The sequence below is a fragment of the Elaeis guineensis genome, chromosome 3 (genome assembly GCF_000442705.2).
Source record: "Elaeis guineensis isolate ETL-2024a chromosome 3, EG11, whole genome shotgun sequence".
Taxonomy (NCBI): Eukaryota; Viridiplantae; Streptophyta; class Magnoliopsida; order Arecales; family Arecaceae; genus Elaeis; species Elaeis guineensis.
Window position 1 is genome coordinate 115,223,417 of NC_025995.2, and position 72,089 is coordinate 115,295,505.

The 72,089-nt window shown below is 37.0% G+C and overlaps 3 protein-coding genes across 8 annotated transcripts; 2 read left to right on the forward strand and 1 right to left on the reverse strand.

The window, feature by feature from the left end:
- Positions 1-9,792: 9,792 nt before the first annotated feature.
- LOC105040707 (uncharacterized) lies at positions 9,793-17,672 on the forward strand. 5 transcript variants are annotated; one of them, XM_019849563.3, is made up of 9 exons: positions 9,793-9,992; positions 12,500-12,639; positions 13,766-13,939; positions 14,080-14,185; positions 14,491-14,673; positions 15,423-15,588; positions 16,255-16,597; positions 17,049-17,138; positions 17,339-17,672. In XM_019849563.3, the coding sequence occupies exons 2-8, from the start codon at positions 12,625-12,627 to the stop codon at positions 17,136-17,138; spliced, it is 1,077 nt and encodes a 358-aa protein (XP_019705122.1). In that variant the 5' UTR covers positions 9,793-9,992; positions 12,500-12,624; the 3' UTR covers positions 17,339-17,672. The 5 variants fall into 5 exon arrangements, with proteins under 5 accessions (XP_019705122.1, XP_010915664.1, XP_010915665.1 ...); XM_010917362.4 differs by having other exon boundaries at positions 9,797-9,992; positions 16,255-16,577; XM_010917363.4 differs by having other exon boundaries at positions 9,797-9,992; positions 13,775-13,939; positions 16,255-16,577.
- A 5,396-nt stretch (positions 17,673-23,068) lies between these two features.
- Positions 23,069-59,844, forward strand: LOC105040706 (cyclic nucleotide-gated ion channel 1). Its single transcript, XM_010917361.4, has 8 exons — positions 23,069-23,259; positions 25,324-25,447; positions 30,025-30,556; positions 32,544-32,756; positions 39,788-40,065; positions 43,863-43,974; positions 44,625-44,861; positions 58,810-59,844. The coding sequence occupies exons 2-8, from the start codon at positions 25,419-25,421 to the stop codon at positions 59,506-59,508; spliced, it is 2,100 nt and encodes a 699-aa protein (XP_010915663.1). The 5' UTR covers positions 23,069-23,259; positions 25,324-25,418; the 3' UTR covers positions 59,509-59,844.
- Positions 59,845-62,085: 2,241 nt separating this feature from the next.
- Positions 62,086-66,923, reverse strand: LOC105040705 (plastidial pyruvate kinase 4, chloroplastic). Of its 2 annotated transcripts, XM_010917359.3 has the most exons (4): positions 66,375-66,510; positions 64,573-65,073; positions 62,810-64,459; positions 62,086-62,402 (listed from the first exon to the last, which is right to left on the reverse strand). In XM_010917359.3, the coding sequence occupies exons 2-4, from the start codon at positions 65,001-65,003 to the stop codon at positions 62,270-62,272; spliced, it is 2,214 nt and encodes a 737-aa protein (XP_010915661.1). In that variant the 5' UTR covers positions 65,004-65,073; positions 66,375-66,510; the 3' UTR covers positions 62,086-62,269. The 2 variants fall into 2 exon arrangements, with proteins under 2 accessions (XP_010915661.1, XP_010915662.1); XM_010917360.4 differs by lacking the exon at positions 64,573-65,073 and having other exon boundaries at positions 66,375-66,923.
- Positions 66,924-72,089: the final 5,166 nt, after the last annotated feature.

The window sequence follows — 72,089 nt, forward strand, 5'->3', positions numbered from 1 at the left end:
TCCATGTTGCACCCGATTTGATCTTTGAAGACCTTATTGACGAGACGTTGGTAGGTGGCTCCGGTATTCTTCAGACCGAAGGGCATCACCTTGTAGCAGTAAAGGCCCTTGGCGGTCACAAAGGCCATATGCTCTTCATCCTCGGGCACCATTCGGATTTGGTTATATCCGGCGAAGGCATCCATGAAGCTGAGCAGTCGATAACCGGACGTCGCATCCACCAGTTGGTCGATCTTCGGTAGCGGAAAGCTGTCCTTTGGGTAGGCCCGATTCAAGTCGATGTAGTCGATACAGATCCTTTACTTTCCATTGGCTTTCTTCACCATGATGACATTAGCGAGCCAGTCAGGATATGTGATTTCTTTGATGAAGCCCGCCTCGAGTAGCTTGTCCACTTCCTCGTCGATGGCCTTCTATCTTTCGAAGGTGAAAGCCCATTTCTTCTGTCTCACCGACTTCATGCTAGGGGCGATGTTGAGTCAGTGAGTCATCGTTTCCAGAGGTATACCAGACATGTCCGCTGCCGGCCAAGCGAATATGTCGGCATTAGCCTTCAGCAGCTCTATCAGCTGCCGTCGCTCCGGATCAGACAACTGCGATCCGACCTAGATGACCTGTTCAGGATTCTTGGTCATCGGGATGGAAATCAGCTGTTCAGCCGGTTCACCCCGCTCCTCCTCTTCCCGTTGGTCCAGCTTGTCGGTCGTCGGGGAGTCCCTCGATTCGTCGCATTGGGTAGAGATTTGGAAGCACCATCGAGCGAGTTGTTGATCCCCGTGCATTTCTCCGACCCTATTTTTAGTCGGGAACCGAACCAACAAGTGGTATGTCGAGACTATCGCCCTAAGGGTGTTTAGCTCGGGTCTTCCAAGTATGGTGTTGTAGGCCGAAGGTACTTGGATGACCGTGAATATCATGTGGACAGTGCTTTGTCTTGGTTCGGTCCCAGCTATCACGGGAAGAGTAATTTCTCCTTCCACCGCGATGGCTTCCCCGGCGAAACCCATTAGGGGCGTAGAGACTCTCCTGAGTCGGTTGGTCGACAGTCGCATTCAGAAAAAGGTCGAGTAAAACAAAACATTAGTTGAGCTTCCATTATCTACAAGAATCATTTTTACATCATAGTTCGCTATCATCGTCGAGACAACAACAGCGTCATCATGGGGAGTTTGGATTCTTCGAGCATCCTCATCTGTGAAGATGATTACATTATCCTGGTGCGGCCTCTTCGTCGACTCCTGTTCGGCAATCGTCCCCCGATCCAGTCGTCTGGAGATCATGTTGATGACCCCGATCATAGGCTGATTATTCGCTACCTCTTCAGTCGGTTGGGGTTGTCGGTCGGAGAGGGACCGAGCTGACGGATTCCTTTGGTACTTTTCGAGATACCCTCGTCGTATGAGGGCCTTTATTTCATTCTTGAGTTGGATGCATTGCTCGATGGTGTGATCGTGGCCCCGATGGAACTGACAGTATCTTCTCCGGTCGAGGCCCTTTGCCTTCAGAGGTGGAGGCCGTCGCAGGTATTCCGCTCCTTCGATCTCCATCAGGATCTGCGCACGAGGAGCAGAGAGAGGAGTGTAGGAGTCATACCTGTGATGCATCGGTCTCGGACTCCGTCGTTGGGGCGATCTCGGGCTCCGTCGTCAGGGCGAGATCCGTTTATCGGTCGGGGGCCTGTTGGGTTTAGCAGCAGCCCGATTTTTCTTTCGCTTCTCCTTTTGGCCCGTGCCTTCGGTCAGGCGCCGGTCGGAAGCTCCTTTATCCATGCACATATATTTTTATGCACTCTCCAGCAATTCAGCATACGTCCAGGGAAGGATCTTGTCTAAGGAATATGTGAATCGGGACCCCCTTAGCCCCCTCTTCATGGCTGAGATAGCCATGTCTTCGTTGAGATCCCGGACCTCAAGTGTGGCCGCATTGAATCGGGCCATAAAATATCGGAGTATCTCATTTTCTTCCTGTTTGAGGGAGAAAAGACTGTCCGAGGTTCGCGGCGGCTTCCGGCTGGTGCTGAAGTAGGCCACGAAAGAATGCTTGAGCTGCCCGAAAGAGTGGATACTCCCTGAGTGGAGGCCGGAATACCAGGCCCTGACAGCTTTACGAAGCGTGGCGGGGAAGCCGATGCAAAGGAGGACATCGGTTGCCCCCTGAATTGTCATGAGAGCCTTGTAGCTCTCCAGATGGTCAACTGGGTCGGTGGAGCCGTCGTAAGGCTCCACATGAGGCATCTTGAATCGACTAGGGATTAGTTCGTCGAGGATAAATCGGAAGAGAGGTTGGGTGGTCTAGAAGTCGACGTCGTTCGAAGACTTCTGACCATCCGCTTGGAGTTGGGTGAGCCGACGGTCGATTTTTTCAAACTTACGTTCGTAGTCGTCCAACCGTCGGTGTTGTGAAACCCCAGGGGTCGAACCTCCCGACGAGCTTGAGAGTGAGACAGACGGTGTCCGCGGCAGCTTCTCCTTCCTCGCCCGGTCCAGCTGGGAAGGAGAAGGATGCCGAGACCGGTGGGTGTCGCACCATGGCCACCTCGCCCCTTCTCGGTGGGAGTGCTGAGACGGCTGCTCTTGAGGAGGAGACGAAAGTTGACGCGGACGTCGGCGGCTGCTTCTGGACGGCATAGGGTGCACCGCTGGTTGTTCCGCCGGCGGTTGCAGCAACTGAGTCGGTTGCTGTTGGAGGTTTTTGACCGCGTCCGTCAGAACAGTCATTTGCCGTATGATTGCCGCGATTTGCGCCTCCGTAGTTACCACTGGATGCGGAGAGCTGGGCTCCGCCATGGAAAGTGAAGGAGGGGCCTCTTCCCGATGGAAAGAGCACCTTGTCGATCTGATAGCTCTCGATCGCTGAGTCCTGATTTTCGTCATTTCGAGAGGTTTTTCAAGCCCTGTGGAGCTCGCTGGCTTACCTCTGTCGAGTGCCCCTTCCTGGTGCGCCAAATTTGTTGCGGTCAATCCCCCTGTCGAGCTCAGCGGGAGAGTGGGAAAGAGAGCTCAAGAGCTTAGAGTACTTCTCAAAACTTAGAACTTAGGACTTACCAATACTGTAGCCTTACCCCGTTTTATAGTGAAATACGGTATGGTCCCCTCATTAATGGTGCAGACAACTGAGGAATTATCAAATCGTCGGGGGCTGTCAAATCACCGTAGGCTGTCAAATCACCGTGGGCTGTCAAGTCACTGGGATCAATCTGTGTCCTTGGCAGGACAATGCCCCAAGGTGGCCATGCCGCATGTCCTTGACAGGACAACTACCCATAGCGGTCGTACGGCATTTGGGTGGACTGGTCGACCATACGTCGGTATTTGGCTGTCGGGACGTCGAGTAATGATCCGGAGACACCGTCGGCTGGTCTGGTGCCTTGCGAAAATCAGACGTCGGCTGCCATCCCTGACAGTGAATCGGTGATTTGGGCTCGGCCGCTCGGCCGGTTGGGAATAGTATGGGTCTGTTCGGCCGACATACCTTCGGCTGTATATTGTCGGCAGTCCTTGTTGGCAGTCATTGTCGGAGTCGTCGGTCGGTAGAGTCGGACGTCGGTCGGACAGGTCGAGGATAAATCGGCGTATAGAAATCGATCGGTATATCCCAACAGAAAAAATAAGTTAAGACGTGATAGATTAATTTGTGCATTAATGTAGATGAGATTAATTGATAGCATTTGAATCAGATATTTCAGTACACACCAAAATGTTCTCCACACGCGACCTGTCCATATTGGTCCCCGTTCCCAAATGACGTTGGTGCGATGGGAAGGAATATGAGCCTCGTTATCTCATAACAGCATCACGCATATATGACAATGAGTCTACAAGTTTCCACTAGGTAGCGCGTAGCAGACACAATATGACTTGAAGCGTCAGAGAGGGGTGGTATCTTTTCCACATGAAAAAACCGATTCACCTTCCTTCGACCGTGTGGATCTTCCATTGGATCGCACAACGACTGCTTTCAAGATATATATAGGTGATGAATGAAAAAGTTCAGAATACTTTGAAAATTGCATAGGTAAGTTCCAACAGTACATCAATCATTCTTTCACACAAAAAGTGTCCCTAACCCAAGTGCCTAGAAGTGTCCTGTACCAAAGCAACCATTTGTTTTAGAGACGGATTATATCTTTCGCATACTTGCAGATCCACCATTGAATTGTGCAAGAGTCACTTCAAAATCTATGCAAAAAATTTTATAATGCCTTGATATATATCTATATATAATGCAATCCAATGATCGATCTTATAAAATAACATCAATCATTCTTTTGCATAAAGTTTCACACAACTTGAATCCAAAAAGTCTCATCATGTATCATTTGCCATATACATTGTTTAATCAGTATCAAAAGCCTCATGTTTAAGTCTATCAGTTTTGTGACTTCAAAAGAACAGAAGAAAGTCAAATGATACCAGTACACAATATATAACTAGATAATATACACCCAACAATACAATAATCTAGCATTCTAATATATATCCGTAGATAATTTGATACATAGTTTCAAAAATATGGTGTTCACTAGTACTACTCTGTGATCAGATGATGCACACCTAACAAAATAGTCTTCCAACATCCTAATACATACCTTTAGATATATATCGATACATAATTTGCAAAAAATATAATATTTACTAATATATACTATATGATCAAGTGATTACACACTGAGCAAAATAGCCAGTCAGCATCCCAAAATGCATCTCCAGATTAATCAATATATAATTTTTAGAACAATAATATTCACTAGTATACAGTACAAGATCAGAATTGACACATACTAGTTGGCTTCTCGAAATATATTATAAGTTCTTTCGTATACATTTAGTAGTGATTCAATACATATCTCTAATTAAATTAATATATAGTTTTCAGAACATGATGATCCCCAATATATAGTACATGGTCAGATGATACACACAACAAAATAGTTTTCCAACATTTCAATATATACATTCAGATAAATCAATATATAATTTTTAAAATATAATATTTATTAGTACATACTACGTAGTTAGGTGATCATACACACCAGCTAAGTAGTTATGCAGCATCTTAATATTACACATCTAGTCAAATTGATATATTATTTTCATAATATAGAGTTCATCAGTATATAATACATGATTAGAGGACATATATTCATCAGTTTTTTAATCTATACTATAAATTTTTTTAATCTTGATAAAAAAAAAAAAAGAGATCCGAAGGAGGAGAAAACAACGCAGAGAAAAGAAAATTTTTATGGAGGAGAGAGATGACTGAACGAGAAAGAGGATATGAAGAGAGGCATGATAAGAAAAAAAAAAAATACAGATGAATGGCCTCTCTTCGTGCGCATGATTAATTTCTTTCTCTTTTTGTTTATTTTATTAAAATCATTGATGGACTCCGTTAGTAGTAGCAGTAGTTCTGTTCCGGCTGGATTTAAGTTTTTCCTTGAGGTGTGTGCTACAGGAAAACATGGTAAAATTGGAAGCTCACCTTTATCTTCAATTATTCTCCGGTGTGCCCACAGGAGGATTTTTGTTCCTCCGCAAGGTATCCCTTCGGGTACCGAATGGTCTAACCACGCTCTCTCACGCACTACACTCGGCTGCATGGGCCCCCTCCCTCCAGCAGCTTTCCACCAGCACTAATATCTGCTCCATTTGACGAAGTAAAGGCACGTCGAGTCCTACACCTACCAGTCCAAAAACGTCCGCCTTAGAAAGCTACGTGGCGGTCCTCTGACCTTGGTCCGGCCCCTTGAGCCCTCGCAAGGGTCTCCAGCCACCTTTGGGGAGCTCTTTGGGACTCCTCCCTCCTCAAATCCGTGTGCTTCTCCAAAATAATCCTCCGTCTCTTTCTTTGTTTTCGCGCAATCTGTGGGTGGTCAACAGTAAGCTCACCTTTTTGGCCACAAGAACTTTGCGTGGAATCTGAAGCAGAAATGATCGATGATGGGCATCAACATCAGGCGAAGAGAGTGGCTGGCAAGCGGACATACCGTTTGGGTGGGGAGATGGTGGATCTTTTCTATTATTTCACCTCATAACGACGATGTATCCTTTTCGGGTCGACGATCGAATGGGTGTCGATCGAACACGGCGACGATTCCAGCGCAATGGGGCACAGAGAATTCGTGCAGACAGGGACCCGGACAGAAACTGGAAGCCAGACATCTAACATGCCAGGAGCTGAGAAAACTGAGATGAAAATGGAGCTGCTTCATTCATTCATTCATGTGAGCTTTCTAATAAGTGGTAACATGATCGTGCAAGATTGAGATGGAATGCGATGTGCGTCGTGTGAGGGCCATTCAAACTAGCAATGCTGCCAGAAGATTGATTGATTGATTGATTGGTTGGTTGATTGATTGGATATTTGGTGGTATTCCTTTTTACTCCCGAGGCTAGATAATTTTCAAAAAAAAAAAAAAAAAAAAGAGGAGTTTTGGATTCTTCTGAGCTTCCATTCCATCCACATCAACAGAGGATATGAAATTAAAAATAAAATAGAAAAAACTTTAAACAACAAGGAGACTCGCGTACACAAAGTGCAGAGGGAAGAAGAGTTGATTTGATACGATGAGCACCGGAAAAAAGCAATATGGGACCGACAGTCTCATGCCCCGTTGTCCTTCACATTATGATTTATGGGCAAGCTTTGCATGCAAAATATCAGAATAGGAAACCGTTTGGTTAGGATACGTCAGTAAACTGATAATTTTTAAAAATTATTTATTTTAAAAAATAATTATATAATTTTTTTTATTATATTTAATTGATAAAAAAATTATTTTAAAAAATAACACATAAAAGAAGTTACTATATTTGATAGGAAGTAAATCTATGCAAAAATATGATTAAATTTATAAATATATTTTTTAATATAAAATAATTTTTAATATTGAGATAGTATTGTTATCTTCAATTAGTTTTTATGTAATGACTATAATCACATAGCCCTTTACATAATACCATCTCCATCTTATTTTTTTATAAAAATTTTTTATTGAATGAATTTAAAGAGATATCTAAACAAATTCAAATAATTACATATGTAATTTTATTGAGAATATTTTTGTCAAATATGGATTACCGTCACTTAGAAATTTATCAAATATCAATCCTCTATAATATTTATTTTATCTTTTCTTTTCAAAAAATAAGCATAGGGTCCACTAATTTTTTTATTATCTTTTTTTTTTCTTTGTCATGTCAAACATGATTATTTGACATAAAAATTATTTTTTTATATCAGATTATCTCCAACCAAATAACCTCTTAAACAACAAAGAAATCCATATATATGAAGTGTAGAGGCAAAAAGAGTTGATTTGATATAACGAGCACTAGAAAAAAAAAAAATATACTTCAAGAAATAAGGGACAGACAGATCCGTGCCTCCTTATCCTTCACATTATGATTTATGGGCAAGCTTTGCATGCAAAATACCTGAATGAGATGATATCTGAGATATGCTTTGGTAATTGGAAAAAATTTTGTTATAAATAGACTGACTAATTTTATCATGGCTCAACGAAATAGCTGATTATTATTTTCAAGTCCGAAAAAAAATAGAAAATGAATGAAATGTTGGAATAGTAAAATTTTATTAAAAGCAGAATGTAAGGTAAATGTGGTGCCTCTCATCTCGCTCATATAAAGAGTTCCTTTTCAGGAACCCATTTTTGGTGTTTGCTCTTTGGCAAATGACTAAGAAACATAAAGTAGTGTATCTATTAAATCTACTTTAAAAAATCTTAATTGGTAGGAAAACAGCCATTTAGATGACTGTTTTTTTCAATAAATGGCGTTTTTTTCAATAAGAATAAACAATGTTCATTGCCTGTTTCCTCAGTATCAGATGATTACTAGTACGGGCATGAAATCACTTTCAAATGGTCGCAGCCAATCATGCACTAACGATGCTATGAGGCGCTTTTTTGAGTAAAATATAAGCTTACCTGCTATGTAGTTTGTACTAAAATTATGATAAAGGTAATAATACACAACATGGGTCCATAGACCGTAGATTAGTTTACAGCACCAGTCCAAGGTAGAAACAAAGACCGTAGCCTCGACTTTGTGGCCATGGCTCTTATCCAGGCCATGCTTTGGTGGTATTTAGTTTTTTTTTTTTTAAAAAAAATCCTGATTTTGTTTGTTTAGATTTGTTGTTCTTCCTGAACATCCGCCCTTCTAAATTTACTGGACTGAAATTTAAATTTGTAATGGTCTTTAGTCTATTTTGGCTGAACATTCTGTCGGTTGTGCTCTGATCATTCCTCGCCAAGGCCAATGCATTGGAGGTTGCAAAGTTCCTCGAGCATTTTCCTCCAGCTCTTGCTGCATATGTGACACAAGGCCTGACCCTGAGGCATGTTTGATTTGGGATTTAAACCATCTAGGATTTTTTTTTTTGAATAAAAAAAATAATTAATTTTCATTCAAACTGTTTGATTGAATGGAGTCTTATTTCTATTCTGACTTTAAAAGATAAAAATGTTACAATCTCCAAAATTTAATTTTTATTTTTCTTTAGAATTTAGACTCCATTTTGATTCTGCTTATGGACTAAACACATCAGGGATATAGTTATTTTAATTCCTATTCCAATCTATTTTAATTTTAATTTTAATTTTCGTTACGAACCAAACATGCCTCAAGATTTATTCCAACCTAAAACATATAGCTTTAATTAGGCATGCACATATTTTTAAATTTATTATTTTCTTGTTTTATTAGGTTAAATTGTTGTTTCTTAATATCATGTATTCTATATAGTATACCCTAAAATCTATCCATATGCTTTTTTTTTTTTTAATGGAGAAAAGGATGATAACCTACTATGCTATAAAAAAATCATGTCCATATTTTTTGGAACATGCTACCTAAGAATCCTACCATCACGGCGGACCCTATTTCACATGTAGCAATAGTGTTGGGAAGTCTTGGACCGATTAGACCTAAATGATATATTAGATTCATAAATTATTTTTTAGATTTCACAATGATTTATCATGACTATTAATAAGTCACCGAGTTGTAATTTTTAGATACATATTTTGGAGAGTTATTTGGAAACTTTGGAATTTCAAACAATCATGTTTCTATGTTTTAGATTCCTGGATAATATATCTTCTATAAATGGCTATTATATTATATATATATATATATATATATATATATATATATATATATATATATATATATGCATGTGTATCAATATAAAAAAAATTTACAGTCAATAAAATAGAAAAATTCTCAATGTGATCCAACAATTTTTTTTTATCTCCATAAGTCATAGTTAATCAACTAGAATATAATTGGCTTAATTTTTATGTGCCTTTAGTATAAATTGGAGCATTTTAGTGTCATCTCAACTAATTCAGATCTAAACAGAAATTTTTATCTATCAAAAAAAAAAAAATCAGGAATTGTCAATCAACATTTTTTTTGTTAAATTTTTGGACCACATGAATATGATCTCACGTGATGTCAGATTTGGACTATTCGGACTTCCATGGTCCGACCCGACCCAGCGTCTAGCCTTTCACGCCGAAACCGCGGTTACTATTAATGACGACCACCACTCTTCCAAAAATCTAGCCGACTTCTGCTGCTTCCGAGCCGCCGAGCCGATAAGCCACGAACCATATTATATTGCCTCATAGGCTCCACCAACTTCCGGTGTTCGCCAAAACCCAAGTATACCTCCTCTTTAGTTAAAAAAAAAAAAAGAAAGAAAAAAAAAAATCTTACTATAAGAAGATAAAATCGTCGCGTGTGTATAAATCCCAGCAGCCCAACCAAGATGGAAAGCCGTTTTTACTCTCCTCTTCCTCCTATTTCCTCTCCTCTCCCTTTTGTTGCTCGTCCGTCTCTTTCCGCTCTTTCTCCGCCGTTGGAGACGGAAAGAAAGAGAGGGCTCTGGGCGGAGTTTGGCCCAAAGAAAACCTAGAAAACTTGTCTCTTCTTATCTGCTCTCTTTCTATCGACTCCATGGTAAGCTTAGATTCGAGAAAATCTTTAGAAGGATCGGGAACGGGATTGTCCTTGACTTAGGATGGCTGATTGTTTTGCACCAACATTTTTGTCCTGTTTTTCCTTTTTTTTTTCGCTTCTTTTCGTTTGATTTCGTTTTTTTCCCCTCCAAAAGATGGGGAGACCCTGGATGATGGAGTTGAGATTAAACGATTGTTTTCGTTTTTCTACAAATAATTTCAAGTTCTTTTTTTTTTTTGTCTTGATTCAGAGAAGGTAAGAGAGTTGTGGTGGATTAGAATCTGATTATTTGGGTCTCACAAGATTGTCTTTATGTATGAGAGTGCATCTGAAGTTTATAAAGTTGGACACGCGTAGTTTGAACCATGGATGGCTTTTATTTTGATTTTTATAGGCTCCAGTTTGTCGATTTTTAATGGTCTTTTGTGGTTCTGAGATCTTTTGTCTACTATAAAAAAAAATTCCTCTCAGTATGGGAAGTAGGTAGCTTGTGATAGAGGTAGATGAGTAGCTTGCTGAAGTGCTTCAGTCAGTAACACTGTGAGCACCGTTATGAAGATTACTAATTGATTACCACAATTTCATCCCTTTGTATACAGTAGTAATCTTCTTCAAGGGAGTATGTTACTTTCTGTAGATCTTTAGATGTTTTTAGCCCCACGGTGTTTTCAACATACTTCATTTAATAGGTTGCCTTGTCCATCTAAGTGTCTACATCCATTAGCTTGGAGATCTCTAATTACTGAAGATGAAGATTTCTCCATCACAAACCTCAGTGGGACTCTCCTATATCACTGTCATATTCCTTGCAAAACGCAACTCTCGCAGGGTTTTTTTTTCAGAGAGACGCCTTGTCTATTCACGAGAAAAGAGAAAGAAGAAGAGCAAATTTGAGAATTTTATGTCAAATTAAAAATTACTCAATAATCTTACGAGGGTGAGGACAGGATGCATTTTTCTTAGATTAGGATGGTGAAGCATGGAGCTGAGAATAATCCTTTGACTTTACTTCTATGTCGCTTCATCAATATTCAAATGTGGATTGTTAGATTTTACTTTTCCAGCATCATGTTTTATGAACGAGAGGTTTTACGGTAGATGTTTCTGCTTTTTTCTTTTTTGTGTGTGTTTTTGTTCTCATTATCTCCTGTTCATAGAACTGCTCACTTGTTCTGGTCTCCTTGATTTTTTGTCATATTAATTATGCGGACAATTATGCTAGGGAATGAGATATGCGGAAATCAATCGAAATCTCGGTATTACAATTGTGCTAGTGAATGAGATATGTGGAAATCAATCAAAATTTCGGTATGAAGCATACTGTGATTACAGAGCATGTGAACCTTGGAAATAATGATTTGGGAAGCAGCCATAGGGAGGACTACGAAGGATTAACGAGTTTGTTGGTTACAACAGTAGTGTTAGGAAAGTTCCTAGCACCCTGAATATCTAGATGCAGACCCTTTCTGAATCTTGAACCATGATAGCTCCTGAATGTCTTTGTCCTTCTTTTCCATCTAGCATATTTTTGTTAATGCCATTTTCTATCATGAATCATGGCTTGATATAGACTGACTGAACCTGTATAATGCGTTGTTCATGTTTATTTCTAGAGCATTTGTTTCTCTCAAATCCATAAAATAGGATTATTCGCATGGCCATACATATAAGATTTATTATGCGTATATACATGCATATTTTAAGCTATATAAATAGTGATATTATGTTCAGTGGCAAAATGCTTCTGCAATACAAAATTTTCAAGAGACAAAACACATTATTTATTGGAACATCTATTATTAATTATACCAAAAGGTAGCAGTTTGCATATCTTGAGCTATATAACTAATTAAAATAAGTTGAGTGGAAACATGCTATTTGCAAAATAATAATATTCAAGAAATAAAACATACAAATTTATGGAACATCTGTAATTGGTTATTGAACATATTTCAACTGGAAAAGTGCAGCTCAACTGGAAACATTTCCACGGGTTCAGTAATTTAGACAGCCTTTTGATGTTCTGCATGATAAAGAAACATCTCACTGTTAAGTTATCAATTACATTTCCATTTTGGCTTCTCATTCAGATCTGTCAGTTTAGTTTTCTTTTCTATGCTACTTTTATTTGGTATGGATGTTCTTGATGCATATGAAGATACACTGAGAATATTCAAATTTGATGATTTTTATTTCTTCAGCTTTTTTTTCCCCACATATGTGAGAGTTAGTGCGTGTGCCTTGGCACAATGGTAGGTATTCTCCATTGTGACCTGTGTGTCATGGGTTTGAGGCACTGAAACAGTCTCTTTAGATGTAGGGGTAAGGCTGCATTACATCTGACCCTCCATAGGCCCCATAGAAATGGGACCTCGTGCATTGGCCATTCCTATGTGTGAAAGTTTTGTTGAATGATAAATTTTGGTCTTGACAATTTTGTTTGAACCACCAAAGCACCAGCTCATTTGATTTTTATACGGTTACTGATTTTTCCCCTCTCTCTCCAGGATAAAATCGCAATAAATATGGAGCATGTAATACTCTGAAAAATATCCTACAGTACCACAGATTGCTTAGTATCTCCACATTGGTGCATTGGGTGATCCTAGATAAACTAATGCGGTGAAATGAAATGAAGGCCTCACAGGTGAGGTGGTTGTGAGATCTACTGCTTGTGTGAATGTTTCTTGCACCGAATGGTGCAGCAACTGTCACTTCTATTGCATTATCTGTACCAAGTAACCATTTTTCCATGGAGAGTAATTAAACAGTATATATGTAAATCATCTCTAATTTAAAATCTACTTTTGCAGAAATCTGAGTCCTCAATACTATATTTACACTGCAACAAGTCCAACTTCAGAATGCTCCTTTTCCTGAATCACATTGATAAACAACCTCCATGTATGCATTCATGTTTTAGCACTCAAATTTTTATAGCAAATGCACATAATGGCATGCTATGGAGAATCTTGAATGCATTGAGACAAGATCAAACTAGTTAATTTATTTTTTTGGTAAATCATATCATCCCACCTTTTAGTTTTTAATGCTAAGAAAAATGAGCTTACAATGAGTCTTGTCTTTATGCCTGCCTTCTGCATCAGACCTTGTAATACCTCTAGCCAGGACTAAGTCTGCATGGTAAGTTATCATATTGTTTACTCATAGAAATTCAAGAACTTAATATTTGGAAGAAACTCCATGACTTCTATAAAACTTTACTCTCTACTCATGCATACAGTTGCAACAAGAAAAATAATATCGATGTATTATATAAACACACCCATTTGTCCATTGATACTGAATAAAGAACAACAATTAAAAGTAGCACTGTTTTCGGAGAGGCTGTTGGTTAAGATGTTAATTTGGATGGTGGGCTTTCTCGATTTAGATCTTCAAAGATATAATCTAGGTTTACATTTTTTTGTTTGATAGTCATTGCAATTTTGGAATCGTTAATGATGTGAGATGATTTTGCGTTGGAAAGATGTCTGTTCCTCAGACGAACCTGAATGATGTGAGATGATCAACAGAAACTGGTTGAAGCCAGTGGCACTTGTTTTTCTTTGTAAAATACATCTTATACTACAAAAAGAAGTTTGATTTTGTGGTGCAATGTAGTCACTCTACATATACAAACAGTACTGGTCGTGCATGCATGCTAAATTTTGCCGCTAATCAATATCTATTTGTAACATTATGGCTCTGTTTTTTCTTTCTTTCTGCTTCTACCATCTACATATTTTCCCCTCTTGATGGATGAAAATCAGTCTTTACAGGATCCTCAGAGCACGGCAGAATTACAGCCATCATCGCAAACTTCACATGAATTGCAAGGTAACCAGCAAAACCCTCCTACTACAGATGCTCCTGGAGCGGACTCAGGTTCAGCATCCATTGCAAGCAGTGATAACAGAAAGGTTTCTCGTGAAGATATTGAACTTGTAAGATGGCTTACTATAAGTTTCAACTAGTTCTATTATCACATCTGCTGAAGCTAATTCTGAAAAGTTAGGCCATATGAATCTGTATCTTTCCTTTTGTATTTATATGGTTACCTCCTTACTCTGTCTTATCGGTCTAGGTCCAAAATTTGATAGAACGCTGTTTACAATTGTATATGAGCAAAGGGGAAGTGGTTAGGACTCTCTCCAGTCGTGCTAGAATAGAACCTGGTTTTACAACACTAGGTAAGTCTTTTATCATAGGAAGCTTTTTTTCTTGTGATGTTTGCCCTGATTGGTCAACTATATGCTATCTAAAATTCTTAATTTTCAAGCATTTGAAAGTTTGGTTGCATGTGTATAATAAAATTATGTTTATGACTAATTGCATTTGTCTGCTTTTTGGACGTTCATGTCAGATGTGTTCCTTTTTTTTTGTTTTTAGTTTTTTTTTTTTTTTTGGGGTGGTGGGGGGGGGGGGGGGTGTGGACAATGCATCTTGACAGTACAATATTCATCTTGTTTTGGTCTGATATCCCTTTTCTTTTCAGTATGGCAGAAACTGGAAGAAGAAAACTCTGAGTTTTTCAGAGCTTATTATATAAGGCTTAAACTGAAAAAACAGATCATCTTGTTCAATCATTTACTGGAGCACCAATACCATCTGATGAAGTACCCTGTGCCACCTAAAGTTCCACTGGCTCCAATGCAAAATGGGATGCACCCCATGCCTGGTAATTTCTCTTGCTTTTTTGAGCATGACAGTTTCTTTTAATTATAGAGATTGCTATAAAATTTTGAAAGCTAGCAAGTGATCAGTGGAGTATCTTTTCTTGGTAATTTTATCATGCTTAGAATTTGTTGATAATATGATACTATTTTATTACCAATCAAAATCATGATCTGTATGAGTCTGCTATTTCCCTTTTATTTGCATCAGCTTTGTAAATTTTACCTTTGTATAATAATAACAAGAGCTCGATCATCAGTCAATATGAATATTCTTGATTTCTTTTGGGATTTTTTGCTTGTATACCCCTACAAACAGGTCTTATTGTATATATACCCTTTGAAATCACCCCACACGTGTGCTTGCACATACAGGCAGACACTGATATTCCTATTACTATGGCAACTTGATTGCATATACTGCCCTAAAAAATGTATTCATATTTGTGTTAGTGTGGCAACTCAATTATTTTCCTATCAGCTTGGAGAAGATTGTAACATGAATTGTTCTTTTTAAATTTCGCAAAACTATGTTAAAACTTCATGAAAATGTTAGCCCATGGGGTAATGGTCACCAATGTTACTGAGACAATGTTATGGCTATCCAATTTATCTTTTCCACTTATCCTTCAAAACACTCGTAAATTTATTGTTTATGCACCTATCTTTGCTATTTTCAGCAATCATCCAAATATAAAAATATTTTTACCTGCTGTTACCATTCTTATTCAATGTCAACCTGTTCGCAGTGCAGTTAATAATTTGCCTATTGGGTACCCAGTCCTTCAGCAACCTCCAATGGCAGCTACTGGCCAACCTCATGTTGATCCTATGGGTTGTGGACCATCGAGCTGTCATGTAGTTAATGGAATTCCTGCTCCAGGCAGTTTTCATCCCATTCGTATGAATTCTGGCAATGAGTAAGTGCATTTTCTCATTTCTTATTTTCTTATGATAAAATAGAATGTGGTTCACAGACCAGATTTATTTATGTTATGAGACTGTGATGGAATTTTCTACACCTCTTTTTAATTGGGGAATGACCTTTATAGTTGTAAAGGTTAGATCACAACCCTTCCATGAAGAACAAAAAGACATCAATCATCCATTTACATCTTAAGGTTTCAAAAAGCAAGAAAAGGGAGACTGGCCCTTGAGCTTTTATCTTCAGGTATTGAGCTTAGCTTTTAAAGAAATAGAGGTATCTTTCATTGGTATATGTCTATACTTCCTATGACAAAAGAACTCTACTGAAAAAATTGATTATTTCACTTAGCTTCTGGTCTTGTTAATTTAATGGGTTAGATCCATTTGATACCATCCTTGCCCAGTCATCGGCTGGTTTGTTATATGTCTTTTAGTCGATACACAACATCTATATTAGTAGATGTAGGGTGTCATTTTCTTCCCCTGACCTTACGGCCTTCTGATGGCTCTTTTAATTTTGTAAGATGTTATTTAATTTTAATGTCATCTTTCCAATTTTATTTGTACTCAACTTTAATCATAGACTTGTATTTGATTTCAATGTATCTTTGGCCTAGGGTGACATTTCTAATAAATTTTTCTTTTGAATTTTGTTGAAGCATCATGATGGACAGTGGTGCACCTGATGCAGCTTCTGTTGGTCCTCCATGTAGTGCAATGTCATCCATCTCAGAGATGGCTGTGAGTCCTGCATCAGTGGCATCAGGCAATCATTTTCCTTTCACTCCATCGGAGTTATCAGGGATGGGTATGGATGTATCTGCACTTGATACAAACTTCACATCTGATGTAGCGAACACAGGAGGGTTGCAACTAGGACCAGATGGTGGGGTTGGATCCTCCAGGGATTCCCTCAAATCATTTGGACAATTTTGGAATTTCAGTCTTACAGATCTGACCGCAGATTTCGCAAATTTGGGAGGTACTTTTGCTGCTTTAATGGTATATTACTGATTCACTTCAATTTTAAAACACTTGCCAGCAATCCTTCACGACATGTCTATCAATTCAAGGTAGCATGAAATGTGAAGGCATAATGCCAAGATTAATCGAGATATCAAAAACACTACCCTACAAAACTGGAGCAAAGTTTGCCCTACTAGTGTGTACTGACCGGTGCAGGGAATACCTTACCGTACTCAGTATGGGGGCTGTTCCAAGGGTCAGTATACCAAACTGAGTTTCATACCAAGTGCACCAACCTCGGTGCTGTGCTGACGATGTATCGGTATGAGGTCCAATGCCGAGATTGTGTACCTAGAGTTGGAGGCTCATGCGAACTTTATAAGAGACCTTCTGGTTGTGATAATATGATTATCTTGCTAATTGTTATTTAAACCTTTTTTAATTTTCTGCTTCTATTAATATCTAAGTTATGTATGATTCATGGCAGATCTTGGGGCCCTGGGAAACTACACTGGCTCTCCATTCCTACCATCAGACTCTGACATCCTCCTTGACTCTCCAGAACGGGAAGATATAGGTAAGCTGAGCCTATCATGTCCTTTTGATTTCATCTTCTCATTCAATTAGAGGATTTGTCTTGTGCCAATTTTCTAATCTCATGGGGTGTCAGTTTGGTTTCCCAAAAAGATCTTTGAGAGGATATATCATGTTCTTAGGAAGTGGCATCCAAACTCAAGGAGACGCTGATGCTTTCTATGTTGATTTTTTTTTTTTCAGTTGAGGAATACTTTGCTGATGCCATCACTGGACCCTGCTCTCAATCTGATGAAGAGAATCATAGGGAACAGGATTGATGCCGCCATTTTGCCGACTTCACTTTCTAGGGTAGACTGATCACAAGTAGAAGGCTGGCATCTCTAAATATTGAGATGTTAAAGTTGAATGAATATTCAGTTTGCCTTGGTGACTCATATTATCATGTCTAGGACAATAGCTGATGACTCCCACTGGTCTCCATGAAGTGTTGTAGAATTTTGCAGTGGCTATTCTAAATAACTGGAGAATATCCAGTGGTACACTGTGAACAATAAATAACCTCCTTCCGAGCCAATATTCTAGTGGCACGATTAATGGTTGGTTCTCTTGCATGCTATTGCTGCATATTGTAAAATGACGTCTGTCATCATCTTAACCATGTTGCATGATTAATTCTTGTGAGCTCTTTGCTCTATGGTTCAACCCATCCTTGCCAGGACTCTGAGTTTCCCTTTTTGATCTGATCATTTGGCAATTATTAGTTGAACTAGAGAACAATCATGCAAATATATGTCACCCTCTTGAAATATATAGCATCTCCTACATTCCTTTTTTTTTTTTTTTTTTTTGTGCTGGATCTATATCATTGATTCATGAATAGCCATGTTATTGAGCTGGTCTGTTGGCCAGAATTCAAGCAGCTTGAGCTGACGTTGTCCTGGTTTGTTGGGAAATATTGGTTAACTCTGATCCCCTTCTACCACCTTGGTTGTTCCCCGTTGCATTCTCCTATGTTTCTTCGTGTTCTTGCACAACTCCAATGGACATGGAATGTGAGTTGTAGCGGATGGATTTTTCAGCTCACTGATCAATTATAAAGGTGAAGACCAGCAACAAATGGCGGCGGCCTTGTTCTGCACCTTCTTCTTAAAATGGGAATAGTCGTACCAACAAGAGCCATGACAGGTAAAGGCAGCAGCCACATTTTGGTTAAAATCTCTTGGTAGCTTTTTGTTGGCTTGCAAGTGACAGGTTATAGTTGTAGTTGATTGAAATTGAGCTGCATGCATCCAAAAGAAGTTTTTGGGTGTTTGCAATTGCAATCGTAGGCTATATTTTAATTACCAAAAAGGTCTAAATTTGTAATTGTAAATGTAGCAAAAAGTGGATGAAGTTCCAATTAGAAGATTTTGCAGGCCGCAGTTGTGGTTAGCTTCAATGAATTGTGGGTGCCCAAAACAAATTTTTGAAAGCTTGTAATTCCACCTGTAAACTCCAATTCAACTGCCAAAAAAGGCTGAAACTGTGTGATTCAAATTACAGCCAAAATCAGCCACAGCTCCAATTACAAGATTCCTTGTAACTGAGAAAGCTCTTTCAGACAGCTCGCCTGACCAAGTTTAATCTTTCTTTTTCTTTTCCATTGTGTCCTTGCAGTAGAGGTATAATACCATCCTACAATAGTGATAGAGCAACAGTAACAATAGTAGTTGTAGTAGTAATAATAGTATTACAACAATAATATACTATAATAATATTATTATCATGATATTATAATAATAGTTAAAATTGTATATAATAAAATATATTTTGTAAATATATATTATATTCTCAAATTATTTTATATTGATGTGATTATTGTTGTACTAATCTAATGATAGTATAATAGGAATATTAGTTGCCTTTATAATTATAAAAATGATATGATAAATATTATACTATAATATAAAATGGGAATAATAAACTTTTCAGATGTAATCTTACTAGCTCAATTACAGGATCACCATATCCCTTTCCACATTAAATAACTAAATATCATTATATTTGTAGTTTTCAATTATAGACAACTAAACCAGACCCCTTTCTACAGCTACAATTCTAATTGCAAGCAATTGCATTGCAGCCTATAATCGAGTTGAAAGTAAAACAATAACTGCTTAAAGAAATGCATCAAATGCATGGAAGCCTACTGCCCATCTTTCCCGGCCATAATTGACAGACATGCATGGATAGTCATTACATCAATTCTTAGATGTCAACATTCAAATAAAATAGGCAATCACATCCCATGGGATCAAATTTTCAGACTTCTATTTTTTTCCCTTTGATTAAAGGATAGAAAAATAACCAAAATTCATAAATGCTATATTTGGTTCATAGAAATGATGAAAAATCAAAATAGAAATAATAATAGAACAAGAATGCAAGGTAGGGAATTGGGAGCACAATTCCCCTTCCGTTGATGGGACACAAAATGAAAGAATGCATGGAAAATGGATAATAATTCTATCATAATATTTAATTTAGCTAGTTATATATTAGTATATAATTAATTTTTATGTTATTTATCTAAATATATCATTGAATAAAGAGTATAAATAAATCTTGTAATAATAATCATTTAAGTCTTCGACTGTATTGTTGTTCCAATATGATAAACTTTTTATCCGATAAGTATTGCGAGACTAATGATCATTATTTTAATTTTTAATTTATTTTATTTTTAGTTAATTATGACATATAATTTTGATATGCTCTTTATTTTTCATTTTTATCAACTTTTTTATCAAATAATTGTATTTATATTTGATATTCTAAATTTAATATATTAATTATGACTTTAAAATTTAATTATAATTTTAAGCATTTTGTTTCCCTTTTTTTTCATATTTTATATTTTTAATTAAAAAAATTTGTATTTTATATCACATTGATATATAATTATTCTTTTAATATTTCTATTTTATATTTTATATTCTAATTTATTATTTTTAATCTTATCTAATATATTATTGTTTTTATTTAAAATTAGTTAACTAAATTTTTTCATTTATGAATATGTATTAGATCATGCTCATTTGCTAGTATATAACACACAAAAAATCTTTTAAATAGTCATAATAATAATAATATAATGCATGTTATTTGATATTTCCATTATTTTTTAATAAAAATTTGTTTCAATATTAATTATATCATTTATTTTATTTATATATTAATTACTAATAAGTAACTGATATTAAATATATTTTTATTAATATTTTTTGTTATAAAAATTATTAATCAGTTAATTATTAAATAACTCCCCTCTCTCGACTGGCGTTGATGGCGTTGGATTGCAACGTTACGGCAGTGGAAAAAAAAAGAGCATACGACCTTCCATATTTCTTCACCAAAATCATCGCCTCATGCAATGTATGATGTGAATCACGAGATGCCTGCCAAATAAAACTTGCAGGAAGATGTTAGCCAGCATCCAATTGTCAAAAGTATCTCCTTTTAGAATAAAATTCGAGAGAAAACATATAGAATATTCCATCAAAGGTTAGTTAAGGTTGTTTGACGCCGGCCTTGAGGTCTGGAAGCAGAGACGTTGGTCCAGCCGAAGAAATGTCAGCTATGTGTTTTTTTTTTTTTTTTTCTTTCCCTCTACAGACTTGCATACTTTCCGGTCTCCTCCTCTTTGTGATTCTTTTTCGTCCTTTACGTCCGCCGAACTAAACGGCATTCCCCATCCAAGAGAAACCCCACCGAAACTTTTCCGCCCCCCACCTTCTTCTGCAAGCTAACACGTGCATAAACATCCACAAAAAATCCAATTACTGGACGAAGGGATGGCTCTAATTTCCACCACTCAAGCATCTGATTCGCCCCGCCTCTCTGACGCCACCTCCCCACTTCCACCCTCAAACAACTTCGCTGGAACGTAACCTCTCTAGCCAGCGTCCAATTGGTGCTTGGACCAGGTCCAATAGACCTCGCCAAATCCCACGGTGGATGACATATATTTATGGATGATATGGAGCGGATGGTCAATATCCATATCTATTCCATGATTAAAATTTATTTTATCTATATCTCTCTCATATCCACCTAAGATCAGATCCAATAAAGATACAAATTGAATTGGATGGGATAGGCAAGAGAGAATGAGTTGGATTGGATGTATATAAATATTAAAAAATAATTATAATTTTAAATAAATATATATATATTAATATTATATTGAATTGGATTTAGAGCCAGATATATTATTATCCATATCTATTCAAATCCACTTCGGATATTTTCTCTAGAATCTATAGATCGAATAAAATCAATCCCATTCGGTTCATATTTAATTGAATTTCCGATGAATTGTCTAAAATTATCATCCCTAAATATAATCAAATTATTTATTTTATTTATTTTTATACTACTAACTTATATAAAATATTTTATTATTATTATTTTATATTATAAATATTGTTAATCAGTTGGTCACCAAAAAAATTTCATTCATTTCCTATTGATGGGGATGGCCATTCCTCTCATTAGGAGTGGAATCCATTTTTCCGGAATACTAGAGAAATCACGATTCTATTACCTAATGCCATACCAAATATCGGAATGACGTTAGAAATGAAAATTTTTTATTTTGCTTCAACAATTATTTGAGCCAATTTAATGTAATAGAAGATCGTGAACCTATAAAACAAGAACAAAAAAAAATTTAAAATACAATGCAAATGGAGAACAAACAAAAGAGGGATTTATGGGGATAACATGTCACATTTATAATAGCCAGCACATCAACAAACTTACAGATACTTGAATCAGAAATGAGAAAAACAAGATAACTGAAGGCCGAATAGAAAAAAATGGATTGAAATTTTTTTTTATGATTAATTAAAAATAAATTATTATATAATAAATTATTTTTTTATGATCAATTATACATATATATATATATATATATATATATATATATATATATATATATATATATATATATATATATGTATGTATGTATGTATGTATGTACATACATATGTATATACACACACACACACACATATATATATATATATATATATATATATATATATATATATATATATATATATATATGTGTGTGTGTATATATATACACATGCATACATACATATATACATACATACACACATACACACGTATGTATATATATACATATGCATGTATATATATGTACATATATACATATGTATATATGTATGTATATATATATATATATACATACATATATATATATACATACATATACATATACATACATACATACATACATACATATACATATATACATATACATACATATATACATACATACATATATATATATATACACACACACACGTATGTGTACTGGTAAATATCCCATAAATGTCCCGCTTTAAGAATCCGGCATATATATATATATATATATATACATACATACATACATACATACATACACGTGTGTGTACCAGTAAATATCCCATAAATGTCCCGCTTTAAGAATCCGGCACGTACTCTCAAATCAAGATGACTGGATGATGGGGTTTTGGGTTGTATCGTTGGCTAGAAAGAATAAATGGCCTTCTTTCGTATCGCCGACCATTGGATCGCGCTCCGCACATCTCTCAAAGCACTCAAACTTGTTACGGTACAGCTCCCGAAGCGACCATGGCGCGATCGAACGGTGGATTCGCGCGAAGCTACAATTGGGATGGTGACTTGGGAGCGATGCTGCGACTCGTAAAAACTAAAAAAGAACTAAACCAGCCAGGATAACTCATAACAGGCAGTTTATGGATATCATATCCCGGTTCTTGTAAGCAATCAGCCAATGGCTGCCCTCCCGTGACTGACCTTGACGGCGTTGGACAGCAGCGTTGTGGCAGTGGGGCCTGTCGCGGGCCCAGTCTCCAGCTGTCGGTCCGAGCGGACCAAGCCTCCCGTCGCTCCGACGACCCAAGAAGTCTCGGCGAAGCTTCCTCCTTCAAAGTCTAAACACTGGCGACATGTCTCAGTTTAAAAAATAATCGGAGATCGACACGTCGACCGGAGAAGAGAAGGGAAGAAGTGGTAAACCCCACCGTTTCGGCGAGCGATTGCGAGACTTCTTCCTCTCGGTCCCTCCTCCGATCGGCGAGAGATAACGGGTATTCTTCGTCTCCCCTTCCGTGTAGTCCTCTGCTAGGGTTCCGTCTCCTGATCCCCGAGTTTCTTGGGAGTTCCGTCTTGGATTCGTATTTTTTCTTCGATTCTTTTCTTTTCCATGTTCTCCCTTTCTTTTTGATCTTTTCTTTCTGTTTCTTTCTTTTTGATCTTTTTGCTCTCTTTGTTTTGCTGCCTATTTTTAAGAAATGCAAATTACTTTAATACAGATAATAAATTCTTTGTTTCTAGTGTGCCTGTTTGATGGGACAAAGAGGATTTAGAGCAAGATTTAAAGAAATCTGTTCCAAGTTGGAGTTTTTAGGTTCAAACATTATGATCAGAGTATGCTTTGTTGTTATGGTTCTAGTTTTTAGTAGATTTTTTTCGACCAATGGCCTAAAACCCGTCTCGCTAGCTTTACTTACTGGCGAAAGGGCTGCTTAAAAAACTGGAAATGGGTCCATTGACCCTGCTGGACAGGTGAATGGGAGTATAGAGACTTGAACTACTTACCCGCCCCTTGATTTCTGATGGTTTTGATTGCTTGTTGTGATGGCTTCTACCATTCTAATCAAAATCTTAAAGCATTAATTGATGAGGTTTCCTTTTAAACGTTACTTAATAATAACTTGAAGGGAATTATAGCAAACACATGACCAATACTGAAGAGACTAGTTCATTAAAAAAGGAAATTTATGAATGGAATTCAAAAATGAATATGTGACCATAAATAGTATCCGAGATGAGAATTATCTTTGTAGTTTCCCTTGGCTCTGCCAAAACTGATCGGCGCAAGAGAGAATATGGCTAATGGAAGGCGCAAAAATTCAATGTGCTGACCATCATGTTGATTACCCTAGCCTAATAACAAAGATGAAACGTGTAATCTTATAAAAAAATGCAGATCACTTAGCATGTCAGATATTCGGGTGCTTTTTGAATTCAAAGATTTCGATACTTCATGTTGGGTGTTCAAGTGTCCTAACATTAAAATGATTAAGCAGTCATGTAGAACACAGTATGATAACACATTTGCACGTCATTCAGCTTTTTGCTAAAGAATGCATGTTGGGCAAACCTCCGTGATTTAGGATGTTGCTTGATCCTACATATTTAGCCATTAAATAGTACTGTTTTGGATCAAAGTTTTGTTGTATTGTGCTTTAGCAGAATTTTTTTTTCAGCTATGGGACTGTGAGGCACCTAATGGTCTATCGTTATTGTGACAAAATTTCTCAAGAGCGCCTGGAGAGCATTAGCCAATTTTTGACTCAAATGACTTACCCAAGCAGAAGAAAACTATTATGAAAAAAATGACTTAATCCAATCAAAACAAATGATGCGGTGCCAGAGTTCAGGTCAAGAAGTCTCCGTACAAGATTGAACCCTTTTCTTTGGCAGATGGAGGCTTGTGCTTGAAATTGCATATGTTTTACATGGGTAACATGCTTTTTAGATGCTTGATAACTGGGAAGCATGCTATCTGACATGAAAGAAAGTTTAACATATTTCTTTAAATGGCAAGAATGCACAGTTCTGAGCCAAGTGGCTTGATACACCTTGTTGCCCCATGTGCATGGTTTGAATTGGAACTTTGACTGGATTTTCCCAGCATGAAAGATGCTCAACATAATAAATACCTTCCTGCAGACATTGAAGACTTCATACTTGCTTCCATGCACTAACGCATCGTGTTTTTATGTGGGCTACTCTAGTGTTGCAGTTGCTATAAATTTCAGTCTTTATGTTGGCCTCTTTCCTTTTTCTTTTATCAACACTCACGTATTGAAGCTGCATAATTTGGTGAACCCAATAATTATTTGTATAGCCCTATTAATGTGTCATGTATTCTATCAAACTGAATATGCATAGAGCTGAAAAATTACACTGGAAGAATGAGCATACATATTGTTTTCGCAGCACTTAATATTTCTCCAATCCTTCTTGACATGCTCTATCTCATTTACTTTATAGCATTTATACAGTGCTTGGTTGCAACTCAGTTACATTACTAGTTTTTTAGTTGTCCTTTTCTCAAGGTTGATATGAGTGATTTCTGATGGCAGTCAGAGAGCATCCACAATATGGAACGTTGTCATATTTGAACGCCTAAAGTCTGGGTTTCTTATATGGGCATATATTGCAATAGAAAACTGAAGTAATGAATCATCAGGAAGAGAAATTTATGAGGTTAGTCTTTTTCATCCCTGGTGTCAATGCATGTCCATCTCTTGGCCCTCTTGCTGATTTCAATTCCTAACTTTTGGTTAACAAAATAAAAAATCTGCCCACATTACTCATAAGGAAATAACTGGTATTTTGCTGGTTGCTAGTGTTCAGAGCATGGATAGGAAATACAAGATTTTTATTCCTCAATGCAGCATTGAAGACGTTCTATTTTGGTGGACCGCTAGACCTCAATTTTGCAAGCTGAAATTTCTGGAATTGAAATTATTTTTTGAAACTGGTATTTGGAGCTAAACAGTTCTTTTTTGTTAAGTTTATTTCTGATGTTGAACAATCAAAAAGAATTCTTTTAGTGTATGGGTATAAAAAGAACACTTGACCAGCAAAGTCTGATCTTGTTTGTTCTTTGTTTTAATTAAATGACACATAATCAAATTAGGAATAATTAAACCATTTCTTTGCTCATCTTCATCAAGAATAAAAATGTCACACCAAGTTCTTGAGCAATGTTGTCAATTAAGATAAAAACCAACCATTTAATTAAGTTAATAGTACATTTGCATAGCAAAATGCATTTATAGGATCTACAATTTAATCTGGAGGCAATTTTGACTGTAGACCTTATATAAAACAAATTCTAGCTAAAAATAATCTTGGTGGTTAAAGAAAAGTGAGCAAGGTATTCTTAATTTTGTTGGGATCATTCAAGGCCTGATAACTTTATCAAATCAGACTGCTTGTCTCAATTTAATGCTTAATATATTCAGCTTATTGTATTATCAAGTGAGTCTGTCAAACATTGCAATGCAAGAGAAAACATTTTGCACAAAGAAGTATGCTGAATACAAAAATTTAAGCAAAGCATTATGCTAATTTATTGCCTTATGTCTTCTTATTGTCGGATAATTAGTTAGATTAGTTGAAGACCTGAAGCTTAGGGAGCATTTTTTTCTTTTTGGGGTGGGGTGGTAATTATTTTGTTTTATTTTTTTCTTAGTTGTTTGATGCATAACATAGAGTGTGGCCCTTGGTGTAAATATGAGGTTGCTCCATTGTGAACTAGGTGTTACAGGTTCGAAACATGGAAAGAACCTCTCCACACATAGGGGTAATGCTACTTGCATCTGACCCTCCCTGGACCCTATAGTGGCGGGAGCCTTGTGTACTAGGATGCTTTCTTAGTTTGATTCATAACATGTAAAGCTAAAAATAATGTTTTCTAGATCCTAGGTATGCTGAGAAATAAGAGTAATGCTTTGTCATGTTTTTGGGATTAGAAGCTGCTGGTGGAAGACTCAATTAGCCATTTGGTCAAGATAATACGGACAAAAGAGCCAGGCATAAGGACAAATGAAGGCCCTTTTTTCTTTAAATCTGGATCTCACTTCACATTCAAGATATGGGTGTAAAGTACCTAAAAAGTTGTCATTATTCTTTCTCATGGGGATTGCTACCAAGTATGTAGCAGTTTCCATCTTTAGAACAATATACGGTAATCTTAAAATTTAATATTGCTATTGAGGAGATCACATGGGTTAGTGATTATATAGACTCTTAAAATGGTCTAAAGAGGAAGGTTATCTAAAAAGAGGAGCTTGTGGATGTGGTCTGCCTTCTTGGCATTATCAATCAGGTCAAAACCTCTCTCTCTCTCTATTTTTTTTTAATAAAAAAAAGGTAAAAAAGCTGAAAAAGTGGAAAGTCCACCCTGTTTCAATGTACAATATATAACAAAAAGAAACAAAACAAATGCAGCAAGGAGGGTGGGAGAGAGTTCAGAAATGCAGAGAGAGAGAGAGAGAGAGCAGCAAAAGAAATCAAACAGCCCAACCAACAAGCATAGGAAGCAACTAATGTCTCAAAGCTTGAATGCAAAAACCAAAAAGAAATACTTTAAGGGGAAACCTTGCCATCATTATTTCATCCTCATCAAGTTGAAAATGGATATTCTGCTGTCTCCTCTGGAGGAACAGAAAGTGGCTTCTTTTATTTTTCACTAAGCAAACAGCTGCCTCAGTCAGGTCAAACTACCTTCATTGTTTTGGTGGGAAGTTCTTGATATCTAAGAATTCTGCCTGTTATTGTTTTGAGTCTTCTGCTTGTTTCATTACAAAAAAAACAAGGAACAGAAGGCCCTTTTATTATCATTAAAAGAAAATGCAAGTAATTGTAATTGCAGTTTTTAACTACATCCACTATTAATTTGCCTGTCCACATACAGATAACGACCGGACAGTTCCTACCTCTAAGTTGCTCTTAATACCATATTTGGTTCTTATAATCCTTTTTAACCACTACAATGTCGCCCCTGTTCTATCAAGTTAGCAGATGACAAAAGTAAGGGTTGCAATCTCAGGTGCATCAGCCCTTACTGACTAGTACATAGTGTATTGGCTATGAACTGGTATAATAGGAGTTGATATGCTTTAGTCCTTGGCAAACACAAACTGAACCCTGTCACTATATTATGTTGTATATAGGTGTGTTGACCTTGAACCACTCAGTACACTTTCTTTTCCCCCTCTCATTTCTATTAAGGCACATTGAGGTGTGCTACCCCTTATTGAGGATTTTACTGTGCTTGCTAGCCATTGATACAGTACCAGTCCTTGAGATTTGAATCCTTAGATGAAAGAAAACTTATAATCGCCCTAATTTCATATGATCAATGGTGTGTGGAACTTATTTTAGAAATTTACAATTGCATGATCCTGATCATTATTTGATGGGCAAGTGCTTTTCCCAACATTAGGTTATCTTTACTTGGAAATTGTCGTTTATCCCTCCCTCCTTTCCTCTGTGTATGCATGCTTGTGCATGCACATGCAACTCCTAGCACTCATCCTCATATTTGTCTCCCTTACAATCTTGGCATTGCTGTCATCATTTAAGATTTCTTCTGCCTACACCATTATAGTCCAGCCAAAATTTCTTTCTAATCTTTTGTTGCTGACCTCAACTGTTGAACAAGGCATAAGGCCTGGTCTATGAGTATTTGGTGAGAGGAGAGAGATAAGTTAGTGGAGTAGAGAAAATATTACCTGCTTAAAGGCCTGAGGTCATTTGGTAAGAGGTGGGATCATGTAGGTCCACTGTAAGCTACTCAGCAAGAAATTGAGTGAACCTGAGGGCATGCCATTAAAAACAACTCATAATATGAATGAAGGGGAAAAACATTCTATATGGTAAACCATATATTTGTTAGTACGATATGACAAGCCAATAAGAAAGGAGCGTACCATTGGTAGGCAACATTCTGTTTATGCCTTTAATGTATTGCCCAGAGATATATGTACTTTAGAAGCAAGGATGTCTTTCCATCCTCTTTTGTATCTATAACTTTGTACTATCTTTAGTTTTTGTTCTAAATTAGTTGTGGACTTGGTGGTGAGCTTCCACCTTTTGCTTGCCACTTCCTCCTCTCCCCACCATAAAATATATTTGAGAACGAGCAAATGTCAATTCAGGAAGATGATATCACATTCTATCTTAGTTCAAATTATAATTGAACCCAAGAATATACTTAAATTTACCCATCCTTGGTTTGCTTCTGTGGAATCCATTATCAGTGTTCTCCATCATAATATCATATTTCAAGAATCCAACTTTGGCTCAAATTTTGTAGAAAAACATAGATCCAAATAAAGCAAGAGTATGCTTCCATTCCATGATATTTATTCTATATACTGATTGGGTTTTAACCTTTTCTACTTGTTAGTGTTGACTGCCTTTGTAACTTGCACCAATTATGATAAGTTGAAATGGATTTATTTCTTTAAGATACATTTCTATTGTTTCCTATTATAATATCATATTTGGAGAGTTTAAGTTTGAGTATTTGACTCATAAACCATATAAAGAAAGAGATACCCCAATTAGTGAGTTGTGTTTGTAATACAGGATGAGTTTTAAACTCTCCTACTTGCTTGTGATGACTGTCTTCTTTACTTGCACCAATCATGGTTAGTTAAAGCGAATCTTTTTTTGCCTGGCCAAGTGAGTCGAGTGCTAATGATTGGAAAATAATATTTATTTTGCTGATGTTTCAGATATCCTATGATCTTAATTTCAAATCTTTTAATACGCAAAATTTTTTTATGCATACTACGTACACTTGATAACAAACCAAGCCATATAGACAATCATTTCAACAATGCTGTCTGCACCTATAAACTAATACTTGCTTTTGCTAAACCCATCTCATGTATGAGGTGGGATTTCCACAAGACAGTCCAGATTTAAGAAGTAGAATGAAGAGGGATATTTAGATAGTTCACAATGCTGGAAAACTGGTCCAGAAGCACTTTGGAAAGACTAGGTTTATTTTAGCCATGAACCTTTTTTGCTTATTAAACAGCCATCTTACCTTTGTGAGAATTGTGAAGCTTTAGTCATGGTTCTCTGCTTTTTCATATTCCATGCTGCTATCTTATGTTTTTAGATGCAGATAATGGCAACATATATATAATTTTGCTCGTACATTATAAATTGATAGTGATTATAATGATACTTCAGTCTTTGCCATATGTTTTTCCTGGCTTGCAATGGGCCTCTTGTTGTACTGATTCCTCTAAGTGCAGGCTGCAGGACTGGAATTCAGAGCGGTCCCTGAGTTCAGAGAGGACATTTTCAGGGAAAAATCGGATAACATGTGGTTCGGTAATAAAGATAATTCAAAGAGGATTTGAATGGATCAGAAACATTTTTGGCTATCAGTCTTTAAGTAATCCATCTACAGAGCAAATAAAGTCTAGAAAGAAAATTCTTGATCCTCAAGGATCATTTCTTCAAAAATGGAACAAAGTATTTGTCATATCCTGTATAATTGCAGTGTCTGTCGACCCCTTGTTCTTTTACATCCCAGTAATCAATGATGAGGGCAACTGCCTTGAATTGGATAGAAAGTTGGAAATCACAGCAAGCGTCTTGCGTTTCTTCACGGATATTTTCTATATACTTCATATCATTTTTCAATTTCGAACTGGTTTTATTGCTCCTCCATCTAGAGTCTTTGGAAGGGGTGTTTTGGTGGAAGATCCGTCGGCAATAGCCAAGCGATATATATCATCATACTTCCTAATTGACATTCTTGCTGTGCTTCCCCTTCCTCAGGTACTGGATTTACTCTGATGTGCATTTATTCTGTGTATTCCTGTATATTGCAGCCAACCTATTTAGTTACAGGTTGCTATCTGTTCTTTTTTATATGAGTTTTTTTGTTTTGGTTACATGCATGTTTCAGATTCAAAACTAATGTTTTGCAAAAATTGTGAAACATGATATCATTGTTCCAAATTAAACTTTTGGTTGCTTTAAAATAGTATGATTGTATAACCTTTTGTAACTGATACATTATCTGGACATACAAACTTCATTATGACACTAAAAGAAACTTCCAAATGACTTAAAAATAATAACTACGTGATGAGATTTTTATAGACGCTAAATTTCCTAGATGGTCATCCCTCGATCATAATTTGTAAAATATCCAATTTAGTGTCTTCAAATGACTTCCTATGTCCTTAGTTTGATTCTGAACTAAACCTGCAAAAATTGGCAACAGTAGTCTCTGCAATTTAATTGTTGAATTATCAACCAATTTCTTTTATTCTTGATCCATTATTATCGACCACCACCTTGAAAATAAATCCCTAGTGATTGTTCCTATTAATTAAACAAAGTGAAATCGAACTTAAGCATTTGCGGAATGATCAATGCATTTCTTACAATATCGAGGTTGGTTAGAGAAGTCCAAATTGTTTCAAAATCTGATGTTTACCCTTCCAAAGTTCTGCCATTGAAGTGTTTATCAAACCACTGACATTCTGTGCATTAGTGAATCTATGAAGGAAGCCTGTATATCTATTAGCTAATGCCATGTGTTGGAGACTGTTCCAAAGATCACATAATCTTCCCTGAAAAGTGTTTTTTTTTTAAAGAAAAAAAAATGCTGTCTACCCTCTTCTCTTGTTTTATTGTTTAAGCCTTCTCTTTTCCTTCATATTTCCTAACTTATGAATCTATAGCAAACGGTCCGTTTTTTCAGATATTACAAATTGCAATGGCTCTTTTTTAGCTTCTTTGGTCTTTATGTTTCTATCTTGTATACAAACTGTTGAGAATCTCACACCATCCACTGGCATTGAGTGGAAATTTTCTGATTGTTGGACCCCGACCTTTGGAAGTGTGTAACTCCAGAATGAAAGTCCTTTTCCACTTAGGAAGCGTGGTAACTCCAGAATGAAAATCCTGACTCCAAAAGTACAAGAACTCCTGTTTCTTGTGTACTCCTCATAAGAGTCCTATAAAGAGTTATTTTGTTGTCATTGTGTTTACTAATTTAGCTACAATGTTCTGCAATTTGTATTTTTTGCAAATTGGGCACTTTTTATAGAAAGATATTGGCATTTTTGGATCTATGAAAGATGAAAGAATTAAAAAGAATTTCTTTACTCAGCTTTGTTAAAAAGAAGGATGGTTGCAAGTCAGTGGCTTAAAAAGGCAATATCTTGTTCTTTCTTATATTATGTTTGAGCAGATGCAATAAGTGGAATGATCTGGCTTGGAATGATTAGGTGCATAGAATTGAATATATAATGCTCTTTTTGCAGGAGATTTATTCTGAAGCTGATGTTCTGTCAATATATTAGTCCCAGCTGACAAATCTCAAAATGTTTCAACAATGTTTTCAACTCATTTCCCTCAAAATTATGCCATTGCTGCATGTGATATTTTGTTTATTGGGCTGAAAAATTCCGGAGCTCCAGTCACTTTCATGTAGTTTCTTATTTGATTGATCTATATACTGCATTTATACCCATTGTTGTTATTCTGATACTGGTTATAATTCTCCATTTTCTGTTTTGGTTCATATGGTCTCATTTGCTTCCTTTTGTTTATCAAATTCATAATTTGCTTGCAGAAATTTACTTCAACATCGTTTTGGTTTTTGTTAGCTTTGACTTCGAAGGTCTTTTTCACCCCCACAGACTTAAGATATCAGAATCTAGTCAGGATTACTCATCTTGTTCTGGTGGGAATGCTATTTGTTTCCTTGAGAGGTGCTAATGTTTGTTGATGACATGTTTTTTCTGCTCAGGTGGTTGTATTGATCATCATACCCAGATTGAAAGGGTCAGCACTTCTCAATGCAAAAAATGTTTTGATGTTTATCATTATATGCCAGTATGTGCCAAGACTTGGTAGGATCATGCTATTATATCTTGATGTTACAAGATCTGCTGGCATAATTACTGAAACAGCATGGGCTGGGGCTGCTTTAAACCTTTTACTTTATATGCTTGCAAGTCATGTAAGTCCATGTATCTTGGCTTTTTCTTTGTGATTCTCTCAAATACTATTTTATTTTTCTTTCTTTCTTTCTTTTTTTGTATCTACTGATACCAATTCCTGCCACAGTGCTACTTTTGCTTATTTAAGTTATTATTGTTTTTTAATCTCTGGCGGTCCATGAATGGACAACATGGAATATAATCTACATAATGTAAGGAAAAGTAAATGCAAGGGCATATTGTATTCATATTTTAAATAATTGTCATGATTAAAACTTGCTTTTTCCCCCCTCTTGTAGGTCTTATACTATTGAAGCCCTGTGCTACCCCCACTGTTAAATGCTGGTGTTTTATTCGCAAAAATTGAAAAGGGTTGAGCAAGAATATATTAACTGAGCTTTGGCAAGGATGAAGAATGGAGTACCATGGGGCTATATGCTAGTAAAATAAATTTGGTGTAGGCTAGTGTGGATAAGTGCACTATTGCATATTCAGTCTCAGATGTCACACTATGAAGTTATCGAGGAACTATTGGATCTTAGCCAGAAAGACCAACCATCAAGTTTATTATTTAGTTAATTGATGACAAACGCAAAAACCTTACAAAAGAATTTTCCTTGTCTTGGAGATAGGAAACAACTTTCCTGGAGTGGTTGTTAGGTAACATTGAGGAGAACATATGTTGCATCATGAAACAGGATTCACTAAAGATTTGAAGAAACTAACATTTTGCTGCTTTGTATGGGATATTTATCAAAGAGACTATTAAATTTGCAGTTTGCAATTTGTAGCATGGCTTGCCAGTCCTGACATTTAGTTCAATCTCTTTATAGTTGTTGACTTGTTATAATATCTGATTGCTATAGTTTTAGAAGCTGCTCTTTGTTTTATTTTCAGACAGACAAAATCATGATTAATGAGTATAGGAGAAAGTACCATGAAAATAATCTAAGGGCCTTAAAAGAGACTAAAAATTAATGCAAATTAAACAGTATATCTATGCTCTCCTAGTGCAAAGATACTGAAATTTGAGGTAACAACCTTTATTACGTGTTTCTCTAGGTTGGTTACTTCCAACATCTTAACTTATAGAGAACACTTAGGGAGACAATTGAAGATTGCCTTATTACACAAGAACTGGTTGATGAAAGAGATCACTTCTGACAGTTGCGTGAATGCGACAAAGTATATAAACATTGAACTGAAGCCATCTTTTAACTTTTAGACCAAAAGGGGCTACATGTGGAAAAGCATATGTTAGGAATGAAGTGCCTTATTCAGTTCATAAATGTCATGGTAAATATATCATGGTAGAGTGTTGTTTTCAGATTAGTGAGTTAAGGCTTCCAAGGGCATCGGAGATTTTTTTTTTTTTTTAGATGGCTTAGATGAGTAGTTTACCCTATTGTATTGAGAGGTCTCAATGTATAGTTTTCTGAGATAAACATCTTGGCTTTAGTAACTAAACCATCTAGAGGAGTGAGTTAGTAGTCACTAAATTATCGATGGCTTTCTCTTTTTCAGGTAAGGCTTGCTAATACAGTCAATAGATTTTTTTCTTTTGGGTGAGTGATGGTAGGTTGTTTCATTTTATTCTCAGTTGTGCCTTTTTCTGAGACTGAGCTTGTTCGGTTGCCTTCACAGTTTTCTCTCTCGTGCACACACGGGCACACTGGACTAGAGTATAGCAAACATGATAGACATGATAACATTGGAGAGTCAGCAGAAAAGCAAAGCTTCATGAACAGGAAACTCTGGAGTTGGGGTTAATATAGTAGAAAAGATTTCTTATATCCCTTGTGTTTGTCATATAAAGTCGATTAATTTATGACCTTAATCTCCACCGAGAGAAGGATGGCTATGCTGTGCAGATAGGAATATTACTCCTCTAGTAAAAGGGGCTGTGTGCATAGGATGAATGTATAAAAGAGAGATGTTAAGTTGTACATGGTAAAACTTGGACCATTGTAAAGAAATCTAGAAAAAGTTGATAGTTTGCAGTGCTAGAGGATAAGATGATGAAAAATGATTGAGATGATTTATGATCTATATATGCGCTAGAGATGACCCCTATTAAGGAGTGGGCTTTGCTTCATGTTCTACAACCAGAAAAGAGATGGATATCTAAGAAAATCTTGTGTAAAACATGGGAACTAATATCATTTTACTTGCCATGGGTTTTTACGGTGTGGAATACGTCAAAATTTTCTATTTCCATGACTTTGTTTTCTGTCCTTTCATTCATGCCATTATGCCATCATAGTACCATGCAAATGCTTCCTGAGGATTTATGAATTTTATTTCCATTAGAGTGCAGGGATTGCATCTTCCCCCTGGAAGTGCATTTTTCCTGTTTGGGGTTCTCTATTGATCTCTCATATATTTGTACTTTTTTTCTAAATTACTATAGGATTTTATGGAACTGCATGATTCCTAGACCAAATTCAATGGATGGATAGACCTTGTCATTCATTCAGATAAGGTTTGTTGCATTGATAGTGGGCATCATCTCAATTAGGTACTAGGTTTTTATGGTCCTATACCAACACATGGTATGGTGGGTCATGCTGGTCAGGTACTAGTACACCAAAATGCTTTTTTTATTATTTCTATTAATTTAGTTTATTTTTTTTTAATTCTCGTATGCTGATTCAAGATCTAAGGTGTTCTTTTTTTTTTTCCAATCTTTATGATTTAAGGGGTTCCCTGGTACATGTTTTAGGATTTAAAGATCATAGAACACTATACAGAGCAAATAAATTTAAATAAATGAAGTTATCAACTATAGTTTTAGAAAGGGATTTATATCAGGTAACTGAAAATTACAACACATGTACTCAAATTTAGTGCTATGTAGAATTTTTATATGCCTCGTATGAATATTTTCCCTAGTCTTGTTGTTGTTAATCCATCTCATAGAATCCCGGATAACCTCCTTGATATTGACCTCCTATCTGACATTGGGCTAGCCAGCACATATTATGGAAGGAGGCGGTATACTATGACCCATAAGAGGGTAGGGCTATCTAGGATATAAAGTCTAAGGTGAAGAGGCTAGATACCGGATGCACATCGGCTAAAAATAGTAGCCACTTTGGCTATTAAAGAGTCTGAAATGTGTGGTGCTTGGCCACCTTATCTCTTTGCCACTTCTTATTTAGACTTCACCAATATGCTAGCTTGAATTTGCGGTGGTTGGTTGGCTTGTTGGTTTATCTGGTCCTATTTGTCCTTGCCTTTTTCATATCGTCCTTGGTATCTTGAAGATGTTGCTTTATTACTAATGGACCTTGCTCAACACCTTGTTGCAAGCTATCGCATCAGGTTAACCACCAGCTACATGCTACTTGAGTTGGGTGGCCCTCCTTGGGTGCTTAGGTCACACCGGTTTCTCCTTGGTTGGTGCTAGCTCGCCAACATGGTTCCATATTGCCATCCAATGTTAGGATCCTTCATCTTTTTGCTACTTGACTTCGTGTTTGGATGTGGGATCTTGCAATTTTGACAACTAATCATCAAACACTAACTTGTATTTCATCATATTTCATGATTTTATAATATAATTACAGGTAAAAGATATTTAAAAGTAAAGGTCCTTAAAGTCATAAATGAATCACAAATTTGTTCCATACACTTCACTTACGACTTCAAGATATATGAAATGCTACTACATTTTTAACTATTTGTTGCACATTTTTTAGTGTAGTTGGCTATTTTTAATTATAAGTCATTAAATAATTGTGCTAATTTACATAACCATGTAAAATATCTAGTTGCTCCCTATAATGTCTAGTTATTTTGAGAACTACCATTTTTTTCATGATTTTTAGTTTGATTAGTGATTTTTTGAATTTCTAAATGACTATATAATTTTGTTAATTTATAAAATCATGCAACAAAGATGCTAGTTGCTTCAAAAAGTATATCCTTTTGATCTCTGCACATTACTGATTTTTTATGATTTTTTAGATTTAATAGTTATTTAAAATATTTTTATACTAAAAACATATTAAATTAGAAAAATCAAAAATTAGATTTTAATTCAGGCTATTATAGCGACCTACAGAGGTTACCTCATAGATATTTTTTAGCTAACAAGGTGATTATTTAGGAAAATTTTTACATTTATTCAATTTTGGGCATAAACTTAGGAAGTGTAGATATTCCCCCAGGTAAGATTCACCAACTCGGAACTAGATCTCGTGTCGGCTGGTTGACGGTATGAGTTGGTATGTCCTCGTATCAGACCGTACCGGACTTGAACTGATATGAAAATAAGAAAGAATCAGGGAGGAAGGAAGAGAGGGGAGAGGGAGGCCGGCGGTGGCCACCGAGGCCTCCGGGGATCCACGGTTCTCTGCAAGAGAGATTAGAGAGAGAGGTAGAGAGGGGGGAGGGAGAGAAAAAGAGAGAGGGGAAGGTGGCAGGGAGGTCGTCAGAGAGCCGTTGGACGGTAGAAATCTATTCGCGATTTTGAAACAAGGGAGGGTTAAGTGAAGCCGGCAAACTCATTGTCGGCTTTAATGTGAATCGCATTTTTTAAAAACAATATGATGAACGGGGTGGGTCACCCCTATTTCGAACCCATGGTAGCCACGGACGGTGATTTGACGGCCTCCTCACGGACTTCCTCTCTCTCCATTTCTCTTCCTCCCCCGTCCCACTCTCTCTCTAATTTCTCTCATAGAGGACTGCAGAGTTCTGACGGGATGGCCGGTCTTTCTATCTCCTTCACCTCTCTCTTTCTCTCTTTTCTTCTCTCTCGCTCGGTTTTCACCGACATTCCGAATCAAACACTTGAACCACACAGGTTGGCCACTGGCATGGTTCGATACACTCCAAACTGCTCGATTTGGGGTGGTTCGGTGAATCATGCCCCCAAGCATGTCGGTAGTTTTAGTTCTTGACTAGCATTTTTATATTCTATTTTTAGAAATTAATTTTTTAGAAAAAAGTCTAAAAAGCATTGCAAATATTTTTTGTGCCAATATGTTGATCGGAGAAAGAACTATAACATAGCATAGGGTCATGCAAAATACAAATTTTGGCATGGTTTCCTCTTGTTTTTCTAAATTTTGGCTATTTTTGGCATTGAGAAAAAGGGAGAGGAGATCTTATCCCTATGTAGCCTGAATAAGGCTAAGATGGCTACAACTCGTCTCCTAGATCAATTCTCCTTATCTTTTCCTCTCATACCAAGTTTAACCAAAATCTAAGGAGAAAAAGGGTCAGGAGACCCTTGTTCTCGTTCTATGCCTGGGATGCAGGTGAATCAGTCGATGCTAGACAATATTGCCCAGAACTGGTTGTGGTTGGTACCACTTGGTTCAGACCCAGGCTTAAATCAGCATGCAATTCCATCCCAATTCCTGGTTATTTTGATATGGTATGGGCCTATGGGGAATACCACCAAGCAAAGTTTGCCATACCGTGCCGAACCGGTCGGTACACCCCATCTCGTATCGGACCGGTGGAGAACCGGCACGATTCGGCTGGTAAAATCGGTACACCGGCGGTACCAAAGAATAAAGAATGGAAAATAAGAAAGAGAGAGAGAAGGGAGGGAAGGGAGGGCCGGAGGCCGGCGGTGGCCGGCTGCGGCCGTCGGAGGATTTTCGAGCCCTGTATCGCCCGATAGGGCTTTCAAGAGAGCAAAAAAGAGAGAGAGAGCGCTCGGAGGGGGGGTGGGGAACCTACTGGACAGACGGTGCCTCCGTTGTGAGGCTCTCGGTGGTCGACGAGTCAACGCCGACGGCCTGAGAGCGGTCGAGCGGGCGGAGCCTCTCCGCGGCTCCGCCCCCTTCTTCTTTTTCGAAATAGATGACGTCTGTTTCGATTTTTTTTTTTTTATTTTAAACTTATGAAGTCGGCAACTGGGTTGCCAACTTAAGAACTCTTTAAAAAAAAACAAAAATCGTGAAGTCGGCAAACGAGTTGCCGACTTAAGAATTTTTTTAAAAAAAACAAAAATCGTGAAGCCGGCAAATCGTTTGCCGACTTCACTTAAAACCATGTTTTTAAAAAAAATTGCGAAACAGGGGCGATGCCCCTGTTTCACACCTGCGGCGCCGCGTGCGTGGACGGCGCCCTCCGACAGCCACGGCGGCCAGTCGGAGGCCGTCCGGCGGCCCCACCGGCTCCTTCCCCTCCCTCTTTTTTTTCTTCCTCTTTCTCTCTCTCTATTTCTCTCAATTTTTTTTTTCTTCCGGTTCGGATCGTCGGTTCGGTACGGTATGAAATCATACTGAACCGTACCGTCAGCCGGCCGAAACGGCCGGCGGTACCGATTCAGCAAACCTTGCCACCAAGCAGGGATTTAGATTCCAGCGGGACATCCCGAGATATTTTGTGGGACATCGGGATGGAGTACCATCTCATGTGTTGGGACAAGCCGTCTCGCTAGCATTTCGGCATCCCAATTGGGACGTCTTGGGACATTCTTCGTCCCAAGTATCGGGATGGGGCGGGACGGCGGTGCACCTTATTCCATGGAAAAATTGGAACAGCCCCGTCCCACGGGATTTAAAATCTTGCCACCCAGTTTGGTTTGATTCGACAAAACTTGCATTCACGTCTGATATCTTATAAAACATGTTCTTAAAAAAGGAAAGAAAAATCTGTTCTTCTAAAGAAATTGGCTAGGAGATATTAAAACTTTGTGTTTTGGAGATAATCGTCTTTTATGCATTTCCTGGCTATTGATACACTATGGCAATCCTGCTTAACAATGTTCTCCACATGCATATGGAGCCAAGAATAAAGTAAAATACGTGCTTGAGAAAGCCATCTGATCTTCTTAAGAGAAAAGGAAGTTAGGCAGAGAAAATAACCTTTTCCAGACAATCCTTCCAGATGCACCACTGATAACTTACAGAACTTAAGTAATTCCTTGTCACAGGGCAAACAGTATGACCTTATGTTTTCCTTTCTGCAAACCTAATAATCTGCATACCATCATCATCATCATCATCATCTTTAATGTGTGACCTAATACTGCTTTACACTAAAGAATATGATTATCATTTGGACTCATTTTCTTTGATTGCTGTAGGTACTTGGAGCAATGTGGTATTTACTTGCTATTGACCGACAAGATGCATGCTGGAGAGATGCCTGTAGCAAGAATAATTGCACTATGGCCTCTCTATTCTGTGGTGAAAATGGAATTGGAAACAATAATTTCTTGTTGTCTGCTTGCCCTGTAATTCAAGACAATGCAACTATTTTTAACTTTGGAATATATCTACAAGCTCTTCAAAATGTTGCCCAGTCAAGGAACTTCTTGGAGAAGTTGTTTTATTGCTTTTGGTGGGGACTCCAAAACCTGAGGTTTGTGCATTGAAATGTCACCTCTTTCCTTTCTGTCAAAAGAATCATACTTTTAGGCTGGAAGTTTTGTACCATGATGATAACTGGGAAAATGAATTCTTTAATCTCTTATCTTAGAAGTTTTCTGGAAGCATATGTAACTCTTATTTCAGTATTGGAGAAATTATTTCTTTCAATGATACTTGTTTATGTCTTGCCACTCGTTTGCACTATTCCTAGAATATTCATAAGTATAGAACTTTATCAACTCATGATAAACTTGTTTTGTTATTGGAGAGAAAATACCTCTACTGCATTTTGGCGGTGAAACAGAATAAATATCTCATGAAATTTGTGGCTTCTTTCTAGTGATTTCTTATTTACTCTTTTGAGAATCAAACTTAGGTGCAGTCAAAGAGATGCTATCGAAAATTTAATTACATAATAAGACATAAAGAACTCACATTTAATCACATTCTAAACATGATGTGTTCAAGTTCAACCTCTTTTTTTAGGTACTCCATATATGGAGCTTTAAAAGACTGAAAGCTCTGTCTTTGGTCAAAACATGCTTATGGTTGAAATTATATCCGTGTGTAATATTCAGAATTAGGTCTTATTTTGAGAAGCAACATCTGATAAGTCAGACCGTTCTCTAAATCCAATTGAAGCTTTTTCTTTTTTTTTTTAATATTTCAAGAGTAAAGATTGGGCAGTGCCTAATGAGAATCTAAACAAGTATTTTCAAATAACAGATGTAATTATAAATTTATCAAACAGTACAGTATATTCTAGTTAATGTAAATGACACGTTATAATAAAGGTTGTTCGAAACTATAAGCTATCTGCAGTTGCTCTGTAGGTTCCAAGGATGATAACTTTGTAAAAGCCTAATAAATGCTTGATGTTGAATCGTTAAGAGAGTAATATCTCACATATGGAAAGACAGTTGTCCAGATATGTCAAACCAAAGTTGTGTCGTAATTGCTTTGGTCATGAACATCTTCTCTTTGCCAAGGAAATGAACATGGAGGATAACAAGGTCTTTTGAAACCAAGGTTACGAGGATACATGTGCAATAAAGTATATGAAATGCGAGTAAAACTAAAAGAAACAAGGGCACAAGACATGTATAAGCTAAAACAATGGCAATTGGCTGTTCCTGGAAATTGACCATATTTGCAGCAGAGCTCTAAGAGAGGATACGCCTTGAAAATCGCTGAAACATGATCGCCGAAAAGAAGAAAGAATATCCTATTCAAAATGCAAATAGCATTTCCTTCATGGCCTTAGAATATTCTGGTATTCTTTTCCCTCCAAATAAGTGCAAGTTAGGTAAAGGATGCAATCCCATGCAATCAAGCCATGTCTTTGTAGATGATCAGGTGGACAAAGCAAGAAAAAATTCCCTAGCAGGCTTTGAGTGTGTTGAAATATGCCTACCCGGCATGTTTGTTTCTCATGATACAAACTGAAATCATTTTATCCATATTTTCATTAGAAGCACTATTGCTGAAGTAAAAAAGATCATAATCTAACATAGGCTTATTTTACTAAAGAACTTTTTCCTGGTTAGTAACCAACAAAAGCCCCAAGGCAAGGAAATATGTTCCACAATTCAAGAAGATTGCAAAGAATTATTTGATTTCATCGTGATTATCCTTTTTGTTCTTCTCCTATCTCCCTACTTGAATTCATCATATATCATTATTGATTCTGCTCTTGTTGGGTGAATTCAAGAAATTATGTTCATGCAGTTTCAACATTAGCACCTGTAATAATAAATTCATAAGATGCTAGGCTGATCCCATGGTTAGTCTAGCCAAGAAAATAGTTAAGAAGTATCTCTTTTTTGATGTCAATCTATTATTTAATTACATTATCCAAAAGAAATGACAGACTTTATCTGTACCCTTGCATCAATTCGTTGTTGATGAGTACAAGGTTTTAAATCTCATGTTGTCCTGGTTTTTTCATAGAACGGGATGCGCCACCATCCCGACACTCGGGATAGGGGATGTTCCAATCGAGATGTTGGGATGCTAGCCGGACGGCCTTGTCCCAACACATGGGATGGTATCCTATCCTAGTGTCCTATGGGACATCCCATTAGGACTTGAATCTCAAGTACAAGTTAGAGTAGTCTATTGGAAAGTAATATATCAAAAGAATGATGAGGAAGCTTGTGTTTTGTCTTTTTGCTCTACCATGGGAACAATACCCAAGAAGAAGCACACTCCAAATCATGCCTTGGTGTTGAAGTAGAAATTGTTTATTGTAAGTGTTATAGGTTTCGTGGAGAGCTATACTTTATCGTTGAGCACTTATGTGGGACTATGATGTTTGCATATGGAGGATTACCTGAACTAGAGGGTTCCCAAAACCATGTCAGGTCATTCCTAATTTTAAGAAAGTGGTAACTGGGCTTTCATTAAAAGTGATTTGAAGTTCCAAGAAGGGAGGTTTTGCCCTTTATCAAGAGGATGTAAGGGGAGTTAATGTTGACCAGACCTGTCAATGGGCCAGGCCAGCCGGAGTGGCCCGCTGATCAGACAAAAAAACCAAGCGCATGCTGGGATTTTTAGGTGGCAAGCCTGATTGGCCCAGTTTTCAGGAAGCCCAATTAACTTAGGGCCATGCCTGGGCCAACATTTCTGTCTAAAATGAATGAAAACCCGGTTTGAACCCAGCCCAGCCTGAAAAGTCATACTGTGTTGGGTCTGGCACAGCCTGGTTCAGGCTGTGCTGGGCTTGGGCCTAAGCTTGAAGTTTCAGGCTTGCTTTGGGCTTCTACCCAACCATGCCCGATCTTGCCCAAAGGAGACAAGACTGTTGAAATAAATGACAGCAACAGGTAGCCAGTTGGTGCATCAGCCACATGTCTACTGCAAAGTAGATCTTTGAGATTAAAGGCCCTAAGTTTGTTGGGATTTTTTTTTTTTTTTCATTTATATCGACATATGTGCCTTTGTGTGTGTTTTGGGTGTGTATGTGCATTTGTGCCCGGTTGTTTGCATATTGGTGTGGGCTTCTCATGTCTTGCTACTGGTTAAAGATAAGGCTCTTAGACCTCCGATGGCATGAAATTTCCTATTTCTTTATACATGCATATGTAATGAAAATTATAAGTTGATTGCGGCCCTCTTTAACAACTTAAAGAAGATATTACAACTGATCTTGCCAACCCACCTAAAAGACTAAGTTGTAAATTATTCATTTAATTTTCTGTTAGTGAGGCTTCATGCAAAGAAGTAAGGTTGATAAACTTGAACTTGTATCCGATAAAATACTTTTAAAAACCGAAACTTAACTGTTTTGGAGGTGCTTCAATCCATGTGTATGAATAAAATGATTAGATTAAGGGCAAATTGACTGATTTTGATTTTATTTGGCTGGTATTTAGGAGCATTTAGTCCCATTTAATTTTGGTTTGTGTGAATTTTTAGATGTGAAGATTATGATCAATAGAATGAACATCTAACTAATAGGGCCTGGTCTGCATACCTTCTATCCAGGTTCATTGGCACCACCATGGATAATCACGCAATGAACTAACAAGAAACCTCTAAGACTTTTTTTTTTTTTTGTTTCCGGGCATTCTAAATATTTTACATCATATCCGACCTGTAGATTCTTACTGTAGATGGCTCATCTTAACTCCTGCTGTAAGTGGAATTTAATTTTGTTGTTTCTGGTTATATACTTATATTTACTGTTCATGAAATGCCTATAGTTTATCAGGAGTAAAACTAGTGAGATCTGGTTGTATTTTATTTCATTGTTGTACTTTTGGGCCTAACAGTTGGCTTTCTTTGCAGTGCTCTTGGCCAGAATCTGGAAACAAGTACTTATACCTGGGAGATCCTGTTTGCAGTTTTCGTTTCCATCTCTGGTTTAGTTTTGTTTGCACTTCTCATTGGGAATATGCAGGTTATTGTACTTCAACTGCTAATTATCGTATGCATATTTGTCCCATCACATTAAATATGAAATAACAAATATTCCGAATATTGTTGGCTGCAGTAATTCTTGATGAAAGGCTAAATGGTTTAAATTGGAATGCTGGACGCCCCTGTACTTTATCTTTCTACTGTAACTGTCTTGTGCTGACCAATCTGCTCTATCAATCAGGAGATGAATTCTTCCCATATAATATTGTATGGGGAATCTTGAAAGATATCCTTGGACTCTTTTTTTTTTTTTTCTTTTTTAACCAAAAACGTTCTACAGTTCCAATGCCACAAGCTAAAACCCAGTTTCCTGCTGACAACTGTATATGTTCACTTCTTGTTAGTAACTATGTGCATAATTCCCTTTCAAATAAATGCCTTTGTCTCAACCTTGCATGTAGCGTCACAAAATTCAAGGATTTTGCATAGGTCAAAAAATCTCTGCTCAAAGTCGAGTTCATGTCATGAAACGTTACATGGCATTAAGTATATTATGGTCATTAATAGAGATAACTCTCTTATGGAATATATTGCTCTGCAACTATATATTTGCTGCTGATCAAAAAAAAAAAAAAAAAGAGGCAACATTTATACTGATTGAACCCAACTAAATTGCTTTCACTGTTACAGACTTATCTGCAGTCCACCACTGTGAGGATAGAAGAGATGAGAGTGAAAAGGCGAGATGCAGAGCAGTGGATGTCTCACCGCTTGCTTCCAGAGAGCCTTAGGGAGCGAATTCGTCGTCACGAGCAGTACAGGTGGCAAGAAACAAGAGGTGTCAATGAAGAGAATATTCTGCGGAACCTTCCTAAAGACCTTCGAAGGGATATAAAGCGTCATCTCTGTTTGAAACTTCTCATGAGGGTAGGTCATTATTCACTGATGTCTGTGGTGCATTTTATTTCTCCAATGAGATTGATCAATTCTCCATATTTCTGCTAAGGAAAAATAATATTTGCTGATATTTAGGGTTTCACTATTCTGCTCTAAATCCTTTGTTATTTTGCTTTTTCCTAACAACACTAAAAGATTCAAGGACAAGTTGCAGCTTACTATAAGAATGTCATTTGTACTTCTAAGAGCTTCTTGGGTAGTTCTGATACCCAAAATAGAAGTACATAATAAATTAGTAGTTCAAACTTTGTCTTGGAGGAGATATGACACTGAGGTTCTTAGATTCACTATGGTATTTTTTTGTTATTTTTTGTACATGGATATGTGTGTAATATTCATACTATATGACTTGGTTAAGCTACATGCCTATAACCCTAGATGTTGAGGGAAAAAGAGCTTGACTTTGTATTTTGCCATTCCGTACTGCAAGCACAAGCAATCAAATGGTTTCACACTAGACTTTATGGATGCTTTCATTTCATGTACTTACCTGTGAGCTTATGCCTTTATGTACATTATCTAACTAATTTAGATTTTGTTTGGCACTTCTTTCATTATTTCTCTATTTTTAAAGCATATAAAGGTGTATTTCATTTTTTTCAAATTTTTAAAAATTTAAATATATTTAGTATTGACTATTATTTGTAAAAACATAAACATTGCTATGCTGGCAAAAGTGATGGTTGTCATGGTGGAGGTATTGGGGGTGGTGGTGTTGGTGAGGGTAATGGCAGTATGGTGGAGGTGATGGTAATGGTGGTAGCAGCTACAGTGTTGGTAGGGACACTAAGATTTATGGAGGAGATGATGGCAACGGTGGTATGGCGTGAAAGGAATATGCCCTACAAGTCAATCGAAATTTATATTTGGATGGATTTTTTTTATCATTTTTCAAACACTTTATGAATAAATATAAGGTATTTATTTTTCATTATATGCTACATCTTACATTCGTAATGATTATGATGAACCTCATAAATCAAGGCAATGATTTTAGGATTATGATGAGATCATATCTATGGAATCTAAAATCCTAAAAATCTTGATTTAGAATATTTCTAATCATAGGAGCATTGAGTAGGGGATCAATATTCCAGATAGACTAGTACTTCCTATCTATGCTCGATGGAGAAGGTGGCTGATCTCATAAGTCACTTGTGTGAGACACGAATACAAGGATGTTGGTGCTTATTAGAGAATGAGTTCACTGAATTGATCTGTCTTAAGAAACATCTTATGGATCTACTTATCTGTCAAAAGATGTTTTTTTATAGTAGTTGTGCATGTAATCTTTTGACCTGAGACTATCATAGAATCTTGTATACATGAATCTGTATTTTGGTTCATACTCATTCATGACTTAGTCGTGTGTGGAGTGTTCTGGATACGATGGAATGTGTATGGAGGTTGTGAGTAGGTCAACATGGAATCGATCATTCCTGATAAGAGGAGATCACATTCTATTTGCTCTAATCAATTGATGATTCTGGGAGTCTTTGATCTAAGCAGAATGAAAATTAGAAAGAGTTTCTGATATTTTATTAATTGAATCATCATTATAAGATTAAAAGAAATATGAATATGATATTGGATTTGACATCATTCTATATTCAGAGTCATATTCTGGATGCAGGTTGATCGCAGGATCGAATTGCGCGGTAACTTACCATTGAAGGGTATTTTTGGTATTTCTATCAAAATTTCATATCTTCCGGGTAGGCATGATACGTTGTTAGACGTCAATCTTGTTTTGTAGGTTTGATCGAATTAAAGAGTTTAATTCGATCATCAATTAGAAAGAGTTATAATTGTTGAAATCGGATTAGCTCGATTGGATCTAAATCTGTTAGATTGAATTCTAATCAAATCAGGTCAACTTGCATCTGAATCTACTGCAGGCTAGATGTAGAACCCAATGGATCACACACAGAGAATTGATTAAGGGTCTAATTGGATTAGAATGTTTGCAAGATGAACATGCTAGCACATGTTGCGAATCCTAGCTTCTTGTTTCGAATTGGGTTCGAATTTAGTTTCAGATTGGGCTAATTAAATCCAATTAAATTCAAATTAATTTTGGTTTCAAATTGGGTTAAACCTTAGCTGATTGAGTCAAGATTGTTGGCGTATAAAATCAGGCTTCCACGTTCATAAAATATTTTTTTTGTCGCGTGGGATAGTTTGATGGTTAGCATAGAATTCAGATTGGTGTCCCATGAGATGGGATGCCCTCTCTTAGCTTATCTTAAATTGTTTCCTGCTGAAATTCATATGGGGCGTGGCATTTTAAGTTAGCTTCAGAGTTTTGGTTGAATGGATGGGATTTGATCAAGTTAGACTTGATCTTATCCAAACCCTAGTCACCCCTATCAAGATTGGCGTCACTTGGACTGAGAGTCCAAGTGGTTAAGGTCTTTTAAAATTAATTCACGCCAATTCATCTCCAAATTTTTTTCACGCCTACTTCTAATTAGTGCCTCCCTTGTGGACCATTGGATGGCTTTGTGCACTGATCAATGGTGGAGAAGTGAGGCGCCAAATATAAGGTTGCGTGACCCTTCGGAGAAACACCGCCGAATTTTTTTCAAAGAGTCCTTCTGCGTGAAGCAACTCTTGGAATTAATTCTGATACTTTCACATAAGAGATCAGGCTTGGACTAACGTGTGAAGGGTGGAACGGTGTGAGAATGGGCGTGAGAAATTGCTTGGAAGGGCGCAAGTTGAGTGGATAAGCATCCGATCTCTAAATATAAAAGGGGACGCACACCGAGGTTCAGATTCATTCGGAAAATCCTCATCTCTTCTTTCTTACACAAGTCTCCCCTTTTGTCCAATTATTTCCTTCCTTCTCTTGTTAGGAGAAGTTCTAAAATAGTAAGGACTAGTCTGATTTTAGGACAAAGGCCTAAAAAGAGATATAAGGAAGACAGGAAGACAAGAAAGGTAGAGATAGAAAGGCTAGAAAGAGAGGAAGGAAGCCTTGAGGTTTTGCTGTCCAAAGAAGTTCTTGGAGGAAGAATTCAGAGGGAGGAACCATCTTAAGGAGTCAGTGTCTTAATCAAAGTCTTGTGTGGATCACCGTTGGAGGGCGAATATGTGGGCACTTGGAGGTTCCGCTGAAGTTTTGGAATAAGCATTGCAAGTATTCCTCTATACCTTCAATTATGTTATGAAAATGTTTCATATGATTGTTAATCATCAAGGAGGTCCTGGTATAGGGTTTAATGTTTAGGATTTCTTAGTTTAATTTTTTTTTTGAAATTCATACTTCCGCTGTACCATCATAATCCTACAGTGGTATCAGAGTGAGACCTTGCTTGAGTCAATCATATGTAGATAATGTTTATGTAATTCATGCTATGCAGATATTCATAGTTTAAAATTAATTATGCTATGAATTATGCTTTAATCATGTTTTCATATGATGATATGAATTAATGATGTCTAATCCACCACTTCGTCATTCTGAAATAAGGTTATCCTAACATAATGGAATTATGCTGTAAGGTTGCCTTAGAATGATGAATGTTTATATGTCATACTGGCACATATAAAATGTTTAATGCTGATATATATAGCATTATGAAATTAGAATGTGTATGAGATCAATGAGGTTCTCATAAAATTATATTAAGCAGTAGTGGTAGCAACTATGGGTGGTTAATCAATTTTTGATCAATTGATAAATTGGTTTCTAGAAAAGTGCTAAAGGTGGTTCTTTAATTGGTTTCGTTGACCGACCTGACAAATTTATTGGTGTCTAAGGAAAGCAATGAGGAGACCCCCATCTACTTACCTGGCCAATTTGGTTAAACAATCTTGAACTTGAAAAACTCTAATGTTGAAAACAATACCAGGGGCCTTCCTTCATGCTAGGTTAATGTTATATCATGAACTATGGCAAGCTTGTTGTGTTACCACAAAGTTTGCCATGGAAACTGATATAATATATTCTTGGTGCATATTAGATGCTTACGGCAATTTTGGATTTGCTGTTTTGTTGTGTTACCACAAGGACAGTAATATTTGATTTTGACTGTATTGAAATGAAGGATCTTACTTAACTAAAATATTAAAGCTTGTGTTATCATAAGGCTATTAATATTTTAGAGGCCAAGATAAAGTTGGAAATTGCATGAGATGCAACTGGAAAGAGTTTCCTACCTATGAACTCATAAGGGTTTGTTGTGTTACCACAAGATTATTACGAGGAATTAGGATCTCAATCCCATTAAGATATATATATATATATATATATATATTTATATATCTCGTTCATCACAGTAGAGGACTATAATATTCAATAAAAATAGTGAGAGGCACAATTAAACAAAAGACCTTATTTAATTATGTACGTCATTATGAGTTGTTTGCTTATGTTATGTTCTTTATTTAATATAGATTAAATTCTACAAATGGCATTTTTATTATCATTACGAGGAATTTTAGATTCCAACAAGTTGACCGATCTCAATTACGTAAACTGGTTGAGCAATTTAAAAATTGTACTCACTTAGGAGAAGCTTTCTTACATTCTTGATGTTCCTAAACTACAAGAGGTTGGGAATGATGCCACTGAAGAAGAGGTATCCACATATAGGATGTGGAAAAATGACAGTTTGACTGTCAAGTGTATCATACTGGCCTCTATGAGCAATGAATTACAGAGACAGCATGAAAGCATGGATACTCAATCCATAATCTTAAGGAGTTGTATAGAGAACAGAGTAGGACTGCTAGGTATGAGATATCTAAGCAATTATTCTATGCTAGAATGACTGAAGGGTCATCCGTACAAGACCATGTCCTTAAGGTCATTGATTTGATCACTAGATTGGATCAATTGGATTTTGTAATGGATGGAGAATTGAGTCAGAATTTGATCCTGCAATCTCTTTTGCTGAATCATTCGCTCAGTTTGTTGTAAATTATCACATGAACATACTGAATACCTCTTTGTCTAAGCTGTTAAACATACTCAAAATAGCTGGGAGCCATATTAAAAAGGACAAAGCTCCAGTTCTAATTATGGGTAAGACCTCTAAGAAGAAATCAGGCATGAAGGGTTCAAAAAAAGGATTGAACCCTAAAGGTGGCAAGATGAAGAGGAAAGGGAAGAAAGCTTTCGGACAAGGTACCTGCTTTCACTGCAGCAAGGCAGGATACTGAAAAAGAAATTGCAAGGATTATCTTGCATTTGTAAAGGCTGGTGCAAGCAATGCACCAAAAGGTATGTATGAGATACATACAATTTTGTCATTAAGTTTATCCAATTCAGACCCTTGAGTATTGCATACCGCCTGCCGTTCTCATATATGCAAGTCATTGCAGGGGCTGCAGAACATTAGAGTTTTGAAGAAGAGTGACTTCGAGCTCTACGGTGTTGGAGGAGAGTCCGTCCAGGCAGAAGCTGTGGGGACATATATCTTGAAGTTACCTTCTGGAAAGATCTTAAAGTTAGAAAACTGTTATTATATGCCTAAAATCATTAAGAATATTTCTGTACCGTTACTATTGCATCGAGGATTTGAAATAAATGGAAAGAGCAATAGTTACTCCATTTCTTATTCTAATGAAATTCTCTATCATGGCATTTTTGATAATGATCTTCTGATTCTCTCTTGATGACAATATTTTTCATGTTAATGAAAGCAAAAAATGAAAGAGAGATGATGTAAATAATACTTTACTCTGGTATTGTCGATTTGGTCATATAAGTGAGACAAGAATTAACAAGTTATACAAAGAAGACTTCTTTGATCCTTATGATTATGAATCATTAGGTACTTGTGAATCTTGTCTTATGGAAAAAATGATCAAGACTTCATTTAGTAGACATGGAGAAAGAACAAGTGAGTTATTAAGACTTGTACATACAGACATATGTGGTCCTATGACAACTGAAGTTAGAGGAAGATACTTTTATTTTATTACGTTCACTGATGATTTAATTAGGTTTGGGTATGTGTATCTTATGAAACACAAATCCGAAGTCTTTGATAAATTTAAAGTGTATCAAAGTATGGTCGAGAAACAAATTGAAAAAAATATTAAAATTTTTTGATCTGATCGAGGAGGAGAATACTTATCCAGTGAATTTTTAGATCATCTTAAAAAAAAATTCTCTCAGAGCGGACCCCTCATACACCGCAGTTGAATGGTGTAGTCGAAAGGAGGAATTATACTTTATTAGATATGGTGCGGTCCATGATGTGCCTTACAGACTTGCCTATTTTCTTCTGAGGATATGTCCTAGAGACTGCTGTCTATATCCTGAACATAGTACCTTCTAAATTCGTGCGAAGTACTCCATATGAGATATGGAGAGGAAAGAAGTCTAATCTTAAGTATCTTAAGATATGGGACTGTCCAACTTATGTAAAAAAAATTTTAGACATAAGTTAAGTGCTAGGACAGATGAATGCTTATTTGTAGGTTATCCTAAAAAGAGTATGGGTTATCTCTTTTACCACTTTACTGAACAAAAGGTGTTTGTTAGTAAATATGCCATTTTTATAGAAAAGGAGTTTGTCCTAGAAAGAGACAGTGAGAGGAAAATTGAACTTGGAGAAGTTCAGAACCTACAAATAGAAGCATAAGATACTCAATCAAAAGTACCCATTGATGAGGTACAATCACAAAACGCATCTCTCCGAAGGTCAGAAAGAGTGCGAAATGCACTTTTGAGGTACGGGTTCATTATTGAGAATAATAAAGCCACATTATTGAGAATGACGAACCTCTGATCTATACGAAAGCTGTTACAAGGACTCAGATAAATAGCTGGAGGCTATGCAATATGAAATGGACTCAATGTACTTCAATCAAGTATGGACTTTGGTTGATGCACCAGAGGATGTGATTCCTATTAGATGCAAATGGGTCTATAAAAAAATGATGGGAGCAGATGGCCAAGTCGAAATCTATAAAGTCAGATTGGTGGCTAAAAGTTTCAGACAAAAACAGGATATTGATTATGATGAAACATTTTCACCTGTTGCGATGCTCAAATCTATATGGATTATGCTTGCAATAGCAGCATATCATGATTATAAAATTTGGCAAATGGACGTGAAGACCGTATTTCTTAATGATTATCTTGAGGAAGAGGTTTACATGTCTCAATCAGAAGGATTTGTCTTTAATGGGAGAGCAAATTAGGTATGCAAGCTTAAAAAATTTATTTATGGATTAAAGCAGGCTTCGAGGAGTTGGAACATCTACTTTAATATTACAGTCAAAGAGTTTGGTTTTATCAAAAATATGGATGAACCTTATGTATACAAGAAGACTAATGGAAATGTTATTGTCTTAGTTTTATATGTGGATGACATACTTCTCGTTTGGAATGATATCCCAATGTCACAATTGGTCAAAACATGGCTATCAAGTAAGTTTTCCACGAAGGACTTGGGCGAAGCATCTTATATACTAGGTATAAAGATCTATAGAGATAAATCTAAGAGGATGTTAGGCTTGTCCTAATTCAGGTACATAGATCTTGTACTGAAAAAGTTTAACATGGATGTGAGTAAAAGAGGTTATTTACCCATAAGTCAAGGCATACATCTCTCAAAAAGGATGTCTCCTAAAACTGCGGAAGAGAGAAATAGAATGAGTTCTATTCCCTATACTTCGACAGTAAGGTCAATCATGTATGCTATGCTATGTATCAGGCCTAATGTTGCCTATGCGTTAGGTATAGTTAGTAAATTTCAGGCTGATCCAGGTGAGGATCATTGGAAAGAAGTGAAAAATTTTCTTAAGTACTTAAGAAGGACTAAGAATATTTTTCTGATATATGGGAGATCTAATTTAAAATTAGAAGGGTATTCTGACTCTAGTATTCAATCAGACCCTGATGATAGCAAGTCTACTTCAGGTTATGTCTTTACTCTAAATGGTGGAGTAATAAGTTGGAAAAATTCTAAGCAGCAGACTGTAGCTGACTTAACTACTGAGGTAGAGTACATAGCTGTAAGTGAAGCCGTCAAGGAAGTTGTCTGGATGAAGAAGTTCATTGAATTGGATGTCGTTTCTGAGATTGAAAATTCAGTACCATTTTACCGAGATAATACTGAAGCATTTGCTCAAACTAAGGAACCAAGATCTCATCATAAATCCAAGCACATTCTAAGGCGTTTTTATCTCGTTCGTGAAATAGTTGAAAAACAAGATGTAGTCATTGAACGAGTAGATACAAAGAACAATATAGCAGACTCGTTCACTAAGGCTTTACTACAACAGCAATTCGATCGCCACCTCGATTGTATGGAGATAAAATATAAGGACGATTGGCTTTAGTGCAAGTGGAGGATTGAAAGGAATATGCCATACAAGTCAATCGAAATTTATATTTTGATAAGTTTTCTTTGTAATCTTCCAGACTCATGTAATTGACACTTTATGAATAAATATAAGGTATTTATTTTTCATCATGTGCTGCATCTTATATTCGTAATTATTATGATGAACCCCATAAATCAAGATATGGTTTTAGGATTATGATGAGATCATACCTATAAGATCTAAAATCTTAAAAATTTTGATTTAGAATATTTTTAGACATAGGAGTATTGAGTAGGGGAATAATGCTTCAGATAGACTGGCACTTCCTATGTATGCTCGATGGAGAGGATGGCTGATCTCATAAACCACTTGTATGAGACACTAATACAAGGATGTGGATGCTCATTAGAGAATGAGTTCACTGAATTGATCCATCTTAAGAAACATCTTATGGATCTATTTATCTGTCAAAAGATTTTTTTTTATAGTGGGAGTTGTGCATGTAATCCTTTGATTTGAGACTACCATAGAACCTTGTATACATGAATCCGTATTTTGGTTCATACTCATTTATGACTTAGTCATGTACGAGGTATTCTGGATATGGTGGAATATGTATGGAGGTTGTGACTAAGTCAACATGGAATCGATCACTCCTGGTAAGAGGAGATCACATTCTACTTGTTCTAATCAATTGATGATTTAGGGAGTTTTTGATTAAAGCAGAATAAAAATTAGAAAGAGTTTCTAATGTTTCATTATTTAAATCATTATTATAAGATTAAGAGAAATATGAATATGATATTAGATTTGACATTATTCTATATCCAGAGTCATATTCGAGATGCAGGTTGATTGCAGGATCGAATTACACGATAATTTACCATTGAAGGATATTTTTAGTATTTCTATTAAAATTTTATATCTTCCGGATAGGCATGATACGTTGTTAGATATCAATCTTGTCTTGTATGTTTGATGGAATTAAATATTGTAATTCAATTGCCAATTAGAAAGAATTTTAATTGCTAAAATCGGGTTAGCTCGATTGGACCTAAATCGGTTAGATTGAATTTTAATCAAATCAGATCAACTTGCATCTGGACCTATTGCTGGCTAGATTTGAAATCCAATGGGTTACACACAAAGAGAATTGATCAAAGGTCTAATTGGATTAGATCATGTTTGCAAGATGAACATGCTAGCACATGTTGCGAACCCTAGCTCCTTGTTTCGAATCGAATTCAAATTTGATTCTAGATTGGGCTAATTAAATCCAATTAAACTCAAACCAATTTTGGTTTCAAATTGGGTTAATCCTTAGCTGATCGAGTCAAGATTGTTGGCGCATAAAATCAGGCTTCCACGTTCACAAAATATTTTTTTTGTCGCATGGGATAGTTTGATGGTTAGCGCAGAATTCAGATTGGCATCCCATAAGATGGGATGTCCTCTCCTAGCTTATCTTAAATTGTTTCACGCTGAAATTCATATGGGGCGTGGCATTTTAAGTTGGCTTTAGAGTTTTGGTTGAATGGATGGGATTTGATCAAGTTAGACTTGATCTTATCCTAACCCTAGTCGCCCCTATCAAGATTGGTGCCACTTGGACTAAGAGTCCAAGTGGTTAAGGTCTCTTAAAATTAATTTACGCCAATTCATCTCCAAATTTTTTCTATGTCTACTTTTGATTAGCGTCTCTCTTGTGGACCATTGGATGGCTTTGTGCGCTGATCAATGGTGGAGAAGTGAGGCGCCAAATATAAGGTTGCGCGACCCTTCAGGGAAACACCGTAGAATTTTTTCCGAAGAGTCCTTCTATGGGAAGCGACTCTTGGAATTAATTCTGATGCTTCTACGTAAGAGATCAGGCTTGGACCAACATGTGAAGGGTAGAATGGTGTGAGAATGGGTGTGAGAAATTGCTTGGAAGGGCGCGAGATGATTGGATAAGCGTCCGGTCTCCAAATATAAAAAGGGATGTGTCGGGGTTCAGATTCATTCGAAAAATCCTAATCTCTTCTTTCTTATACAAGTCTCCCCTCTTGTCCAATTATTCCCTTTCTTCCCTTGTTAGGACGAGTCCTAAAATAGTAAGGACAAGTCCGATTTTGGGACAAGAGCCTAGGAAGAGATATAAAGAAGATAAGGAGACAAGAAAGGTAGAGATAGGAAGGCTAGGAAGAGAGGAAGGAAGTCCCGAGGTTCTGCTGTCTAAAGAAGTTTTTGGAGAAAGAATTCAGAGGGAGGAACCATCTTAAGGAGTCAGTGTCTTGATCAAAGCTCTATATGGATCACCGTTGGAGGACGAACACGTAGGCGCCTGATGGAGGTTCTGTCGAAGTTTTGGAATAAGCATTACAGGTATTCCTCTATACCTTCAATTATGTTATGAGAATGTTTTCTATGATTGTTAATTATTAGGGAGGTCCTGGTATAGGGTTTAATGTTTAGGATTTAGTTTATTTTTTTTTTTTAAATCCATGCTTCCGCTGTACCATCATAATCCTATATGGTGGATGTGGTAATGATAGTTCTAGTAATGCGGGGAGCAATATGACATTGATGGCGACGACAATGGTGGCGACAGAGATGACATTGATGATGGTGGCAAAGATAGCGACAGTGGGAGAGGAGATGACAATGCAGGTGGGAAGTCGACGGTGGTGATGGTCTGGAGGTGGTGTTAGTGGTGATGGTAAAAAGCAAGAGTTTCTTTTTTTTTTTTTTGAAAATATTAAAAGTAAAGATTTCTTATTTTCATTTTTTAGAAATAATGAAAATAATTTTTAAAAATAAAAATAAAAAATGGAATCAAACATGTTTTGGCCTCAACTTTCTATATTTTTATTTTTAAAAATAAAAAAGAGAAATAAAAGTGTTGCCAAACAAACACATAGCTGTACAATTCTTTTACTTGATCCACTAGTGCATGAGTATCAAAATTTTGAAAGACAATCATACTCTTTTGTTTTAACAATGTCGGTTCCAAGCATAGATGTAAAATATGGAGGGTTGATGTTGGACCGATGTCAAAATGTAAATTATGCTTAACTATGCAACGGATCCTAATTTGATATTTGTTATGGTTAGTTTATGTAAAATTTACTTCATTTCTTTTAGAATGAAAAATCATATCAAACCTAAGTCTTGACCTAATAGCAGGCGACATCATGCATGTAGTGAAAATGTAAAACGAACAAAGGAAGTATAAATTTTAGTTTGCTAGCCAAACCACCTAATTTGAATAGATTTATGTATTTCAGATCTGCAATTCTAAAATGGTGAAACAGCTGCATACAATAGGGTTTCAAGTTTGATTAGGCAATACAGAAAATAAGTATAATACTGAAACCAAAAGGGAGAAAGTTTACTTTCAGGATTTATGCATTATGATGAAAACTAAGGCCTATATTACTATAGTAATCATGAGATTTTGTGATCTGTCTTGCATATCTTTGAAAAGAAAGAAGAAGATGGTAAAGGAGAAGGAAGAACAAGGATAAATGATGGGAGGCATGGTTGCTGTTGTTGACCAAAGAATGGGAAAAAAGGAAGAATAACGAGGCATGAAGAAGAAAGAAGAGAAAATGAGTTGTCTATTAGAACGAAGAAGGTAAGAGAGAATATGAAAAGGCAATAGGGCATAGGTGGCTACAAGTATATTTGGAAAGAAAAAATACCCTGAAAAATATATGAATGAAACAGAGAAGCGAGAGAGTGAGAGAGAGAGAGAGGGAGATGGGTTGTGACTGTGAGAGTGATGTTTTCAGGGAGAGGCCCCAAGGACAAAGAAGAGGTAAGGCTGGGAGAGGAGTGGGAAGCGGGAATTTTGGAGTTGAAATTGGGAGCAGAGAGAACTTTTATAGCATTACCTAAAGAAAATCCTTTTCATTTGCTCATTCATCAGAATATCTTAAATCAACACATGTACAAATCACACCGCTAATATATGATTTGCATTGCAAGTTTTGTGCTAATCATATGACTTCCAAGAAATGAATGCTTTTAGGAGAAGTGTCGTTAGCAGGGTTTGCTTAACTGTACCGAACTAACCGGCTCAAGGTGTACTGAACCAGATCATGTGATTACCAGCATGGTTTTGTACATCAGTTCAAAACTGAGGGAGAGGGAGAAGGAGACGGAGGTAAAGAGAGAGAGAGGGATGGAGAGGGAGAGGAAGGGAGGAAAAGAGGGAGAGGGAGGGAGGGAGAGGGAGGCTCAGAAGCCTCTCTTGTTTCTTTTTGAAACAAAGATCTCTTTTTTCATTTTGAAATAGGGGATCCTATTTATTTCTTGCCAATTTTGAAATAGGGGTTCGAAATGGTTTGCCAATTTTAGTTCAAAAAATTCAAAAAAAAAAAAAAAGGTTTACCTAGAAATGACATGGTATGCATCCATACTATAACGTGCGAATCACCGACCGGTACGGGTCTTGATACTATTTCAGTTAATGTTGGTTGTCAATGGTCTCCACCATCAACATAGTACTCTCAGATCCTATGCCCTGTACAATATCCATCATGTAAAAAGGCAAAGATGCAATTAGACATCTCCATTGTTCATCAATTTTCCTAGGAAGGAGGGAGAACTCCATAGAGTGGAATTCTTGGTGATGCGATAGGAGAAGCATTCAAGGAAAGCTAATGAATGATGTTATAAGTTAATAGTCAAGCTGGAAAACAAAGCCAAGGCTGTGGCAACTTCTCACAGTCCTATTCTTTTTTCTTTGAAGTCCTTTATCTACCAGCTAGGTTTGCTAAGATGTGGCTGAATTTGTCTATCTTCTGCAAGAGGATGATCAGTAATATGCATCCAATATTATGCAAGACTCCTCCATTATTAATTTATATGCAGTATTAAAATCAGAAAGGATCGATAGGCTCATCATTTGCCAACGCTAGCTGACCAGAGGATTCTTTTTCAAAATTGGGTCAGCAATGATTTACAATTACTGTTGAAAGAGTAATAAAATTCACATTTTCTAGATGTTGTCATTTGATGGACAGACAATATGGACCCTGAAACTTTTATGGGTTCCAATTTGCACACCAGAAAGTTTCTTTGTGACTGCTAGCAGGTGTGATGACTGTGTTTGTGTCATGAGCATATGGACAATAGGCACTTGGAAGTAAAGCTCTGCTCTATTAAAACCAACTTATCAAGGAAAAACAACCTTGGCAGTTGGATACTTGAATGTAGACCATCTATCAATGTTCAATCAAAAGTTTTGCATTTTAGTTCTCAGGTAAGCATATCATCATTGTTGACATTCTTCTAGACTATTATGTTTGGATAACTTATTCCAAACAAGAGCCTTTTATGGAACTGTGAAAGAAACGTCCACCGAAGGAAATAACCAATAAGTGCAGATGACACCAGGCAATCCCACAATATACTGCCTCCATGCTGTAAAATCTATCAATTGTTAAAGTTTCCTTATTTATAACGTACCTCCAGCCCACAGATTGATTTTCCCGAAGGCCAGGTAATATTCAGCATTCTTCATAGGGGGATTCCAACTATATACATTTCTCTTTCAACCCAGTCAAAACTTGATATTTTTAAAAGCATGCCATGTCTGTAAAAACTGGTGAGGTTTTCATGCAAGCTTTTCTCTTCCTGTTAGGTTCCATTGTTTGAAAAGATGGATGATCAACTCATGGATGCCATGTGTGACCGTTTGAAACCAGTTTTATACACAGAAGGCAGCTGTATTGTTCGTGAAGGGGATCCAGTGAACGAGATGCTATTTATCATGCGAGGAAAGCTAGAGAGTATGACCACGAATGGTGGAAGAACTGGTTTCTTTAATTCAGATGTTCTCACGGCTGGGGACTTCTGTGGAGAAGAGCTTCTCACATGGGCACTGGACCCTCACTCAGCCTCTAGCCTCCCCAGTTCAACGAGGACGGTGAAGGCATTGTCTGAGGTGGAAGCTTTTGCTTTAATGGCCGAAGACTTGAAGTTCGTTGCTTCGCAATTCCGGAGGCTCCACAGCAAGCAGCTCCAGCATACATTCAGGTTGTATTCGCATCAGTGGAGGACATGGGCTGCTTGTTTCATACAAGCAGCATGGCGCAGGTACTCAAGAAAGAAACTTGAGGATGCTCTACACGAAGAGGAGGAAAGGTTGCAGGCTGCAATGGCAGGCAGTGGTGCTAGTTCACCAAGCCTTGGTGCTACATTGTATGCTTCAAGATTTGCAGCGAATGTCCTGCGGACTTTGCGCCGAAATGGAACGCGCAAGGCCCGCTTGCAGGAAAGACTTCCTGTGATATTATTGCAGAAACCAGCAGAGCCCGATTTTTCTGGTGAAGAGCATTAGTGCATAGTTTTTTGCCATGCAACCACATTTTCACTATAATGCATTATCTCAAAATGAATGATCCTATCCAAGCGCTTGATTTGTATGGTTCCATAGTGTGAAAGGATATGACTAGTCGTATATAACAAGGACTAAGCTTTGGGCTTGCAGCATTAAATTTTCAATGTCATGACCCATGACGCTGTTGTTTAACTGGACATTATCGTCTTGGCATATGTTTTTTGTGTTCAAAGGTTGTTGGTATACAAATTGTGCGCCAAAATCCCATGACGGGGAGATATGGCTCAATATTATTCGCAAAATATTAAGAAAATGGACAAGAATTTCATTGATGGATGTGAAGTTTGCTTCGTTTCAAGATTCAATTCCTTGTTTTGGTATGTACAGTCCAGATCGGGCGGCTACGTTCATTTGAATTTCATTGTTTGGTAAGGCCATTATGATTATGGTCAATCAAAATTTGAATTTCATTGTTTGGTAAAGCCATTATGATTACAGCCAATCTTTTGATTAGGAGCACATCCGTGCTAATCATCAGGCTGCCTGTTCTTGCATGGCCCATGTATTTATCACAGTTCTTTCCACTTACTCTGCATCTAAAGAATCACGCACTTCCTTCACCATGTAGCAAAGTTTAATATGATTCACGTTATCAAGAGGTTGGATTTGATAATTGCCTGATCGGACATGATAACAGTGTTACCTGGAAATCTATGGTGCAATGGTGTTATTGCTACCATCCTGGGATCACAGGATCTGCAATCTACTCTCTTCTTAGCTCTTCTTAGAGGATACGTGGGGAGGGGAACCGTGGGACAGGGAAGCAGGGTGATGCTGGGAAAGCCATGTTTGTTTCATCTTAAAGATAGAATCTCCATCCCCGAAAACAATTGGATTACAAGCTCTATATGGCATGTAAGCTTCCTCCTACCCCCACTGCCTTCCCAGCTCTGCCGAGTTCCTCTCTCTCCACCTCGACACCTTCAACACCACAAATTTATATTAAAAATTGAAACACGATCCCTATGCCACTTGGTGTCCGCCACTTGGCCGCCTCAAGACTAAATTTCATTTTCCAGTATTTGACAAGGAGGCAGTTAGTTTAAGCTGCAACAGCTTGTCACGGTCTGGAGTCTGGATTCGTAACACAGCATATGTAACAGCGGCAAGATCCCCAACTAATCCACGATTGTTTCATGGACAAGTCAAAAAAAAAATCGTGACGCGTCGAATGGTTCACGAACAATCTGATCATTCATGAAGACTGGGAAAATCATTCGGCAAACAGGAGAAGAAAGAACATAAAATTTTGATATCATATAATTTTGCGATTGAGCTTCGTTTGTTGGCAAACTCAAGCTAATGAAGAAACCGATCATTACAGTTCCCACGGGCTGAGGCGCCAGTATCCATGAAATTTAGTATAATTTGGAAGCTCATATAAACTTTTCCTAGGATCATCTTGACATTCACTTCTTTCTTTCAATAGTTTATTAAGGTTAGGTAAGGAAAGGATTGGAACCCCATAAAAAGGAATACTTATGGTGATTATCTAAATAGAAAACCTCAATCCACCACATACCTAAGTGTTACCTCGAAGCACCAACTCACAATCATTAGCTCAGATTTTATCTGTCATCACAACAGTTCAGTCACACTCATCGAGCAAAGTCAGTGCTTTTTGTCGTAATTTGGTAAGCTCTTGACTCTGTCACAGCTCCGAAACCATCTGACATGAAATAAATATATACATAACCCTGTAACAATATTATAACTTGTATATACAACAATCAAATCACATTAATTTAGATAATGAAGCATAAAACACCCTATCTAGATGGGAGACCGACAAGGAAAGTTCCGCACAGAACCTGAAAACTACTGCGTAAGTATAAAATAGCTACCGCCATCATAGAGGCATTTGATAAAATTGAGGAGATTCAGATTGCAAGGGAGTTGGTGTAGAAGGGCAATGGCAAAGTAACTTATTTAGCAGCTTGATGGGAAACGTGGTTTCAGTAAGGTGTTTGTGTTCTTCTTTGCAGTGCAATTGCGTAAAATAGAGTTTCAAAGTTGCAACGGCTTCTACAGTATATTTATTTAAAATCCAAACAATACAGCATGCCAACTAGATTGCCCGTTTTCTCTAGATGCATCAGTAGGAAATTTCCTAAAACATTTGATTTTTGACGGACAGACATTCAGATGTCATACATGGGTTTCTCTTTAAAAAAAAAAAAATGAAAGAATTATATTTGTTTAGTCACTGTTGTGTTGGCTGGACCTGATCCAAAGTAGACCATAGATAATTTGATACTTATGACGAGGGAAATAGAATTCAAAATACCATATTAAGTGCATGATAAAATGTGTGTTAAGAAGAGAAAATGAAGAGAAAAATTAAATAATCTATGATCTATAATTGATCTTGGCCCAACCAATCATTGAATTTGACGACAGCTTCTCATGGATCAGAGCATGGGCAAAAGTTTGGCTCATAATTCAATTATAGTGTTGTCCTAGCTTTCAATTTGGCACCTCTTTGCCCAAACTATTCTATCCTTGAGTTGGTATCAGTAAAGTTGCATCAGTGTTCTTAGTTTTATATTTCTGATCAGCAGCTAATAGTCTTGAGGGTAACCTAAACAAGCTAACAAAAAATAATAATGGCAATAGGCATCATCCCAGACACCATTCCAATCCATTACATATTACATGCAAATTTTACTATACAATGACAAATATCATCTTACTAGCTCGATCAGCTAGACGGAAGCGGTGGGTTCGGTAGCATCTTCTTGTTCTTCCTCATGGAATGGTTGCTCATGAGAGAATCCAATGCCAAAACAGCTTGTACAATATGTTCCCCTTTGTTCAACATAACACAGTTTGCCCTGCACATGAAATGGGCATCCTCGTGGATTAAATGGCCACTTATATAGACTGCTAATACAAAGCTGATGCCAAATAAAGTCTATACCAAGATATTCACCATAGATCAGGGTAGACTCTACGTCTTAAACTAAAGCATTGTTTAGGACCTTAGGTTGTGAGATATATATATATATATATATATATATATATATATATATATTATTTTTTTTATTTTTTCCTTCTTTTGAGGCTTGGCCTCCCCTTATGTGCCCCCAACAAAAAAAAAAAAAAAAAAGAAACAAGGAAAAAAAGGAGAAAGAAGCAGTGTTGATGATTCAATCCTATTAAACTCCTTGTGTCAAATGCATGAAGCTGAGGGAAAAAAAGAAAAATCAAATATGCAAGAAAAGCAGTTCACGTTCCATACCTTGTTGCACTGGCCGCATCTGTGATCTCAGCTCTAGTAGGAAGGCCAAATTTGACAAGTGATTCAAGAACCTGGGTTGCCCAAATCACTGGGATATGAGCAGCACTGCAAACAGACATTATCTCTTCCTGAATATCAGCCATCTGATCCCATCCACACTCCACCATCAGATCTCCTCTGGCGATCATAACACCCAGAGGATTTGAAAATCGCATTGCTTGGAACAGTAACTGAGGCAATTTCTCAAAAGCATCTCTGGTTTCAATTTTGAGCACAACCCCCAGTTTCTGAAGCTTTCTTTTCTCCAGTTCATGTTGAACAGTCACTATATCTTCGACATCCCGAAGGAAAGAAATACCAACCATGTCAGCATGAGCAGCCACAAAGTCAAGATCCACAAAGTCTTTTGAAGTAAGGCCCTTGAGCTGCATCTCACTCTTCGGTATGTTGATGGATTTCCTAGAGCCAAGTCTGGAACCTTCTGGACTGGCATGAGTGATCAAGATAATAACCTCGTTGACATTCTTTTCCTGAACTTTTCCCCATATTTTCCCATCATCAAACGCAACTGGCTCACCAAGTTTGACAGAGTCAAAAAGATGGTCAGATGAACAAGTTATTCTTGCTGATCCAAATCGTATGCTACATGGTTTATCCATAGAGAAGCTAGAATCTCTATATATTGTTAGCAAATCTCCTACCTTGAGCATAACAAATTCCTCGAGAGATGGCAACTTTACCACTCGCCCAACTGAGAGCTTCCTATCCCTCTTCTCGGCATAGAGTTTAGTACCTAATCCAATATATGCAGTCCTTGAGCACTCCACCATATAACCAGAACCAGCAACAACTGGGTAATTCTTCAGAAGCTTAAAAGACCTCTTTCTTCCTCTAACATCAACAAACTTTAGAACATCACCGACCCTGAGATTATTAAAAAACTCTTGATCTATGCAAACAATTGCGTCCAGTGATAAGTGAGAAGGAGGACTACTTCCAGCAGAACATAACCAGATATGAGCTGGGAAAATCATGTCACTATTTGCATCCTTCTGCGGGGTTATTCTCATTGCAATTGTATCCTTCATTAAATAGCCAGTCCTGAGCTTTGGTCCGGCTAAATCCATGAGAATGCGGCATGGTTTCTCTAACATCTGGGAGCTGTGCTTTGCCATTCTTATTATCTCACTCCAAACAGTTGCATCATCATGTGCACAGTTAATTCGTATTATGTTGGCTCCTGCTTTAAGAATATCCATTAAAAGTGTTTCATTGGATATAACTTCTCTTCCAACAGTTACCATGATATGGGCATGCTTCCTGTCATCAGATGGACCAAACAATCTTAATGCATGAGAAGATGCTATTTCCGTCATGGTATTTATCATGTACTCTCTCTGGTTTTCACTCTGCTCAGCAGTAACATAATCAACCCTATCCATGTTCCCTGTGTTACTTCTGATAATGTACATTGCAGGTACCAGGTTTTCCAACAGCTGAATGATGGAGTTGATGCTTGCAAGAATGTGAGAATTCATAGATTCCAAATTTTGAAGACTTAAGGAAGAAAGACTTTCTTCAAGTTGTTGGACATCAAGGCACTGTAATGCCAAATAATGGATCAAGTTTTTTGCACTCGCTAAGTAGGTTCTGAAATGATAAGTCCATGCATTAACTAAAATCACTATTTATAATAATTAAAAAAAAAAACAAACTGAACAAGTTCGAGAAGTAAAATATATGGAGACAAATTAAAATTATACCCATGGCATAACTTCTGTAGAGAGGCATTCCAGTGCTCAGATGCTAATAAATGCAGACGCACAGCCTTTAACTTTTCAATAAGATTAGCTAGATGATTTGCTGGAAATTCAGGACCTTGCTCATGAGATGAAAGATCCTCTTCTGATTTACATCTGGAGCCACCAGATCTAACAAATGGACTCTTGGGGAGAAAATTGGTTAAAGATTTCTGAGTAACTCCATTGACTGTATCATCATAAGCATAGATTTTCCACCTATTGCTTTCAGGTTCATATGCATCACGTAATTTGGCAAAAGATACAGAGAATTTTGCTAAATTTTCTCCTTTCGATCTTGAAGGAAAGCGTAGCACTTGATCTGCTAATCTAGTGTTGGTCAAATAAAACCCAGATTTTGATGAGAACTGCCCATTTAGTTTCAAAGGCATCATACCTCAGTGGCTAAGTTTTGAATTTCCAGGAATATGATGCAATGTAAATTGCACGAGTTTTCAATCTCACCTACAAAAGCCAATAGAATATGAACTGTAGCTTATCTTAGAGATGCAAAAGTGTGATGAATTTGACTATTTCTACTTATAAAGGAATGTCAGAAGAAACCAAGACCTAGACGTAATTTTCTTTTAAACAAAAAGCTTCACATTTGCACCAATAAACTAGAGAATCAAAGTGCAGTTTCACTATTAAAAAAGAACACAGCCAACAGTACAGTAAGCTTTTCACATCATAGTAGAACTCAATTTGATAAAAGTAAAGCCTAAAGGAAAACTTTCAGGTAATACTGTTGATAAACCTCTTCATAGCAGATAGTGTCCATGCTGTTGTAGAAACACAAGTCACCTTCTGGCATCATCTTACTGCCATAGCAAAACAATGGCATGCCAAATACTACCTTCAGAAACATGTTCCATTTTTGGGCGAAGTGCTAGATTTGCATATGGGTTGATCACAAGGATGACAATGTTGGGATGGAAATAGGGAAAATGTGAATCAAGGTCCTTTTGTTTATGTAAAAAACGAGTTGAAATCATCATCTATTTCTTGCATCAAGGGCCTTCTTAAAGGTGCAATGTTTTGATCTTAAAAGCTGGAATCTTTTACCTATAATAAAGTTAGCTGATAAGCATAGGACATATAAATGTACAAATCTTAGAATAAATGTTTTGATCTTAGAATAAATGTACAAATCTTGCAGGAACAAATATGCAACAAAAGGGTGGTCCAGTGCACAAAGCCCCTGCCTCTAAAGGGTCTAATAAGGGTCAGATATACACAACCTTACATCCATACATGGAAAGACTATTTCCATGTTTCAAACCCATGACACCTAGATCGCAATAGAGCAAATTTATCATTGCAGCAAAGCTCGCCTTCAAGAAAGAATCTGTAATAGTTAACCTAAATTCCATCAAGCCTCTAGAATTAATGTCCCAAAGCCCCAAGGATGGCTATAAGTCCTTTCGTCGAAATGGCTCTCAGGCCCTTAAGGTCCCTAAATTTTGGTTCTGGTGGTATTAATAATAGCTAGATTTCAGAATTAAAAAGACTTCTTTATTTACCATATATATATAATTATTTTTTAAAAAAAAACTCCTTTGATAGTCTTGACATAGGAGTGTCACTAATTCAAACAATGCGAACCATCCAAACCCCTCTTTGAAGGACTCCTTGTAGAAAGTTGTTAGCAAAACAGAAGCCAATCGAAATTATAGAGTGATAGACATAATGACACAAATTCGAAACTAGAAATTAAGCACATGAACAGATTTCATATATTCGGTAAGGTGGAGAAGAATTCGCACCTCTGCGGAGGATGAAATAATGCCACCTCCCTCCCGTGGCACCGACGCAGCGGGGAATCTTCGATCCGCAGATATAACGCCATCAAGGAAGGGATGAAGAGATGAACTCCAAAGGCCAATGTTTTTTTCTCAAAGATCCAAAAAAACGTGACGGTCCGACGAGGGAGGACATCCGTTGGCCCGTTCTCATGCATTTGTCCTTCTGGTCTCAAGAATTCGGGAAACCTTCCTTCCTTTTTCCTTCGCTCCATCACTCTTTTTCCTTTGTTTAATTTAACTTCATGCGAGACTAGTAAATCACAGGGATACTCATGGAGATTCCTAAGCCTGTTTCCGAGAAGGAATCATTTGTCTCTATCTGCCAATCCCCCCTTCCTCTCCTGGCGTCCGCCGAGTCCCCATCGCTATCGGGCGTTGTCCTCGTAGGTATGCGCTTTCTTCGTTATTTTTCAAGAACACGGATATCCGGACCCTCGCTCGCTCGCTCGCTTCGCAAAATGGTTTCGGGTCGAGAACAACGCGGGCAGACGCCAGTTCCCTCGAAAGCAAAAGAAAGGGATCGAAGTCCACCGACCGGAACCTGAGCGACCCCAAGTCTAACTCGGAGTTTCATTTCCATTCCCGTTTTGGGAAGAAAATGAAAATATCTCAGCTCCTCAAATTTTAATTTTAATTTTTTTAAATATTTATATTTTATTTTGATTTTGACCGTAAACTAAAAATATTAAAAAATATGATCATTTTAATTTTTATTTTAATATATTTCAAATCTGATTTTGCTTATAAATCTACGGCACCTATAATACATTCTTATTTTTTTTTCCCTCTCTCTCTCTTTTTTTTTTAAGTATGTAAGTGAATTTTTAATGCTGCATTCCAAGTTTCTAACATATCATATACCAGACATAGCTCTTTAAAAATCATGTTCCTTGATTTGCTTGAAGCCACCAGATTCCATGCCATTCTAAGTCGAAATAGCAAAGCATAGGCTAATTTAGTAGCCACAAAATTTTCTTCAAGATGAATATGGAAATTTTTTGATGCTTTTATGCTTTGACTAAAAATCATACAAGATCATCAAGACCTCTGTGGTATCTGCCGCATCATTATGTAAGCTTATTTTAAATAATCTATATCATATGAATGTCAAAAATAATTCTATATGTAAGATGGCAATATATATATATATATATATATATATATATATATATATATATATATATATATATTTTTTTTTTTTTTTTTTCCTCTAGTTGACTGACGTGAAACACTAGTTGGTCTTTCTAAATAAAATTTAGAAGACTAACTAATATTTATCAGGCTATAATTTTGGAGACATGTGCCGCTTATTGTAGTCATCTTAACTCAAAATAAGCCCCATTTTTTGTGGGCGTCACGCAGAATCATGTGCAATTACAGAAGATCACGCATCTCAAAGTGGCCATGGGACATGATCGTCGGTCCTGTATGCAAAAGACAATGATGCACTTTCACGAGAAAAAACTAACCTCCCTCTCCCCATGAGATCCTAACGGCTAGATTATTTCTGGCTATGTTAAGCCCAGACCCAATATCCTAAATAATGGAAACAAAAAAAATGTTGGTGTTTCGAGAGAAAACATGACGTACAAAATGGACTTTGTGGAATTCCATGCGAATGTAAACTTCCTCGGAGCCATTATCGAACTTCCAGGAGATTTCTATTTGTCTCGACTTGAGGTGCTGAAAAGTGTGCTTCTCATTCTTGATATGCGCTAAAAAAATTAACGAAACAACTTTAAGTTTATTGCAGATCCAATGCTTTAATAGTAGTATTCAGAACCGAGGTAAGTCGGATGGAGCAAGCTTCATTATTAAGAATACAAGTGATATGATATTGGTAACAAGTGGAGTTAGATTGTTTGACACCACAGTTTCTATGACACAGTTGGAGATGTGTGAAAAGATTTGTCATATACAATAAAAATTTTGAAAGCTTTTTGCATAATTTTAGGAGGGGATTCATTAACAATTATTAAGTGGTTGATTGGTTTAGTTTCTTCAGCATTTGGCAATCATCATTTGATGCAAAATTATTTATGTGTGGATGTTTTTGTTTAGTATTTTAAAATAAGATATATTTTTAGAGAAGTCAATCATGCTGTGAATTAGTTGATACCATATGCTGTTGCTCATGCAGAATTTATTTTATGATTGATGATTTCTGATTTTTTTATTCAATTATTAGATTTTTTTTTTTTTGATTTTCAAGATTGTATTTATTGTAGAATGATTTCATAAATTCTGATTAATCCAAAAAAATGAGTAATTTTTTATTGCTAGATTGGCTCGCTTTATTGCTTGCATCCTTATGCATGTTCTGACAGTGGTCAAGCCTTGGGCTGACCTGCATGGAAATTCTGAAAACACCGTTCTGCTTGTTTTGGTAAAAGGGTAGAGCTTGAAACAAACTGAAACTATAAAAAACTACAGCTTGAGAAAACATACATCCGGAGCATCAGCAGACGACATCATTGCAAAAGCAGGGGGGGGGGGGAGTGGATCCGTTGCAGATTAAGCATCTAGTTGCCAAAAACGACTTGCTTATAAACAGCACCACTTCCCATTTATCTAAGATTATACACTGCACAAGAGATCCTGCAACAACACAAATTGCATACTAGACTTAGTAGAGTGGCTCGAACTATGGCTGCATCACCGTGTCTGCATCGTCTCAAGCCAAGTTACTACTATGTGGGATGGCACTAAGACATGACGAATCTGTCTCGAGTTGAATTGGGTGTAACCTAGGTCTTTAGGTTTGTAATCATCCGTTGCCAATCTTGTTTCGATTGCATTGCTCGTTGTACTTTTTTTGGGGAAAAAAAAAAAAGCAAGAAGATCAACAAGTTCTTGATCATCCTGCAGAATGAAACATCGATCCTAGTGTAATAACCCAGATTTAAAAAAAAAAAAAAAAGGAACGGAAGGAGACTCCCGAAGGGAGTCTTCTTCTCCGATGAATCCCAATCGGAGAAGGACTCTAGGCCTCTTAGAACTCTAAGATTCTCTATAAATAAGACTCTCCTCTCCCTCACGAGCCTCCACCGGCGACCATCGAGCCCGATTCCTCTCCCTTTCTCCGTAGAAGCCGCGGCAGACTCTTCTCATGTTCACCGAAAATTGAAGATCGAAGAGGCCACCGGAGTTCAGGTAAGGGTTCAATCTTTCTTCCTCTCCCTCTGCTCTTTCTTCCCATGGTTTTAGACTCCTCGCCGGCCGTCAGGATCGCCGGAAAATCCATGAACAAGAAGATCCCTTGTTTTTCGAAAAAAAAAAAAGAGCTGCCGGCCCTCCGCTGCTGGCCACCGCCGACCGAACCCCATCGCCGGCCGTTGTCAGATCTCCGGCCAAGCCGCCGGAGCCCGAGCCATCGGGGGGGGACCTCACGGTCTTCCTCTGTTTCAGCCAAGGGAGGCCGCGGGAAGAAGAAGAAAAGAAGAAGAAGAAAAAGAAAAGAAAAGAAAAAGGAAAAAGAAAAAGAAAAGAAAAAAGAAAAAGAAAAAGAAAGAAAAAAAAAGAAAAAGAGAAAAAAAATAAAATAAAATAAAAAGAAGAAGAAAAGAGAAAAATTTTCTCTCTCCTCTCTCTACCTTCTCTCTACATTTTCTCTCTCTAGATTCTCTCTCTATTTTCTTTCTAGATCTTTCTCTCTTTTTGTGGATTTTATCTCTCTAGAATCTTTCTACTCTCTCTCTGATTGCATGACAGACCCTAGGATATATTTGAATTAAAAATATGATGATTTAAAATTACTCCAAAATTCGTGTGGTAGATCTGATCCCAGTCCGATCCTATTCGAAATTTGTAACACTTGATTCATTTTGAGTCACCCTGATAGGACCTCTGATGATCTCGATCATGACTACCTCATCGGAAGGATACGAAGATTTATCTCTTCACTTTCTCTCTCTACTTTCTCTCTATAGAATTTTCTCTCTCTTCATAGATTTTCTCTCTCTAAAAGTCTTATGGATCAGTGGAGGATCTAGATACTTAGATAAATTCTAATTTTGATTAATCCTAAGAGAGGTCCTCGATCTGTGTTATTAGGATCGATTATCGGTAATTTTCTCCATATATGATCTTTATATTTGATCAGGATTATGAAGAGATGATTGTCTGCAAATGATATCGAGTGGAATATTTTATTAAAGAATTCATAAATCAAAGAAGAACATTGATTTTTGTGCTTGGATCAGTCACCGGTAAAGGTAAGAATCTCTGTACATGATCATCATTATATATGTTATTTTACCGTTGGTTTTATCTCCTTGATTTTGCAACGTTGGATTTGAGATCGATGAATTTGTTATATCTGAGATATTGTTATTTATTTATATGATTTTGAGCATGAGTATGCTATATCAATACATATGTATCAGCGATTGATGGCATGATTATGTGTATGACATATTTATTTCATTGCAAAAGATGAATTGATTAATGAAGTTAAATATCATAATTTCATGAATATGAAAAGAAAGAGAATTATGGTTTGGACTGGCCTTGTCATGTGGAATAGCCTGCCAGGAGCTTATGCCTGGGTCAGCCCCCACAGGCTTATATGTGGAAGAATATGATCCGAGAAAGATCATGAAGAATCTGATCCGAGAAAGATCATGAATGATTTGATCCGAGAAAGATCATGGCCACTTTGATCTGAGAAAGATCATGAATATTTCGATCCGAGGAAGATCACAGAAATCGATCCGAATAAAAGATCGTCGCATGATCCTGGTAGTCCAAAGCCAAAGCCAAAGCCAAAGCCAAAAAGAAAGGATTAAAGATGATGTGATAATAGAAGAAAATAGAAAGATAAGACATGAAACAATCGTTGAATAAAATTGTTTCACTTATTAACATATGATAATGCATCTCTTTTGATAAAACAGATAATCTACAAATGTTTGCAGTATTTTGGACAGTGAACATCGACTTTTATGTATTATTGTTTATTTTTATTTTCAGATTATATTATTATATTGGTGTGATATGAAAATTCTTACTCGGCTGTAAAGCTCATACCCCTTTATCTTTCTTTTCTTCTCAGAGATACAGGACGTTCATGATTGGCTGTGGCTTAGATTTATGGGTGAGCAGATGGACAGATAGAGTGTCATAGTACCTGATTAGAGGATTGAAGAAATTTAAATTGTAATTATGCAAGATTTTATGAATTATTATTGAAATTAAAAATTATGGTTGATAAGGTTGTAATGATTTAATTTGGCCTTGCATATTCTTTAGGACTTGCTCTAAGGAGTATGCGGCCATCACGTATCCGACCCGAGTGTTGGGTTCGGGGCGTGACAGAATGGTATCAGAGCTTAGGATATGATCATTAGGGATTATGATATAAGTGATTAGGATATTACAGAGTAATATCAGAGCTTAGATTATGATCATTGGAGATTACGATATAAATGATTAGGATGTGATAGAATAATATCAAAGCTTAGGTTTAAGATAACTAGAGATTATGAAGAGATATTAAAACTTTATGTAAGATCAGTAGGATGTGACAGAGTGGCATCTGAGCTTAGAGCTTAGGTTACGTTTATTTGGAGACAATGATACAAGTAATTAGGATATGACAGAAAGTTTAGGGTCACTAAGGATTGTCATATAAGTGATATCAAAACTTTGGGATTATAATCAATAGAGTATGATTGA

Excerpts from the sequence above, each read along its gene's own strand:
- LOC105040705 (XM_010917359.3), bottom strand. The coding sequence starts at position 65,003 with ATGATGCCTTTGAAACTAAATGGGCAGTTCTCATCAAAATCTGGGTTT. Across the intron at positions 64,460-64,572 it reads CTACAGAAGTTATGCCATGG|AACCTACTTAGCGAGTGCAA; the intron begins GTATAATTTTAA and ends TTATCATTTCAG. Across the intron at positions 62,403-62,809 it reads GATGCGGCCAGTGCAACAAG|GGCAAACTGTGTTATGTTGA; the intron begins GTATGGAACGTG and ends TTTCATGTGCAG.
- LOC105040707 (XM_010917362.4), top strand. Across the intron at positions 15,589-16,254 it reads CGTATGAATTCTGGCAATGA|CATCATGATGGACAGTGGTG; the intron begins GTAAGTGCATTT and ends ATTTTGTTGAAG. Across the intron at positions 16,578-17,048 it reads AGATTTCGCAAATTTGGGAG|ATCTTGGGGCCCTGGGAAAC; the intron begins GTACTTTTGCTG and ends GATTCATGGCAG.
- LOC105040706 (XM_010917361.4), top strand. The coding sequence starts at position 25,419 with ATGAATCATCAGGAAGAGAAATTTATGAG. Across the intron at positions 25,448-30,024 it reads CAGGAAGAGAAATTTATGAG|GCTGCAGGACTGGAATTCAG; the intron begins GTTAGTCTTTTT and ends CTCTAAGTGCAG. Across the intron at positions 43,975-44,624 it reads TTCTCATTGGGAATATGCAG|ACTTATCTGCAGTCCACCAC; the intron begins GTTATTGTACTT and ends TCACTGTTACAG.